The sequence below is a fragment of the Rhipicephalus microplus genome, chromosome 6, assembly GCF_043290135.1.
Source record: "Rhipicephalus microplus isolate Deutch F79 chromosome 6, USDA_Rmic, whole genome shotgun sequence".
Classification (NCBI taxonomy): Eukaryota; Metazoa; Arthropoda; class Arachnida; order Ixodida; family Ixodidae; genus Rhipicephalus; species Rhipicephalus microplus.
The window spans coordinates 146,786,733-146,858,821 of NC_134705.1; the positions used below are offsets into that span (position 1 = coordinate 146,786,733).

General features: G+C 46.5%; 1 protein-coding gene across 5 annotated transcripts; it reads left to right on the forward strand.

The window, feature by feature from the left end:
- Nucleotides 1-7,210: 7,210 nt before the first annotated feature.
- LOC119167261 (protein toll) lies at nucleotides 7,211-51,329 on the forward strand. Of its 5 annotated transcripts, none has more exons than XM_075866836.1 (8): nucleotides 30,996-32,238; nucleotides 33,855-34,722; nucleotides 38,755-39,323; nucleotides 40,251-40,389; nucleotides 41,926-42,250; nucleotides 45,414-45,666; nucleotides 49,271-49,352; nucleotides 50,868-51,329. In XM_075866836.1, the coding sequence occupies exons 1-8, from the start codon at nucleotides 31,951-31,953 to the stop codon at nucleotides 50,909-50,911; spliced, it is 2,568 nt and encodes an 855-aa protein (XP_075722951.1). In that variant the 5' UTR covers nucleotides 30,996-31,950; the 3' UTR covers nucleotides 50,912-51,329. The 5 variants fall into 5 exon arrangements, with proteins under 5 accessions (XP_075722952.1, XP_075722951.1, XP_075722950.1 ...); XM_075866835.1 differs by having other exon boundaries at nucleotides 31,000-32,664; XM_075866837.1 differs by lacking the exons at nucleotides 30,996-32,238; nucleotides 33,855-34,722 and adding an exon at nucleotides 7,211-7,640.
- Nucleotides 51,330-72,089: the final 20,760 nt, after the last annotated feature.

Below are 72,089 nucleotides of genomic sequence, written 5' to 3' on the forward strand. Positions count from 1 at the left end.
GGAATCGAACCTACGACCTTCGAATTACGCGTTCGATGCTCTAACCACTGAGCTATTACAGCGGCATATATATATATATATATATATATATATATATATTATTACGACGTGTATGTGCCGGATTGATAAGAGGGAATAGAAGTGTGGACTTGGGAAGAAGAAGATCTCTCGGCAGTTTTATCCGGTGCGGCCTCGCCATCCCAGCTTCCGTTCAATAAACCCCCGTACCCCTACTTCAGGCGTAACAGAGTGGTGGAAGGTGCTGGGTACAGTATACGTCGACGAACCACGGAGCCACAGCTGTTCGAACTTCGCCGGAGCCGTCGTATTGCCGGTCTGCCACCGACACCAACTGCCATGGCCGAGAGCGAAGGTCACGCCTTCTCAACCACACAAAGGTCAGTGCCAGCTGCACCTCGATATCACTATATGGAACCCCGCCCGTTCGCGGGAAGAGCAGGAGAAGATGTGGATGCGTGGCTGACACAGTACAAAAGGGTGAGCCGGTACAACTGCTGGGATGCCACCGACCAACTGGGAAATGTCGCGCTGTTTCTCACGGAAACAGCTCTGATGTGGTACGAAAACCACGAAGATTCCTTAACAACGTGGGATCGTTTCACTGAAGAGCTCAAGAAATGCTTCGGCGACTCTGATTCAAAAAAGAAGAGCGCGGAGCGCACGTTGGCTCAAAGAGCTCAGACTCCTGGAGAAACGTGTACCACCTACATAGAGGAGGTCCTGATGCTCTGCAAGATCATAGACCCGTACATGACTGAAGAGGACATGGTCGGCCACCTTCTGAAGGGTATAGCAGAGGACGTCTACAACTTTTTGATAGGCAGGGAAGACCTCACTTCCGTCTCCGCCGTCCAACGTCACTGCCGTACTTTTGAGAAGCTAAAGACCCGTCGTATTGCCCCGAAATTTGGTAGGCTGGCAAATGTAACAACGGTCGCCAGCGTCGACGTGAGCCCGCCCGCCGACCTTGCCGCTACTATCCGGACAATAGTGCGGGAAGAACTACAGCGACAAGACACACTGTTCCACGACACCATCCGCCATACGCCTACCTGTTCATCCTACTACCCGGCCCCGTTCGCTCCTCTGCCACCATCAGTATGTGTGACAGACGTTCGCGAAGCTAGGGCTTCGTGGCCACGCCGAGACTCATTCGCGTCTGACCAGCGGTATGACCAACGTCTTCGTCCCGGCCCCGCCCCACAGAGGCGCGCAGCTCCCGTTCAGCAATCTGCTCCACCCCGTTCGGTTAGGCGACCCTACACAGCCCAGCGCTCTCAGCAGTGGTTCGGCGAGCGACCCCTACCCATCTGCTACAACTGTGGCGTCGAAGGCCACATTGCCAGGTACTGTAACTACCGGCAGCCGCCGAGGTACGACTGGCCACCGAGATCCCACCTGTCCGACTTTGCACAAGCACCAACGTTCCCTGGAAGCGCATCTTACGAGACACCAAGGCCGCTGCGAAACCGTTCTCCAGCCTCTGACCGCAGTCTGACACCCCCGCCAGCCCCTCGCTCCAATCGGTCGCCGTCTCCTAGGCGCCGCTACCCTTCGCCGCCTCCGGAAAACTAGGCAGCGCGGCCGCTGGGGGTGAGGTCGCTGGTGATTCGCTGCAAGAAGAGATACCTCCACCGGTGCTTATGTTTAAAAACAAAGTGCAAGTTTTTGTTGATGGTGTACATACGATGGCTTTGGTGGACACTGGAGCCGCCGTGTCGATCATGAGTGCTGCGTTCAAAGCTCGTTTGGGACGAAAGGTGACCTTTTTGTTGGAGAAAGCGATAACGTTCTGTGGCGTGGGCGGCAACTCGTTGTGTCCGATTGGTGTTTGTACCGCGGCAGTGTTACTGAGTGATCAAGTGTTTGTGACAGAATTCACGGTTCTTCCGCGGAGCACTCATGACATCATTCTAGGCATAGATTTCTTGCGAATGTGCGGAGCCACTGTAGACTGTCGAAATGGCGAAGTTATCATAAGTGACGCTGTTCCTCATGGACTTATCGAGAATTCGGGTACGGAAAGCGGTGCGCTCCGAGTCTATGAAGATACCGTTATCCCGGCCTTCTGTGCTGTGCGCGTTCCAGTAGCTTCTTCGCATATTAACGACAATAAGACCAGTTTCGATGCGCTAGTGGAGCCTTTCCATCTAAGTTGTATAAAGAAGAACACGTTGGTACCCCACAGCATAGTTTCAGTGAGTGAAGGTCGTTCAGACCTTTGGACAACGAATTATTCAAACGAACCGGTGCTGCTACCAGGAGGACTTAAGCTAGCGTCGTTTAAAGAATACTCGCCAACAACAGTAGCTGTCCTCAGTGACGTTCGACGGGATGAACAAGTGACCGCCTGCTCAGACAGTTCGAAAGTTTTACCTATGGTTGATAAGGCGCTGACTGCCGACAAGCGCAGAATGCTTGTGGACGTTTTGTTAAAGTACTTGCAAGTTTTTGATTTCTCCCAGAGTGACCATACGCCTTCCATTCCTCCATTTCGTATACGCCATAGGATAAATACACAAACAGCACAGCCAATCCGACAAAAACCGTACCGAGTATCGCCGTCCGAGCGCAAGATAATAGACAATCAAGTGCGTGAAATGCTCCAAAAGGGCATCATTCAAGAATCATCGAGCCCTTGGGCAGCTCCTGTGATCCTTGTGAAAAAGAAAGACGGTACCTGGAGATTTTGTGTCGACTATCGCCGTTTGAACTCCATCACGAAGAAAGATGTTTATCCTCTTCCACGAATTGATGACGCCTTGGACTGTCTCCATTCGGCGTCATACTTCTCGTCTATCGATTTACGTTCAGGCTACTGGCAGATTCCCATGCATCCAGCGGACAAGGAAAAGACTGCTTTCATAACTCCAGACGGACTTTATGAATTTAACGTGATGCCGTTTGGATTATGTAATGCTCCTGCCACATTCGAAAGGTTCATGGATACCATTCTGCGTGGCCTAAAATGGAACGTCTGTATGTGCTACCTAGATGACATCGTGATCTTTGGGCGCACATTTCGTGAGCACAACGAACGCGTGGACATTGTTCTGGAATGCATTAGAAACGCTGGCCTTGTTCTTAATTCGAAGAAGTGTCATTTCGGCGAGCGACAAACCTTAGTACTTGGGCACCTTGTGAACAAAGATGGGATCAGGCCTGACCCGAGCAAGACAGCAGCTGTGAAAGCGTGCAAACCACCTCGCTCAACGAAAGAGCTTCGCAGCTTCCTAGGCCTGTGCTCGTACTTTCGCCGATTTATTCCCGCATTCGCCGACGTTGCCTTCCCCTTGACCAGTCTGCTACGTCAAGGTACTAGCTTTGAATGGACACATGACTGTGAGACGTCTTTCAACCAACTCAAGTTCTTACTCACATCGCAGCCCATTCTCCGACACTTCGACCCTTCGGCGCCGACCGAAGTTCATACTGACGCCAGTGGCATTGGCATAGGTGCAGTTCTAGTACAACGACACAGTGGAAAGGAACATGTCATTGCGTATGCCAGCAGAACTTTAAGTAAACCAGAACGGAATTACACAGTGACTGAGCAAGAATGTTTGGCACTCGTCTTCGCTGTACAGCGATTCCGTTCATACCTGTACGGTCGTCCCTTCCAAGTGGTCACAGACCATCATTCCTTGTGCTGGCTTGTAAGCCTCCGAGACCCATCTGGCCGCCTGGCACGCTGGGCCCTCCGCTTGCAAGAGTATGACTTCACGGTGTCATACAAGAGTGGCAGGAAGCACGCTGACGCTGACTGCCTTTCGCGGATGCCGCTTACTACAACACTTTGCGATGCCGACAATTTCGATCACCTAATTGCGTCAGTGACTCCAGTATTCCCGGACAAGACCACCTTTGAAAATGAACAGCGGAAGGATGTCAGCTTGGAGCCACTATTTGCTGAAGCACGAGCGTCCACTTTGGCCGGACGCTTTTGCGTTCGTGAAGGATTACTTTACAAGAGGACCTTCTCGGCCACGGGTTCCCGCTTCTTGCTGGTGGTGCCGCACACACTCCGTTCCTCCATTCTGCGCGCCATGCACGACGACGCAACTTCGGGTCACCTGGGAATGACGCGAACACTCCTTCGTACACAGGAGCGATTTTACTGGCCACGCATGCGCCAGTCAGTTGAGCAGTACGTGGCCAGTTGCACTCAATGCCAGACGCACAAATCAGTCACGACTGCTCCGGCTGGACTTCTACAGCCTGTGACGCCTCCCAGCACTCCCTTTGAGCAAGTTGGCATTGACCTCGTGGGCCCTTTTCCACGCTCGGCAAAAGGCAACCGTTGGATTGTAGTGTGCGCCGATTACCTGACCCGCTACTGCGAAACGGCCGCCCTGCCATCTGCGACTGCTGGCGAAGTATCCTCCTTTCTCCTGCACTCTATCATACTGCGCCACGGACCTCCTCGCGTCATAATAAGCGACCGCGGCCGTCAGTTTACGGCAGACGTTGTTGAGGAACTGCTCCGTATGTGTGGCTCGGAACTTCGTCATTCGACACCTTACCATCCACAGACGAATGGCCTTACTGAACGAACGAACCGGACACTGGTGAATATGCTTTCAATGTACGTGGCGTCCAATCACAAGAACTGGGACGACGTCTTACCGTTCATCACGTATGCCTTCAACACTGCCCAACACGAAACCACCGGCCACAGCCCTTTCTTCCTTCTTTACGTTCGACCCCCTCGTTATACCCTGGACACTATCTTTTCGTTTTATGACAATGACGATCCTTCATTAGCTGAAACACTATGCCTTGCAGAAGAAACTCGGCGTCTTGCCCGCCTGCGTACTATAGCATCGCAAGACCGCTCAAAGCTCCGCTACGACAGCAAGCACCGCCACGTCACATATGAACCGGGAGACCTTGTAATGGTGTGGAAGCCTATCCGCAAGCGTGGCTTGTCCACAAAACTTCTCGCCCACTACACTGGCCCATTCGTTGTCCTTGAGCGCCTCAGTGCAGTAGATTATAAAATAGCACGACTGACAGCTAGTGGGAGACGATCAACCAAGACCGAGGTTACCCATGTGGCTCGCCTCAAAGCTTTTAGACTGCGGGACGATGCATGAAACGCGCGGTGCGCTTCGTCTGCGAAGGGGGAAATATTACGACGTGTATGTGCCGGATTGATAAGAGGGAATAGAAGTGTGGACTTGGGAAGAAGAAGATCTCTCGGCAGTTTTATCCGGTGCGGCCTCGCCATCCCAGCTTCCGTTCAATAAACCCCCGTACCCCTACTTCAGGCGTAACAATATATATATATATATATATATATATATATATATATATATATATATATATATATATATATATTGCAGTTTTGTGATACTGCCCTTCGAGAGGACTGGATAAGCACCAAACGCGTTACGCAAAAGTAAGGCTATGAACTCGCACGAGTGAAGTTTGATTTGGTTTGGGAAAACTTCCGAAGGCGTGGTTCGCCCTAGCACACGGCGGGCTGCTCCCACGATGGGACAGTAAGACCGAGAACTAGCGCCGCATCGTGGGCTCTCTAAACAGCTCAAAGTTGCGATGTTACGTCCAGACTCCGGACAGCGGAGTCTCATTGATTTGTGGGGTTTAACGTCCCAAAACCACCATATGATTATGAGAGACGCCGTAGTGGAGGGCTCCGGAAATTTCGACCACCTGGGGTTCTTTAACGTGCGCCCAAATCTGAGCACACGGCAGCGGAGTCACACTTTCTGGACAATGCTGTATTGGTGCCACGTACTGAAGGGCACTTATAGAGCGTGTGGTGTGAGGTGGCTAAACCACTACACTTTGTACACGAGTCGGTTGAATAAACCTCAGGGTAAAGCTTGAGGAGAAAGGCAGGGTTAGGGTACGTTTCTGTTTGGAGCAACTGCCATGTAAGCGCCTGCACTCTGTTTAGCTTCCTATGTGGAGGTGGAAAAATTCTCCTATTCATAGCGAAATGTTGGGCAATCTTATTGTATATAGTTGGTGGGTCCCTGCTTACGAAATCTCCAGTTCGACCTAAAGGTCTTCCATGGCCGCGGACAGCCAACCCTCGCGCCCTGGAGTGGGCCAACTCATTGAGATTGAGAAACCCTCCGTCCATGTTTCCCATATGAGCCGAGAACTGTGTAAGGGTATGGTTAACTTGTAGCTTTTTACGAAAGCTTACGGTCGCGGTGCCTTTTGTACAAATTTTAGAGTTTTGTTTTGACGTTTATACGGCCCACTCCAATCCGAGAAGCCCCACCACGGTAGTCTAGTGACTAAGGTACTCGGCTGCTGCCCCGCAGGTCGCGGGTTTGAATCCCGGCTGTGGCGGCTGCATTTCCGATGGAGGCGGAAATGTTGTAGGCCCATTTGCGCAGATTTGGGTGCACGTTAAAGAACCCCAGGTGGTTGAAATTTTCGGAGCCCTCTACTACGGCGTCTCTAAGAATCATATGGTGGTCTTGGGACGTTAAACCCCACATATCAATTAATCATCCAATCCGAGAAGGCCCGCTAAGCTTCAGCTGAAGGGCGGATTTCGTTTTCCGTTCCGCAGCAAAACATTCACAGTTACGGCGCCCTCTGGCGAAGTTCATCCTCATTAAATAAAATGACAATGTTTACAAAGTTAAAAAGTATTCACAAATCAACTGTTTATAATTTATTTAGACTTGCTATTACAATGCGTTACCAGTCCATTTCATTGAAGAAAATTAAGGCGGCAACTTGAAGATAGCTACGCGATAGTCAGCCCGGTTGCATTCTAGAGCACGAGAGAGGACGCACGTTGCGTCCCGCTTCCGCTAGCGAAAACAGTAGCGGTGGTTCGCGCTCTGCCGCTTAGCAAGCCCGTAAGCAGAGATTTTTCTTAATTACCTGTGTACATACACCATTCACAAACAACTATGAATCAGACAAAGAACAAACAGAACAAAAGATAAGAGGTAAATACATAAAAGTTCACAGGCTTTTTAAAATTGCTTCATTTTTAGAAGGCTTTCCACTTGAGGAAGCCATTGGGGCACATCTTGTTGAACCTTTTGTGATTGTGGGCTGGCATCACTATCCCGCTTTCGACCGTAGCGGAAGGTGCATGCGCACTAGCGTTTCCGCTCCGCTTAGCTGCTGAACGGAGCGTAAAAACGCCGGACTAAAACTTCGCCACTTTCGATCTCCCGGTCTAACGTAGCACAGTTGTAGCACTTGGCGTGCACCGGGCAATGCCACCAAGAATTTAGGCCTCCTCACTACTCCAGCCATGATCTCTGACGTCACCCAGGTTTCACCCTCGTCTCCTGCCGAGTACGCATGTACGCATGTATGCTCCCGTGGTTAGAGATACAACGACTGCTCAGCCTGACGAAGCCTGTCGTGGGATGCTGATGTTTTCTTTTGGCGAGTGCATGAAGATGACCATGTTTTTTTACTCCTGTGAAGTGCTGCGTGGTGATATCATGTGCTTCGTTCACCGAATGTTCGCGCAGTGTACACCTGCAAGATGTCGCAATGGGGCAGCGCCAAAAAGGTCCGAGTGTTTCCACTCTCCAAGAACGATCAAAAAGCAAGATTGGAGCGCGCTCATCATCGGTGTGGCGTCGAATTGTTCTGGGCGTGGATCGCAGGTATGTTTTTGACCTACTTTAAAAGCAACAGCTCAAACACGTTTAGTTCTTTCTGTAAAATGATGTGTCGTGTGTGTTTCTGACCTGTTAGCGTAAGTCTGTACATTAGGAACTTTTAGGCAGGTGTGGCTTACGCTCACATCCCGCGATAACGTAGCGTAGCGAGACAGTGCTATTGGAACTGTATAGATTTCGCGTTCTTGACGAGCGCGCTTGCCGAGAAGTGGTCTGCTTGGCGGCAAAACGACGATGAAATGAAGAAGATGCATGTTCACGCTCCGCTGAACCAACTTTCTAAGTGAATCGAGATGCGAATTTTCACGTACCCTTGCTCACACGCCAAACGCATCAAAGTGATGCCATAAACGCGTATGAGAGAAGATTCTCAGAACGGGCGTTTTTTTCTTTTAGGTTCGGTCAACATTTTGCTATTTGCGCATAGCATCGAGGGCTTATTGTAACGCCTCCGATTCTTCGTTCAGATAAGGCGAGAGGGAGAGGGCCGGTGCGTGGCGTCGTGAATCTCTTACGTACTCCGCAGTATTTCTTACCACTGTTCCGAGAATTTTTTCTGGTATAATATATATTCACCTGTGTAGCCTGTACCTTTGGTTCATTACTTTCGAAATAGGTACTGCGACTTTCGAATCCCATTTGAATGCCTGTAGACACCACGAAAATCTCCCCTGTTTTGTAGATTAGTCAATAAGGGCCATCAGGAGTAAAAGTTTGAGATAAATCACTTTTTTGAAGTGATATTCAGGTGTCTGAGATCCATTCATTTCAAACTGAAAGAGTCAAGGACTACAACCAAGTACACCGATCCAAAAAACCATGCAGCACAACGGTTCAAAAGTGCGCAATTATCGGAAAAAACTGCAGACGTTCAGCAAAACAACGGGAACAGCTTCTGTGCATCTTTCGGAGAAGTGTGTGTGTGTGTGTGTGTGTGTGTGTGTGTGTGTGTGTATGTGTGTGTGTGTGTGTGTAAATGAAGAAAGAAGATGTAAATGAAGAAAGAAGAAAGAGACGGTGCTCTTATAAATCGCTCTCACTTTCGATAGTGTGATTTATTTCAGTTGATAGATATGTGGGGCCTAATGTCCCAAAACCACCATATTATTATGAGAGACGCCGTAGTGGAGGGCTCCGGAAATTTTGACCACCTGGGGTTTGTTACCGTGCACCCAAATCTGAGCACACGTGCGTACAGCCTTGCCGCCTCCATCGGAAATGCAGCCGGCGTAGCCGGGATTCGATCCCGTGACCTGTGGGTCAGCAGCCGAGTACTTTAGCCGTTAGGCCACCATGGTGAGGTCAATAATTTATTTTAAAGTGGAGTAATGTGCGGCTTGTATATGAGTCAGATACGCGAAAGAATGTCTGGTAACACATTTCATAAACCAGTGTTGATTTCGACGCAGAACTACCTCATCTATATTGGCTGAAGCTATTAAAAACACCAATGTATAGTTTTTAAACTTAGGTAATATTCCTTGAGGGGGTCTTTAAAATATAAAGTGAGGAACTGAAAGGGTGAACGCACGTAAGACTCGCAGCGAACATCGCACCTTTTCACGGGATATGTTGGTGCAAACGGCTTCATGGACTCCCGTGCGCGCTCGTTCGGTCAACGTGCATGACGTCACGGTGGCAGTGAGCAGACCTGAAATTATTTCTCTAGGCGAGACTGCCCGAGTGTGACCTGTTTCAATTTCACCCCTGAATTTCTATAACGAAGACCTCAAAGGACGTGAAACTTTCGTGAATTCCAGAAATAGCCATGCCACAAAATGGCACGCCCTACAAATACGTAATATAAGGAACTGCGCCCAAGTAAATAATGGAGCAAAAGTTTATTAACTAGTATTTCTTGATAACTTGCAACATTGTCATTTTAACCGCGATCAAGTGTTGCCGCCTCGAATCAGAGTTCATATCTGAAAACGACAGGAGCATTACTGTCCTGAATTTTTATTTAGAACGTGCATTACCTAAAAAAACCTATGCCAAAAAGCTTGAGCACAGTCCTGGTGTAATACGTATCGTTCCACATTTTTTTAGTTTCTTTTTTTTCTGATGGGCTTTCATTCTTCATTACAAGGGGGGTTGACGCAATTTCACGTAGATTACATTTAAAATAATAATTACGCACATTCAAACACAAATCAAAACACACGAAACCAAGCAACGAATATTTCAAAAGAGTATACCCCGCTGTGAGAAACGACGAACAGCTAAGCTGACGCCCGCTTCGCTAGAACCTTCGCAGTCACTCCTTTATCGCTACGTTTTGAGTAAGTCTCTTCAAGGCTGTTTCTTTTGCTTGTGCTAAGCAAAGTATGCTGTAAAGGGTGGACTTTTTTCCATGGAGTGGAAGTGGCAGTACCTGTTTGTGACTCCCCTAACGTAAATGAGATAATAGAGCAAGTAGTAAGTGGTTCTTGAAGAAAAGAAAAAAACGGTGTTCATTTCTATTTTTCTTAATTCGCGACACGGCTAAGCTTCTTGTAGGGTATGTGGTAATATGATGCAAAAGAATACTAAAAAGATAAAGAAAATGAAGGTGGAGCACTCGCCGCACAACACGAATGAGAAAAGGAAGAAATAGGAAAGATGTAGGACACGTTCGAAGGAGTCCGAGGACGGGGAACGGATCGGTGAGAGCTACAAGGCGTCAGGAGATCTCAGACGGTGGGCTGATCGGCGAGATCTACGCTGGCGTCGGAGATGGCGAATGACACGACCGTTTAGTACGGAATCCATCAAGCGATGTCAGATATTAGAGCAAGATTTCACACGAAGATTTCCCTTTACTGAATGGCATATATTTGGTCTTGCTGCACTTCTTGTTTGTGTTTTGGTGAAGCTTCGTTATACTACTGAACTTCTTGGCCTTCTTCGTCGTGGCGTTGTCCTTGCATTTCGCCCATCTGATTTCACACCTTAATGGTTCTTCCTTTTCTTTCTGGTGAGTCTCACTTTCTCCCCTGAGGTCTCATTATCTACGTCACGCCCCTGATGTCACCGTCACAGGGTCAACGCAGTTTTGCTGTAGGGGAGAACCGCGCTGTTTGAGGGTAACCTATAGACTCTTCCCCGTAAATTTGGAGCATTCACAAGAATGTTCTAGTATACAAAATTTGATGAGCTAAATGGCGACAAAATTTTTCAAATAAAGCATTGTCACCAATTTTTAAAACGTCAATGGGGCCTAATTGTGCCAACAAACTTTAAAAAAAATCACGGCATATCCACGACGTAGATGATGACAAGTGGGTCAAACAATGGGATCGTTTGGTGTTGCTCTGTGTTACCGTAAAACACCCGTGACATTGTCACGCGTGTTTTATTTTTTTTAGTGACAAAGCGGTGTAAAGTTACATACAATGTTTATTGGTGAAAAATGGTATATTGTATTCAATTGCGAATTTCGTTCCACCTTCCTTGTTACCGCTTTGTGGTATTAGAGGTAGCCTGAAGTTGACAGAGACGAGGTCTGTGCATTTTTAACTGGTAGCTGTGGGTTGTTTTCTGTCGTCATACGACGTGCACCGTAGAGCATATCGAGACGTCATATACTGCACAAGCCAGTCGTTGTCCTTGATCATAATTGTCATCATCATCATTGTCATCAGAGTCATCGTCATCATCTCAGCCACGGCGCACGCCAACGCCACCAACGCCACCAACGGGCAGGCCTAGGCCTTAAAGAGCTTCGCCCCTAAAAGTCAACAATAATTTTGTTCTAAGGCTTGCTTTTTGTGGCTTCAAAACACTGCGCTCGTGTGCCACGCAGAGTGAACCTGCTTGAGCTGGGGAGCATGCGTTACGAAGGATTGCAGCGCTCTGTGAGCGCCACCTAGAATCAAACATTGCACGTCTGTTTAGATGATACAGTTACCATTCATCGCGAACGCTCTTGTTCGGGCTGTGACGCACACGGCCAGCTTCCATGCGCACCGAGTGTCACGTTTCAGTCACGGGGCATTATACTCTCGTTTTGCCTAAGGGCTCCACTGCGTGATTGTTGTCCAACGGTTTAACGATTGGAGTGCTGGACTTCCACATGCACATTATGTTATTACCAACGCTTAATTTTGCCAGTGCATATCATTTTAAACAGCTATGTTTCTCTTAAGGCTGGGAAAGTGACAAGCCTTAGAACAGCAAGCTGCTATGGCGAGAAGAAAAAGTGGCGTTGTCAATAAAATTTTCAAATAATGAGCATCATCGCGTAGAAGAATGGTCGAAGTGCTTGTACACAGCAGGGCGGACAAGTTAAATCTAAGGTAACAGAATGATTGTTCGGCTTTGACGCTCCAAAACCACAATATTTTATGAAACACCCTGTACTAGAAGGCGCCGGAACTCTCGACCAATCGGGGTCATTTATTGTGCACCGAAGTGTAGACTCGTGGGCCTGGCATTTTGGCTTCATAGAAAGCGATGCAGCGGGGATTTCATGCTGCGAGCGCGTCTAAGCAGTCAAGCCGAAGCCGCGGTGCCACAGCAACGGGCAAGGTAAGCCTAAAATCGTGTATTCCACTGGGGTCCCTGTAAACTTGCTTTGCCTTGAACGAATATTGAAAACACGTAAGGGTATAAATATGTAAGCAAATCGAAACAAAGTCACTGGTGGTAAAATTAAACGGGGTGCAAAATATTTGGCAGAATTCAGGAAGTGGTAACACCAACCGCAGTGGTTTTTGAAGGATGCTGTAACAAAAAAAGATCTTCACTGTATTTCATGTATGCTCAATTTATCATACAGCTGCTCCATATTCTCAAAGTATAGTTAGTTGGGATGTAAGTTAAGTTCAACGGCATATAAAAATTTGGGGTCAAATGTAAAAAATCTGTGGACATATTGCGTGCACAAGTCACTCAGTATGTCACTCTCACGTTCGCTGCATCGCGTGGGCATCGAAGATATCGGAGCGCTTTCCGGGAAGCAGCCAGTCAGTCGGAAATTGTTGCGAGGAAAAGCGAGGCAGGCGTGGTTGGAGAAGCACTGATAAAAGCTTTAGTAAACAGAGAAGCCAAATTCGGAAAGTTTGTCACGCTTGTTGCATCGAGCAGGCAACAGCACCTTAAAAAAAACCGGCAGATCCGACGCATTCTACAAATCGATATAATGCGAATTAGCCAGCAAGAAATAAATTACGCTGTACACAGCGTGCATGTGATGATTTAAATGTTAAGACCTATCAGTTATGATTTCTTACAACCACGTCAAGCAATACCAATTTTTCTGCGTATCAAAATAGTGAAATGGCCATGAGCACACCGTGCGTTTGGCATGGAAATCCTGCCGCAAGTGGTATGGATGTGATAAGCTACATGTTAAGACGTCATTCACGTTGGTGATACAGACATACAAAACCGTTTGCCCTATATCACGCTATAGCAAACTAGCCACACACGCGCACCATTATCGTTTTATGCAAGTCATGCTGACATGGCATGCTAATAATATTTATCTTACCACTCGACATTTATGTTCTTCGTACAGTCACGTCACGCAATTCCTCATTTGGCTTATATGAATCTAGCGAAACAGCCGTGAGAGCACCGTGAGGCTAGCATGTAAATAACGTTGCACATGACATAGGAATCATCATTTTCATTTTATGATATGCCATTTATGCTCTTTATACAGACATTTCACGCAGTACCATATTTTGTGTGTACTATGCAAGCAAACTGGCAGCAAGCGCAATATTCGGATAGCATGTAAATCACTTTGTACATGACATGGACGTCACAATTTTCATTTTACCACATGCCATTTATGGTCGCCTTACACTCACGTCAGGCACTACAAAATCAGGTGCACATCACGCTAGCCAGGTGGCCGCAAGCGCACCATGGGCGTGGTATGCAAGTCGTGGTATGGAAGTATATAATGACATTTCAGGAGTTTCACATCACCACTTGTCATTTATTTTCGCCATACAGAACCATCACACAGTATTAAATTTAGTGCATACCGTTATGCCTGGGAGTCCATACCAAGCTTCATAGCATCTGCAGTAAAGAAATAAACCTGGGAAGGCGCAAAGCACCTGCAGCGTACCAAACGCTGCTAATGGGCAATGAGAGATAGAGCACTCCATTTGGGTACAGAGACCCACAGTCCGCTTTTAATTAACACGCACACGGCGAGTTTTTATTGTTCGACAACGCACAGGATAATTATCCCATCAGCACAACCTTGGAGGTCAAGATTCATTGCGGGGTGACCTGAGAATGGTTCTCCAGCGCGAACACTCGGTATTTTTCTTACGTGCGAAGCATTTCTTAGCGAAATTCGGCGAAATAGAGCGTATCTATCTATCTATCTATCTATCTATCTATCTATCTATCTATCTATCTATCTATCTATCTATCTATCTATCTATCTATCTATCTATCTATCTATCTATCTATCTATCTATCTATCTATCTATCTATCTATCTATCTATCTATCTATCTATCTATCTATCTATTTATCTATTTATCTATTTATCTATCTATCTATCTATCTATCTATTTATCTATTTATCTATTTATCTATCTATCTATCTATCTATCTATCTATCTATCTATCTATCTATCTATCTATCTATCTATCTATCTATCTATCTATCTATCTATCTATCTATCTATCTATCTATCTATATATCTATATCTATATCTATCTATCTATCTATCTATCTATCTATCTATCTATCTATCTATCTATCTATCTATCTATCTATCTATATATCTATATCCATCTATCTATCTATCTATCTATATATATATATATATATATATATATATATATATATATATCTATCTATCTATCTATCTATATATATATATATATATATATATATATATATATATATATATATATATATATATATATATATATTGTAACGACGAGAAATAAGACACAACGCCTTTGCTGCAGGCCGGCTGTTCTTATTCTGCTTCGTCTTCGTCCTCTTCCTCCTAGCATGCGAGTCTGTGCCAGAGAGAGTTCCAGTTTCGGTTTTCGTCATTACACTCGGCCATGACTGCTAGCGCGCAAAGGGCAATTTTCTCTGGAGGGCGGCACTGGGAGTGCCGTGGTAGTCTGTCATGTGCACGCCTCGAGCTGTCCTGTGGAACTGTCCTGTACTCTGGTGGACGACCCTGGCTGTGTCGAGGTGGTCGTTGCAGGTCGCGTCCGCGCGGCAAGTTAATGTAGTCACCTGGAGAATGTAAACCCAGCAGGTGATACTGGCTGGTGCGGAGTGATCGCATTGGTGGCGGACCATCGCGATGACTACCCCTTCGCTGCTTGGATGACATTGCAGGGACACCAGTATGCAGTACTGCGGCCCACACTGAGCGGGGACGCCTGCGTTGTTCAGAGCGAGGGAAGGTACGATGGGCTATATCGATAGATATCAGCGACATCGCTGTGTAGACTTTGCGCGTAGACTTGCGACGCAAGTCGTGCTCTAGCGTCTTCGCTGATGCACTGCTGGTCGAAGTGGAGGTTTTTGCCAATCCGTCACGTGCGTTCATGTCGACATGGCCAGTTGCCTCGCCATCCGGAGCAACCGTGAACTGCACCGGAATGACTTCGATGGCATCCTCCTCAGGTGGAGTAGGCACTTGTGGCTCGTTAGGGGAGACGGCATTTGGCAAGTTACGAGCGTCCACGCACTCGGCCAATGACGGCAAAGGTGGCAGGGGATGGTGCGGCTCCTTACTATGGGTCAAACTGGCCGTTGTGACGTGTGCTTGGTCTCCGGCTGGTTGTGAAAGAGCCGCCGTCGTCACGCAGCAGGTCAATGGATCCAGGCCATTTGGGGCTGACCAGCTTGGAGGCTGGCTCACTGGCTTCTGTGCTTTATAGGCGGTCCTAAGTTGGGTCAAGGGTAATTGTGTGTCAGGTGTCGACGCGGAGTCAGAGATCTGCCCGGAGGAGTACACCGTCCAGCTTGTCTCGATGATTGCCGCAGGGTACTCTGGGAAGCTGTCCGGGGAGGGGGCATGCGGCACAGCTGTAGGGGGGCGCGGCGCCTCGTGAGGTTGATCTCCGAGGTAGGGCAGGTTGGCAGAGGGTGCAGCTGCCTCGTCGTTGTGCTTCTCAATAGCCCCTTGCTCGGTAGTGGCGAGGGTAGAATGAGAGGTAGCAGTGAGGTCAGACTCAATTCTTCCAAACGCAGCAATGAGCTTGGCGCTCCAGTCCGCCCAGGACTGCTGCCGCACGCCTTCGTACCTGTGCCACGCAGCAGCAGGATTTTGAAGGCGGTCTAAGGCCACGCACCACTTCTGATTGTCGCTCCATCCCTTGCGAGCTCCGAGAGCATTGATGGTAGCCACCCAATCGACGGCATCGTCCTGGAAGCCGCGAAACTCGGGTAGCTCGGAGGCAGCCGGTGGTGGTGTCACGGCAGGCGAAGCTCCAGAAAATAGCGACGCCACACAGCCAAGTTGGTGTGAAAGAGCCGCGAGAGTATACTGGAGCTTGCTGCGGCTCTCGGGGGAAGTTGTTGAATGGTCTTGCGAGGCGGCCGCGGCCAACGCCTCATCGATAATGTGAAGTCCCGGCAAGGCAGCAGGGAATATCGCAGAACTCGACGCTGTCAGGGCGCCGACCTCGAGGCGGAGTCGCGCAATGGTGCGCGAAAGCTCGGTGGCACTCTCGGGCGGCCCACATGCGGAGCCAGTGGGGACGTGTTCCCCGATCAGCGTACTCACTGCTGTGGTACCCTCGGCCGAGGGAGCTTGAACAGCACCCCTGAGCGGCTGAGGTGCCGATGAAGCACTGAGCAGGACGTTGTCGCAGTGGGAAGCGTGAACGGCATTCCCGGTCAACGACAGGCCATGTACTGTCGTGGTGGGGCCGGGGCAAGCCTGCCCAGGAGCCATCGAGAAGGCCTGGACGCCGTCCCCGAATGGCGGCACAGGTGCTCCCGGCTGCAGGAGGGCTGTCGGCTCCATGATCGAGGAAGCGTGAACAGCGTTTTTACGATGAGAGAACCACGCTGCCGATGATCCACGAGGGTACGGACAGGTGGCTTGTGCCGCAGGGTTCACTTGTCGACCTGTGCTCACGGCACAATCCGTGGCGAAGGACGCGTAGACGGTGTCCCTTTTCATGAAGAAATACCGGTGATGGGTATACTAAAGCCGCCGAGGAGGCCTTGGCGCCATCCCCGAACGGTGGTGGCAGTGGCGGCAGGTGAACAGCTGCTGAGGAGGCCTTGACGCCGTCCCCAAGCGACGCTTACCGCATCTGCATGTCGGCGGGCGTCCTGGATGACGAAGCCGGGACGTATGACGTCTTCTTCGTCGACTGCGCCATTGTAACGACGAGAAATAAGACACAACGCCTTTGCTGCAGGCCGGCTGTTCTTATTCTGCTTCGTCTTCGTCCTCTTCCTCCTAGCATGCGAGTCTGTGCCAGAGAGAGTTCCAGTTTCGGTTTTCGTCATTACAATATATATATATATATATACATCTATCTATCTATCTATCTATCTATCTATCTATCTATGACTTTTAGCTCTCCGAGCCGTATCGATAATGGTATCGATACCAAACTTGGATGACATAGCATGACTGTATGAAGAACATATTTGAATAGTCATAACATGAAAATCATGACATGTATGTCATGAATGTCATGATTTACATTTCTTTGTTCTGCAGCTTTTGGAGTGGTCTCGTTCACATGGCATGTTGCAAAATTGATACGGTATGGCAGAATTGCATAGCGGACACAAGTGACAGACCCTAACATGAAAATCATGACATGCGTGTCATGTAATAACATGTCTACATGCCACACTGATGATGCTCTCGCGGCCGTTTAGCTTGCTTCGCATAGGCCAAATTTTGTATTACATGATGCCAATGGATGACGAAGGTACGTACGTGACTGGTGCAAACATAATAATCATGAGATTCGTGTTATGTGAGAACATGACTACATGCCACAGTCACGGCGCCAATACATTTCGAAGTGACGCGGTGCGCATGCTCGCCGGCGTTCCTTTCTTCGCGTCCAAGCGCCGTTTCCACGCCAGGTGCCGGTACTGCCATATACTCGCAAGTGCACGCAGCGCTGCGTTGCTTTGACGCATGCGCGTTTCAGCACGTTCAGCGTCCCTCCGTGACGAAAGGAGGGAGACGCGGTGTTGTCTGGGTAACGCGTCGGCGCGTAAAGCAGCATGTCGCATTTCGCACCAGTTGCCATCGGGCCGTGCCGATGGACGCTAGTCACGCCTGGCGTCATACTATAGAGGGCTAGCATATCGCTAACATTGCGTCAACGTACCCAGCGTGCACGTGCGTCAATGGTACGTTGGAGTATATTTGGCCCTTCCTGATGCACTCGTGGCAGTTTTGCTTGCTCCACATTTTCCAAATTTGGTGTTACGTGACGTCAATGGATGACGAAATATATGACTGGCGCATGCATGATAATTTTGACACGCGTATAATGTAGAAACATGACAAGATACCACGCTCATAGCGTGCTCGTGGCTGTTTCGCTATCACCACATATGGTATATTTTCTATCGCGTGACGTGAATAGATTACGAAGGTAAACGACACATCCAAACATGTTAATTATGACACGGAAGTCATGTACGGTATCATTTACCTACATCCCGTAACGTTGCGCTGATTTTAATGTGAAATATAAACATTTCTCATTCCTGCTTCGCATATCATTGATTCCCACTGTACTTGGGATCTGCCAAATTTTTTCATTATGCATCTTATTTTGTGTATTTTTGGTGTTACTTCTTGCTATTGCATCAAAGTAGGTATTGTTTAATTTTCTTCATTTTCATTTTGTAATAGCTGACTCTCTAAGATGCCTTGTGTAGTTGTTTGCTTTTACTCTACTTATTTTGTTCAGACGTGGGACACCGCACGTCATTGTACCCTGTCACCATAAATGTGCGTTGATGTGGCGACGTTCGTCAAAAGTTACTTCATGGGAAATATATAGGTTCAATACAGTTCTAATCAATTTTGATTCAACACCCGTCAGATGTTTGGTGTATAAAAAAGCTCCGTATCTCCCCCCCCCCTCACAAACTTCCTACCCACATTACTGTGGCGAAGCTAACCGAGACCTGGACCACCCATTCATGCTCAGGGAGCTGGAAGCTGCCTTAGCCACTCAATCTTCCTGCTCGGCTCCCGGCGAGGATGAGATTACGTAGTGTAGTATACGTTATCTCCCCTACAACGCGAAGGAATTTCTATGACATAGATTGAACGAAGCAAACAACAGTGGCTGTCTTCCAAGCTCTTAGACATCCTCTCTAATTTGCAAGATTCCGAAGCCGGGCATGCCTCCATCTCTCTCTAACTTTCGCCCTATCTCTTTGACGGCATGCGTTGGCAAGACTCTTGAGCGAATGGCCTTGACTCGACTGTGATTTTATTGACGCGAAAGAGTTTTTCCCTCTTTCTCTTATTGGCTTCCGACGCCACGTATGTGCGCAGGACATGTTCCTTGTTCTTCAGCATACTTTTCTTTCACCTTCTCGTAGTCAGATCCATACGCTTGTAACCGTCGATGTACGGAAGGCATTTGATGGCATGATCGCTCAGCTCTCCTCCCTGTCATGTGGCTCCCGCATGTATTCTTACATCCGATCATTTTTTTCTAATCGAGTTGCTCGCTTTAGAGTCGATACTCATCTTTCTAACCCACACTACCTCACCCGCGGCACTCTTCGTGGTGCCGCACTATCTGCTACTCTATTAAGTATGACTATGGCACCCCTTGCCTCACAATTGTCCCAAATACCTGACCTCTACCATATTTTTTATGCAGACGACATCACTCTCTGGTGTACGTCTGGATGTCCCGGCCACGTGCAGGATACTTTGCAACGTGGCCTGGACCTTATCACTTTCTTTGTCGCTACTGCTTGCCTGTCTCCTGCACCGGAGAAATGTGAACTATTTTTGCTAATCCGGTCTGCGTACCAGGGCTCTCACAACACCCTCATCTCCCTACATCTTTCTAGCTCTCTCATCCCCACTGTTCAGCAATGCAAAGTTCTTGGCTTCCTTTCGCACGCGACAAAGAACGCGCAGGCCCTACATCATGCTGTGAGGACTTGCCACTCGGTGGATCACCTTCTGCGACGGGTTGTGACTCGGCAGTCGAGACTCCATGAGGCTCATGCGTGTCGGGTTGCACATCGCTCGCCCTTAACAAGTTCTTGTACTTTGTACCCTACGTTCAATTCACCCAAACGCAACTCAACACACTCTAAAGAGCTCTATTAGGCCTCTACAAGGCATCTGCAAACCTCCCTGTTCCTACATCTACACCTAAGGTCTTTGCCACAGGCCTCTTTCATCCATTACGTTGTCTTCGCATATCACGACTCTCACATTGCCCGTCTTTCTCTCACCCGTGAAGGCCAATAGCTATTGGCTCAAGCCGGTATCCCTCACATTTCGGTTTCCGTTCCCACCTTGCCTTCTGCCGCTAGCACCGCTCCTTCTAACCTTCGCATTCTTCCCTTCCCATTCAATATGTATCCCGTTCCTCAAGCCGGCCAGTGCCATGTGGCAGCACAACATCATTCTCCTCCTCTCTCGACACAGGGAGTTGCCTACACGGATGCCTCATACATGGCTCTTCGGGGCTCGTGTGGCTACGTTATCTACCATCCACAACTTTCGGCACCTGATACGCACACCAGCGGACCATACTTGAACCGGCCAAATCTACTTTCGCTCGAGGTCCTTTCCATGGTCCACGCCATGCAGTAATTTTCCTCACTCCCTTCTCTCCCAGTACACGATTTACTCCGACTCTCATGCCACAATCCGTCACATACAGAACTACACGTTGCCTCCTGCTTTTCAACAGGAGGTTGAGCGAGCGGCCTCTGTTCTTTAACCCTCCACTGTCTTCCTCCGTTGGGTTCCTGGGCATTCAGGTATTAACGGCAATGAGCTAGCTCATCAGCTTGCCCGCAATATATTGCACCGGGCGCCATTCATTCCCTGGCGCACACCTTCAAAAGACAGTGGGAGCTTCGTGAATAACCACGGGCAGATCTCCTTTCGTCACACTATCAAGGAGGCATATCTCCAGCTTCGAATTATCAATGCTGCGTCAGTTAGAGACTCTACTCCCTCAAGAGCCGAACAGTTGGCTGTAGCCCTTGCCCTTTTGGATGGCAGTAGATCCCAAATCTTTACTGACTCAAGGTCAGTGGTCAAGGCTTTCGCCTCTGGTTCAATTTGTACTGAAGTATTTAAACTACTTGAAAATAAGACACTTTCTCCACATACCATTACCTGGTTTCCTGCACATCTCGAACCACTACTGGACTCTCAAGTAAACCTGAATGACCCTGCTCACTCCCGGGCGCGCGCGCTAGCCCTTCGCGCTGGGGAGGACGTAGGTCCGCAGGTAGGCAGTGAGATGGTCAGGGACGCTTTAGTTACATTCAGTGAAGTGGCTAAACAGTACCAGTTGAGTAGGCGGTCATTTGCTCCACCACACAAGTTGTCTAGACCTCAAGCCAGCACGTTTAGAATGCTCCAGACCAGGCCCTATCCAAGCCTATTTTTCCTCAGCATAGTCTCCTCAGAGGCTTTAGACTCTACCTGTCCTGATTGAGGTGAGGTTAGTGGCTTAGCACATATGCTCTGGCAGTGCCTCTCGTTACGGGGCCCAAGGCGGCTCACAGAAGAAGATTGGGACTCTGCCTTACGAAGTTCAAGGTTGCTACCACAACTACTGGCAGTCCAGAGAGCCCACGACGCGGCGTTGAGGCTAGGCCTCCCCGTTCCTACGTGGGAGCGGCCCACGACGTTGCTCTAAAGGAGCAGCGTTTTTCAGGACCCAATAAAGTTCTTTGTCTGTCTGTCCGGCTCGACAAGCGTCTTTACCCTTCCCCTCATCCAACACTCACTGCGCCCGAGGCTCGAACTCTACGGCACATCCAAATGAATTGCCTGATAACCCCGTTTCGCCTTTTCCTTTATAAATTTAGTTCTAATCCCTGCTGTCCCAATTGCCCCTCCCCATATGCGGACCTGTCACTCTGCCTGTTTCACTGCCCAACTGCTCAGCAATACAGCTATTACCCACCCCCATCCCTTTCCATCACCTCCTGGCTCGACTGGATTGGCGCCGAAGGGGAAGAAGAACAGCGTCGATTGGTGGCCCAGGCGGTCGAAATGCCCGGCCTGTAAATTGTGGCTGAATAAAAGTCTTTTACTACTACTACTATCTCGTAGCTAATTCAAAGCCATGAATCCACACCATATCTGGAAAGTTAAGGTAGGTTAATGTGTATCCGACAATTTGCTTTCTATACGCCACGTGGAATTTTCCACCTTACCATATCAGGGGATGGCGTGCGGTGTGCCGGGATATCTTCAGTAAACTTATCTAATGTCTTTAGAAGGCAATTGTTCCTTCCTGTTTCCAACTTATGTTGAAGTAATCAGAAGTAGTACACATTTGGTATGTTTACTGTTCAGACCTTTTCGAACACGCTATCTTTGTGACTTAGGTAAGGAGCTTCGAAAACTACGCATGTTGTACGCTTTTGAAAAGTTTTTTTTACAGCGAAAATTGTTAGAGATCAAAACAAGGGCCGATTCAGGCGCCGTAGGTGTCCACCACCACCGCATTCAGTGACAAAATCCACGAGAAAGGAAAATAAACTAAATAAATATAAAACGACCAAAGACAAAAAGCGAACCGAACCCGCACCCTCTGCCACTTCATGAGCCACTGAGCCAGTGCTGGAAACGTCGCTGTGAAGTGACCTTGCACAGGCTTCATTTCACCTAAAAAATCGCTCTAACATTTGCAACGAAGTGCTTGGTTTAGAACAAAGTAACAACCAGACGTCGCACAATGAAAATAGCGTAAAGAGTGCTCCAAGTTACGGTACCAGACACTTAGAGGAGTAATTAGCACCAACACCGCGTTCAAGCTACGGAAAACAAATGCTCCACAACACAATACCTACACTACTAAACAGCTATAAATCGATGCAGTTTGATTTTCTTACAGCCTCTTTCAAAGATCTTAAAAGGATGCATGTGGTTTCTGCATTGATTCCTGTGCAATACACACATGTTTTTGATTTTGTTGCTTTTTAAGAGGAAAGTGTGTGCTGAAATATGTTAAAGCACTAGCATGCCCCTGTATGTATATATGCGTGTGTCTGTGGCTTTGTGTTTGTATACACATGTAAAAGTGCAGGAGTCTATGTGTATTTATATTAATGTGTAATATGTTTGTATGTATTATTGCCGCACTGCTAAATACATAGGGTTGTAGGCTAGTCAAGCTGTCCGGAGACGGCTTTTTTCTACAATCCCCCCACTCATCTGTATCTCACAAAAATGGCAAAGAAATTATTATTATTATTATTACTATTATTATTATTATTATTTTTGAAAGAGAGCTAATACAATCATATACAGCTTTATTCAACTCGTAATAGAGCTTTGCAATTCTCTGCCTGGTGACCTTTTCTCCTTGCCACTAAAGAGTCCCATAGTCGCTATTCAAGAACATATTCCTGACATTTTATGTACTTCATTCTTATTAGTGCACTCTTATTCGTGTGATTTGTTTTAGCATTTTTCGTTCTCAGATTTCTCTGTTAGCATAGCGCTATAGAGCCTTTGCATCACTGCAAGAGCCTTAAATAGGGCAGTGATATATGTAAAACAATAAATAAATTTAAATAATGTTCTTGTGACGAAGTGGAAAGATTTTTTTGTTTTTTTTTGCGTTGAAGATAGCTAAAGCTAATTAAAGTAGGGCGAGCACTTTCTTTGACATTTTCGTAGACATTTGTTGAGTAGAGCCCGCCAACAACGATGGGTTACCAAAGCGAAATAACTAGGGCTGTGCGAATATCCGAGTTTCAAAGTCGAATTGAACAATACCTTAATTATTAATGCGATGCGACTTTTTAATAGCGAGTATTACAAGTTCAGAAAAATTCAACAGGATGAATATCTGAATCGTGACAATGGCCAATGGTGCATATTGAATAGGGTATGACGGCTGATATTAAAGCTACCGTTGTTACAATGGGTTTTCCGCTGAAAATTTCACCTGCATTCTATTTCAAAAGTGGCCACATTTTTAGTTTTAAAGAGCTTATGTCATTTCGACACGTAACAAAGGACAAGAGAAAACAATTAAGTCATTCACAGCTTCGCTTCCGAAAGAAAGTCAGGGACTTCTTGCCCTGTGCGGTGGCAAGTGGGTGAAGCCCGAAATCTGTCCAGTCGGTCTTCCCAGAAACCCTGCACGAGTGGCTTCAGATGCGAAATTTCGTTGACTCCGTGCAGTCCCCACTGGCCCACCGCACCACTCGTTCAGCAATTTTCACTGTTCTACGCGACCGCCTACAAGCGTGCAATGGACAAGGTCACATCTACACACACGTTGCCCTTCACTTCTCTCTCTCTCTTCTCCTTTAATCCCCTCAACCCTTCCCCCAGTGCAGGGTAGCAAACCGGACGTGCGTCTGGTTTACCTCCCTGCCTTTCATTTATTCCCTTCCTCCTCCTCCTTCACTGTTCTGGCGCTGCTATTCAGGTAGCCAACTGCGAACAGCCTAAATAATGGCCAGTTTTCAGTGATTCAAAGGCAGAACTGCAAGGTTTCCAATCAGTCCTGCTGCATGGACCATACGAATAGCTCGTCTGAGATACGGTATCTCCTCCATACTGCGTTTCATGTCACATTTAAGTGGCTTCCAAGCCACTGCGGCGTGACAGACAATGGAAATGCTGGCAATGCTGCTCGATTGGCGCTTCAAGGCAACAAGCTTGAGACAGTACCGCTATCGAGGGCTGACGCTGCTAGCTAGCTTCTAGTGGCCTCAAGGGAAACTCTCTCCACATAGAATACAATAAGTAATCGGCGAAATGAATACTACATCCCGAACACTTTACGTCTACAGACGCCTACTGAAATAAGTGGAAATGATGCCACTCTACCATTTCTGGCTAAGAGAAATGTTCATTTCGTATCGAAATGGATGACGACTCCTTATGTGACAACTACGGTAGCGAGGAGACGCTACAGCACATTCTCTACAACTGTCCTCGGTACAATGCGTTGAGAAAATCGCTTGCGGTTGCTCTAGCTCACATAGACACACCGATGATGGCAGAAACCATTCTAGAATGTCGTCCTGAGAGCTCATCATGGGTGAAGGCGACAATAGCAGTACTCACTTCTTTTCTATGCAGTTTCCTATGGGTGTGGGGTATAAGCACATTTTGTTTGAACTACGAGATTCACCACTTTCTGTAATCATATTTTCATCCGTACCCCCAAGGCTGTTGGGAAACTTCATAGCGGTCAGGTTCTTTACGCTAGGTATATAAATTTCTCACACCTTCAACATCTACTTTGCACATTGTCTAATCATTTATGTGTGATGAGCAACTTCATTAGAACTTTTTTCGCAGATTTCCAGAAGAAGAGTTTGGGCAAAGCATGGATCGGTTTACTGAGAAATAGGAATATATAATGAAGCGACAGATAAATTTGTAGAAAACATACCCTGCTGTAGCTTCCGCAGTTCATCCATAAATAATCATTGTAGGTGTGTACGAACCGTATAAAAAATGGGCTTGTATAGGCAACTTGAGGCAATCAAAGAAGTTTTCAAGCTTCTGCTTGTAAAAAAATATTTGTTTTTATTTTTGCTCAGCAGATAAAACCAGCTGAATTGCGACGTATACAGATTAGTTAACATCCAAAGAATTACATCACATTTATCGCTACTGCTCAGTTTCGCGCCGTTTATTTTCTCGGTCACCATATACAAAGCTGCAAAACAGCGAAATCCTGAACACAACTTAAGACGGAAAGCTCCACAATGCCACGTGTCCCAAAGGCATTCATCGCATCGCAGTGACCTTGAGCCGCCGGAGCCAAGTGTGGCAGGCATGACCTCGCGCCGCGTAACCCACTATGAAAAAGCGTCGCCGATTTGTTCACTGGGCAACTTGACATGGTGGCGCCACATGAATAGGTGAATGTAAATGAGCAGAAACCTCTGGCCCGCTGCTGTGCACGCGTGCTGCTGTTCGCACTTTTCCGCTATTCTTAGTGTACACCTACAGCACCTTTCCACAGTACAGAGTGTTCGGCGCATTCGAGGGAGAGTCCACGTGGCGTTTTAGCCAGCTGGTACCCAGACATGGTGGCCACGGTGACATCATTGCACACTTTGTATAATGGCAGGCCTTGGTATATATACTCAAACAGTTTCCGGGGTACAGATATTGAACTACATGGGTTGTAAGCCTGAAATACAGATACTGAGCTATACATTTGCCATTGACGTAACGAGAAATTTCTGAGATATTTTTGCGAAAAGACGAAAAAAAAAGTATTCCAAAATACAGATACAGAAATACGAGTACTGCAGGAGTTCTTTACATTTCAGTTATGATGATCCTTCCAAAGACATATATTAGCCACAGCATAATGTCGCTAACAAGGTTCCCGCGTTTTCAAACTTGCAGTTCATTAACTTCTTTATTAGAGCACCTTGAGCGTCATGATGATATTACAGGGGCAGGGTGTTTATAAAGTTCATAATTGATAACAATGAAAAAATCAGAACTATGAACTGAAGAATGCACCATTTCCCAGCATGAAGATGAAGCATTCACCAACAAAATCGGCATAATTGTTTATAATTATTTGAGCTAAGCTACATATAGTATAGTTAATAAAAACACACTAATCGCTAACGAAAACTAATGAATTGAGAAAAATACAAATGCATTCTAGAAAACGTTTTCCTGCGCGAGTTGGTGCGTAAGTTTAGTAATCATGTTAACTGTGGCACAAAGCTTGGAATATGAACATGACGTGCTCATTTGCCTTCCTTTCTCGTTTTCATGTTCCCAGCTTTGCGCCACAATTAGCAGCTTCTGATAAAAAATGTACACATTTATTGTGCTTATAAGTTCTCTTTTGCTGAGAAGGCCACTGCGTTAGTTGTGCTTCAGTGGCAGAGGCTTCTCAAAGAGGCTGTATTTTAGACAGCACTGGTTCTGCCTCAACAAGGTTTGCGAAAGAAAGGTTTTCGCTTCTGCTGCAAACGAACACAAATTCACGCTATCGTAAATAAATCCCACCCAAAGTACAGCGAACGCTCTGTTGGCATGATGATATCTCTTTGCTGCACATCGTATTGCCAAAGCACTTCCGCCTTTGAATGGGGTTGTTCTGACAATAGGGAAGCCGAAGTAAGTCAACATCTTGGGAATGCTTAGCTGTCTAGCCCGGTTAACATGACTTTGGCAATTATGCATTCAGCAGCACCGCATGCTTTACCAAATGGGTCATTCTATGCTTGAGGGCAAACATTGGCCGCTCTTGCTGTGTCGCCGAGCAGTGGTGCGCCTTTGCTAGTCTACACACACACACACAAAAAAAAAACAGATTTCCGATATGAAAAATGCAATGCGATACGCTTAGTATCGGCATACAGCCGATTTATTGTAAGAGTGCTTCGTTACCGAGATGCAAATACATTTTTCAAATGTATCTCGGCACAGAAATACAGATACTATAAAGTATCTCTGAAACACTATCGCGATGCTTTTGTATCGGGATGAGGCTCAGCCTTGTACAATAGGAGAGACCCGCGCCGAAGAGGGGCGCTGCGGTGCAGGGCGCTGGCGATGAATGTGGAGAGGAATAACACGACTCGTCACCTCTCTGCTCTCCTCTTCACGCCACTTCGAGTTTGCGCTGCTTGGATGGATGGGTGGATGGATTGATATGGCTGTACCCTTTAGATCGGGTGGTGGTTAGCGCCAACAAGCCGTAGCACACGATGCACGCCCTCTACGCGTGTTTTCGCGGGTTTTGCGTCTAGTGAGGAGTTCAATGGACATCCGCACTACTGAGGACTTTTTTCGCAACTGCAGTGTGGTGGAATGTCTGCCTACTAAGCTTTGTATACGAGTTGTCCAGCCGGCGATGGCAGATGACATCGTCCCGGCCATCGCCTGTATGAACGAAGGGCTATTTGCGTAACGAACTATTTGGGGCGCTAGTGATATAGAGGAAGAAAACGCGACAGTGCAGGATATGGGGCCGGATTTGCCTTAAGATACGGGAATGTACTGTTGCCCACAAGATGTGTTGTGTAGTGAACATTTGAAGCGTTAGATATTGTTTCTACAGCAGACGATGGAAAAGAGTGGCATGTCCGGTGTACGTGCTGTAGTCCATGCTGTTCTCCATTTTTATCGATGCTATGCACATCAGTGTAAATAAACATATAAACGCTCACGTATCTTATTTTACGCGACGTAAGTTTACGGTGGAGGTGGTGGTGGTGGGTATCGATCCCGGTACCACTGGTCTCGCGTTATTTTACGTAACAATACCTGCTAAAAGTTTTGCTACTCCGCATTTTCATAGACTCTGTGCAGAGAAAACATACCACCGAACAACACAAATATGACATATGTGTGCACGCGTGGCCTGGCCCGTGGGCCGGTTCCTGTCTCATCATCTGGCGCACGGGCCTGGGCCGGCGTCTTCTCATGTCCTGCCCGGAGATGGCCCAGGCTGTTTTTTTCCACGGGGTGGGCCAGGCCAGGTGAAAAGCTCGAACTGAGCACGCCTTAGAACACTGATCGCCCAAGAACGTGAAGAGACGCACGCGTGAATAAGACAGCTTAAATCTTCGATATAAATATATTGCGCTAACCTATGAAGAGCAGCCTGCCACGAAAAAAAGCGATGCTGATCATTTAGTGAGTGAACCGACAGTGACTGGAAGGAAGGAAGGAAGAAAGGAAGGAAGGAAGGAAGGAAGAAAAGGGAGAAGGCAGGGAGGCTAACCATAAAAACATCTGGTTGGCTGCCATACAATAGGGGATAAGGGAAGGGGAAAAGTAAGATGAAAAAAAAAAGAAAAAGAAAAAAAAAGCCCCGCCGCGGTGGTCTAGTGGCTAAGGCACTCGGCTGCTGACCCGCAGGTCGCGGGTTCGCATCCCGGCTGCGGCGGCTGCATTTCTGATGGAGGCGGAATTGTTGTAGGCCCGTGTGCTCAGATTTGGGTGCACGTTAAAGAACCCCAGGTGGTCGAAATTTCCGGAGCCCTCCACTACGGCGTCTCTCATAATCATATGGTGGTTTTGGGACGTTAAACCTCACAAATGAATCAATCAATCAATCAAAAGAAAAAAAAGAGAGACTGACAGCAATTTCATCGCATAGTGTAGAACTTCACCGCATGTCAGAGGCGTTCACACAAACCCGTCTTTCTCAAGAAACACAGAAGGGCTTTCACTGTCTTGTGGGCTGTCGAGGGATGTGGATGTTGCTGTATTAGCACCTCCACAGAAAGAGGCCGATCATCCAGTCACTGCATTGCGTTGGCAAGTACTTGTGTGTCTGAGGCAAATCGAGGACAGTGGCACAGCAGGTGCTAGATATTTTCATCGGTGCCACAAACATCGCATGCCGCACTGTCAGTCATTCCGATTAACGTAGTATGAGCTTTCACAAAAGCAACTCCCAGCCAAAGGCGACAGTGACAGGAACTTACCAATTATACAAGGCGAGTTTTGCGGCTCTCTATTCATGTAATGATGCTCCTGTCATGCATCGGATGTACTATACTTCTGGAATAACTAGCAATCTGAATTTCCGAAGCTTATTATGCTTCCATTCTGGCAACTTCGGCTTCCAGCGCAAGGAGCCAATGGAACTTCGCCTCGTCGAGCTTTCGGAAGCAGGAGCCCTTTACTGAAGCTCCACTCAATCGAGAGAGTTTTAGTTATTACAGAACTTATAATCGGTGTAGGTAGTAACTGTCATGCGTCCTTTGCTTCTGTTGCACATAGGTATGTTCGCTAAATGTTGCGTTATCGGAAAACAATAAACTCTCAGCTCAGTAAGCTTGTACATTGTCAGAACCGGGCCGGGCATTTGTTTTCGTACGTCGGGTTGGGTCGGGTGTGATTGCAACCTTTTAGCGTCGGGCTCAGGTACGCCTGCGACGCAGTTGGAGTGCTCGGGCCTGGATCTGGCTTGAAATGGCGACCCGTGAGTAGCTCCCATTGGCACCGGCCTCCATAAGAACTAATACAAGAATGGCAATTCTAAATATACTGATGTTGGACGGTTATGTTTGAAGTGTGGCAGTTTGGGCTAGTTGGTATGACATGACGATAGTTATAGCACGAGAACAGAACGACGACCTTCTTGTCTCTTCGTCATCGATCTGTTCTCGTGCTATAACTATAGTTATGTTTGAAGTCATAGAGACCACATCGGGTGGCTTGCGAAGAAATCGCTGCGGACCAGTGCAGTGTCTGTATAGCTTATTCGTACAAGACTATAATAATCGAAACGAGGGAGACATATGCGACTAATAATTAGCAAAGTGACAAAACTTTGTTACTTGTGAATCTATGCGTCGCTAAAGAGAAGTGTTCGAGAAATTCTGCGACAAAGTCACGCATCTGCCCGACGAAAATGATGACGAGTGGTCGAAACAAGGTTCGAAAGCCCATATTGCTCAGGTTGAAGTCATCCACTGTTATAAAGGAAAGATAGGTAGAACGACCGACGGAGCCAAGCACGGACGCATGGACAGACGGAGGGATGGACGTATGCATGTGCGGATGGACAGCAGATGGCGCAACTGATCATATATTGTGCTGTCACATATTTGACTGATGTACACATGAATTTGTTTTAAATGCAGAGCATTTTATAGGCGCACCTACTCGTAAATCCGGCATCGGCGCTGTTGTCGCGACGCCCCCACAGCGCATGCTCACGTCTCATGCTGTCATCCCCCCCTCTCTCTCTCTTGCCTCGCAAAGCTGACGCAGGCAGCGTCTGCTAGTAAACAACGCCTGCTCGCGCTGCACAACCGTTCACTGGCCACCCCGTATATGTAGGAACTGGATCGCGAGTTCGGATTTCAGCTAAGGGCGTATTCACTTGGCTTTCGCTTGGCTTGACGCTTTTCTTGACTCGAGTAGATGCGACGGAAGCAACAGTACCTTCAACCAATATTGGGGCGGGACTCAACATCAGCGTCCCAGCACTCGTTGAAGAAAACGCTTCCCCTTCACTCAATAAATAAGAATAATAAAGAGAAAACAACGAATAAGCATTCCCAAACTAAATCCAATCACGCGGAATTCACGCAATACCCTCACCACTTTGCGACGCATTTACTCGAGTTCCCCCCGTGGGAACATCAGGGTGAGTTTTTTTAATATTTTTACTGTTCCGTTTCGCTTTTGGTTTCGGGGAGCGTGATTAACAGCAACAAGGTGGCGGTCCTGAAGAGTTTCACCTTTAAAAGGCAAGACTGGTGTTTTAGACCTCGACTTTAAAAAGCCATGCTATCCTGTGCTAGCGTGCCTCGATATCGATTGCTAAGACACTAACCTGCGAATCGTGGCTTTCCGGGGTCGAAATTCCGCCTCGTTAAAACATTTTTTACACCGCGAGTCTCTCTATTTTTTTTTTCGTGTTCCTTTCTTTCTGTCTTTCTCCCTGTACCCATTCTCTCACTATCAGATTGACTGCATCCCAACACCACACAAATCGACACACGTGGTCTGCGAGTGCAGCAGAGGAAGGAGGAGAGTACGACGATCAATAAGAGGACGCACAAAGCTCTTGCTGGTTCATGATTATAACTTCCTATCCAAGACGCGTGCCAGTCCTCGTGCACAACAACTATGTTGCAAGAAATTTGGCCATGTCTGCTTCTTCCCGGATGTCTTGCTATCATATCTTTAACACACCAGGAAGTCGCATATTGGGTGGACTGAGCGCTGTCTCGAAGACGTAGTTTCTCCTTGCTGCATGCTTGGCATTCGCGCAAGTAGTTACATTGTGTCGTGGTGTGGAAATTGGCACCAGTGTGGTGAATTAAAAAAAAAGAAACTCATGAGCTATGAATGCCTTTGAATCAGTGCCGATCCCCGAAATAATGTGAACGTAAAAAGGTTGCTTTTATAGGCCAGCAAAATATCCCTGCTTCAGTTCGTCATCACGATCGACAACTCAATCGAGTGAAGGGTGCGGACAAGGAGATACGGTCGTTAAACATCACCAGGCACAACGTGCCTTTGCGCCTTTGGCTGCGTCTGTACTGCGTCCCTCAGATGTTGAAATTCCTTCGAGATCTCTCGCTTATTTTTCCTACATCAACTCGGGGAAATATGCTCCCTTCTTGGAGAACCCAAGTGACAATGGCTTCAGCATAAATCAAGGAAATTGGATCATCTGCGATGCGGGCCAGCCTCCTTCGGCATACGACTGCCGTTTTTTCCTTGATGGTTACGGCAACCTTCTCTGAAGCGTGGTGGTGGGAGAAAATCAACGCCACGTGCCCTAAATTGGATCACTGTGTCTGTGAAAACGGAACGTATGCTATCTTCATTCAGTGCCGGCACATCGCTGATGCCCATCAACTAGATGGGGACATGGCAAAACTGTTGAGGATACCACACAAGAAGCTTACCTTCGAAAGTGTTAATATCACTGATCTGCCACTTGAATGGTTCTTGAACAAAAAGGTGAATATCCTGTACATCTTTCAATGTCCTCTACGTACCATGTCTGCTTTGGTGATAGAAAATATACAAGGCTTGAGGAAACTACGCATAAAGAAAGGAAAGTTGGAGAGTGTTCCACCAGGCCTTGCAGCGGCTAGACACTTGAGCATCTTGAGAGTGTCCGAGAACCCGATCAAGGTGCTGCGGGGAGCCCTCAGCATGCCCAATTTAATAGAGCTGGACCTCAGCCACAATGAAATCGAGATTGTGGACGAGGAGTACCTGTCGGCTTTTCCCAACCTGATACGTTTGAATTTGTCCCGCAACAACATCAGCCACCTGGCGCCAAATATTCTTGACAAAATTAAGAAGGTGAAGTACATCCAGCTTCGTAACAACAGCCTCGATACGGTAGAAGACCAATTTCACGAACTTCTCTCTTTAGAGGTGAGAAATATTTTCATGAATTGATTGATGAATTATTATGTGAGGTTTAGCGTCCCAAAACCACCATATGACTATGAGAGACACCATAGTGGAGGGCTCCGGAAATTTTGACCAACTTGAGTTGTTTAACGTGCGCCCAAATATGAGCACACGGGCCTACAGCGTATCCGCCTCCATCGGAAATGCAGTCGCCGAAGCCGGGATTCGATCCCATGACCTGCGGGTCAGCAGCCGAATACCTTAGCCCCTAGACCACCGCAGTGGGGCAATATTTTTATGAAGCATGGGATAATTATCAGCTTCATTATTTGGTGATGGCATGTTGCTATTTCAATTGTTTGGTCCTAGAGGCACTAACAGCAAGCGAACCCTCAATGGCGCGTGCAGAAATATTTTTTTTCGATATTCACATTGAATGAATCTTCTAAGGAACCTTATACTCATTTGGTTACGGAGCCGCGAGTGCACGCATACTTTGAAGCCCCGTTCATGGAAACAAACGAATGCTTAGTTGCTTATTTGCACTTCCTATTTTACTTCATAATTATGTCTACCTGCATTTATGTTCTTTACATCCTTGTTACGATTGTTCATTGCAGAGCATTGTCATGGAGTGAATTTACGGTATCCGCCATGAAAGTTTTGTAAGATTTGAATTTGGCACGGGAGCTAGTTGTTTCCTTATGAAAGATTAGCCCTTGGGCGAGGTGGAACCCAATGCCAACCGACTACAAGAACACTTGTAAAGCAACGTTGAATTCAAGAGTGCAACATGTACTTCGTGTACTTCAAGAGTGCAACATGATTTCGGGGATAAATTTACGTTTCCTTCGCCTGCGAATGTACACATCACCAAATGTAAAATTTGTTGATATTTTTTTCTTTACGTAATGAATAGGTTAAGCACAGTATGCGTTTTAGAAGAATATTGAATAGTAGCAGAGGCAAAAAAAGTATCATGCTGTCCTTCGACATTACACGGGGAGACCTCTTTTCCTGTTATGACGTGGATGTATTTGTATATCATGTAGTGCCTGTGTAAACACTCTAGTTTAAAAAAAACGCTATTTCATGTTGGATTTCACATATTAGCTTATATAGGCGTGGCGCACACTATGAAAAAAAAAACCCATGCTCATGTTAGGAATAACGACATAGATCACTAATCGCAGTCCTTATTGTTCTTTCAGCACCTCGACCTAAGTGCGAACCATATTACCAGCGTCAACACTCTGCTGAAGTCCAAGATGACGTCTTTAGAAAAACTTTGGCTCGAAGACAACAAAATAAGAACCATAAACAGATTTTCCCATTATAATGCTAAAATTAAAGAACTCCGCCTAAAGAACAACGTTATTACTGAGGTAGAGCTCGAAGCTTTCGTGTCGTTGAAAAACTTGTTACGCCTAGACCTGAGACAGAACAAAATTTCAGCTTTAAATGAGGCAGTTTTCGGAGTGGACTCTAAACTCGATAATCTGGACATATCAAATAACGCATTGATTTCTATATCAGGGACATTCAACAGGACACGTCGAATTACTCATTTGAAGCTATCCTTTAACCTTATCAGAAATATCACAGGTGCATTTACCGGTCTCAGGGACCTCAAAATTCTCTCACTGACTGGGAACTTTCTCAAATACATCGAGGATAGCGCTTTTAGCGACAACCTCGGCCTCGCGCACATCAGTGTGACGGAAAACAAAATTCAATGGATTGGCAGAAACGCCTTCAAGGGCTTAGTAAGCCTGAGAAGCTTGCGTCTCGAACGTAACCAGCTCCATTCACTTAACGGCTCCATCAAAAATCTGCCTAAGTTAAGATATGTGGAAGCATCCGGCAATTCCATACGGTTCTTGCAAATCGACGAATTCGAGAATGATTCCGGTCTAAAGTCTGTCTATTTGTCGCGAAACAACATCAGCGAAACTAAGGGGGCGTTCACAGCTGTGGCGGCGTTGATGACACTGGACGTCGGACATAATCGGCTGGAGACCATGCGCCGAAGTGACTTCCCTCGCCGGATGAAACAGAAGCTCATCCTAATTATCCGCGGTACGTCTTTCTGTGAGACGACTGACTTTGTTGTTCGTTGTATTCATCGAGCTCATAAACACTTGGCATTCCTGTCAAACACATCTTTCCTGGGTGTAACGTCAAAAAGTTCATGAAGTTTTATTTATTAAAATAAATGTTACAAGTGTTTAAAAATATTCAACAGCCTCCTTTGTTCCGCCAGTCAACTCGGTCCTGTGCTTGCTGCTGCCTCTTTAGAGCCGCAAACTTTCTAATCTCTTCTGTCCACCCAACTTTCTGTCTCTTCCTCACCCACTTACCTTCTCTGGGAATCCAGCCAGTTACACTTGATCACCAGCGGTTATCCTGCCTACGTGCTACATGCCTGGCCCATGTTTATTCCTTCTTGGTTTTAACTGTGATTATCCTGAACCTCGGTGTGATCCACTCAAGGGAGAGCCCGTTGTCCTGCAGTGGACGTTGTCAGACTGATGACGAAATATCTCCTTTATCCCCGATAAATGGTCTCCAGTGAAACTTCAAGCTCTTGAATGCCTTTTGCGGTGGTCCAATAGAATGGCCTTTAATGTAGCGGTGCAAGCTGCTTTCATCCCGTCCACTGTCCCAAAAGGCTTACTTTTCAAGGGTTTTTCGAGGCGTGGAAATAAAAAAAAAAAGTTGGGTGGAGCCAAGTCCGGGCTTTATGAGGCCTCGGGTATCGTCGGCACTCTGATCAGATAAACGGTGACTGTTCCGTCTTCAACCAGGCAATCGATGACAATGAACACACTGCGGGATGGTACATTATCATTGTACAAAATCCAGTTGTCTGCGATGCCTAGTTCGATGCGTTGAACCCACAATTTAGGTTGAGGACGTCCATAGAATGTTTTTGTAAAGTTTAACACGTAGGCAAATAAACGAGCACTCTCAGCTTCAATTCTACAGTACCCTCACTCGCGTCACTTTGTCAGCCAAGATGGTCGTGGATGGATGTCCGGTGCGGTCCTCGTCTTCAACGTCTTCCCGGCTTCCCGAAAATATCTTAGCAGAACAAAACACTTGCCGATCTGACAGGACTTGCTCTTTGTTTGCAGTCTTGATCATAATAACAGTTTCTGCAGTGGTCCTGTCAAGTTTCACGAAAGACTTGATCTCAAATCCCTGGTCTGACAAGCGCTACATGTTCGCTTGCAGAAGAATGAAAAAATAAACACTCATCATGGACAGACAGGATCATGTTGCACTCTTCGATTGCTCACAACACAGTGATCCACGGAGCACTGCTAAACAAGGCCCTTCCCCGTCCCCCCTATTTTTTCTGACTGGTTAGAGCGCGTTACTGCCTACAGATGCGGAAAACGAATTTCGCTCACGCCCCCCCCCCCCGCCTACCTTTTTTAACCGGTCAGAGAGCGTTCTTGCATACAGTTGCGGGAATCTAAATTCACTGACGCCCCCCCCCCCCCTACCATTTTAATCGGTTAGAGCGCGTTCCTGCGTACAGTTGCGCGGGAAACAAAATTCACTGATGCCTCCCCCCCCCCCCCCCCCCTTAACATTTTTAATCGGCTAGAGCGTGTTCCTGCATGTATACAGTTGCGGGAAACTAAATTCACTGACGTCCCCCCCTACCATTTTTAATCAGTTAGAGCGCATACCTGGATACAGTTGCGGGAAACGAAATTTACTAATGTTCCCCCCTACCATTTTTAATCGGTTATAGAGCGCGTTCGTGCATACAGTTGCGGGAAACGAAATTCACTGTGTCCCCCCCCCCCACCCCTACCATTTTTAACCGGTTAGAGCGCGTTCCTGCGTACAGTTGCGGGAAACGAAATTTACTGACGTCCTCCCCATACCATTTTAACCGGTTAGAGCACGTTCCTGCGTACCGTTGCGAGAAACAAATTTCACTGATGCCCCTCCTCCTACCATTTTTAATCGGTTAGAGCACGTTCCTGCGTACAGTTGCGGGAAACGAAATTCACTGACGTGCCCCCCCTCTACCATTGTAACCGGTTACAGCGCGTTCATGCGTACAGTTGCGAGAAACGAAATTAACTGATGTCCGTCCTTCTACCACTTTTAATCGGTTAGAGCACGTTCCCGTGTACAGTTGCGGGAAACGAAATTCACTCACGTTACTTTCAGGAAGGATCCTGTAGGTTTAGCAATACGGTGGGAAGCTGATACCACTACACTTGCGCTCCAGTGCATCATTGTCACAGGCCTAGACAACCTGGGGTAGGGTTTTACACGCGTCTGTCCACCTCCTCTGTCGGCGCTTGTGGTATTGATGCGTGAGAGAACGTGTCTAGCGACACTTTATTTGTACGAAATTTCTACGCGCACAATATACGGGGCCATAGGTGTACACACTGTCAATTGCCTGCACTTTGGATGTACGTAAATGCAAACAACAAACCTACACACGAACACGCACACATCAGTTTCAGTTTCAGTTATTTTGGAACGCGATTACCTACCACTCAGTAAACGTTGTTGTTGTTGTTCACCTATTGATAGTGGCGCATACCCACTATAGGGAATCGGCTAAGAATTGTGTAATTTTAAAAATTACTGTTCAGATTTGGAATAATGGAGGTTTAACAGAAAGATTACCGATAGCCTAGGAAAGTGTGGTGCTTAATGTAATGCATACAAATATTTACATAAACGAATTTACTCTTAGAACAGAGCAATATTCTGATTTTATACGTATATAATTATGTGGACATGTTAGGATAACGGAGCTGGTTAATTAGTCAGCCTATTAGTTTCATCAATATAGTCCCGGATGGCCACACATACTGTCGAATTAGAGAAACCAGAAATGGAAGCTCCAAAAGACAAAATGAGAGGCACAGATAAGTCCATACCACGTAAAGGTATTTCTAAACGGGATTCTCGTAATGTGTCAAACCGCCTGCAGCTCAAAAAGAAATGATATATTGTTTCCAGTTCATCACAGAACGCGCACAGTGGCGAAGGTGCCTGAGCAGACCTGTGTTTATAGAAATTTAGATTTGGTACCCGACAACGGAGCCTTGTGATAGCTACTTCTTGTTTACGAGTGCGGCAATAGTCTCTTCGCCAGGGATATAATAAATGGCGATATTCTGTAGAGTTTAAACGTTTGCCCACGGATTGTTAATTTCTTTTCTATCAAACAAAGCTATAGGTATGAAAAAAAAGATGCAGTTTGTAAAACTTTCTTCTCGTGGTTCCACGAGTGAAATAAATAATGTTGTGACTAAAATTTCACTTTCAATGCTAGCAAACGCTGTCCATAAAAGGGAGAACTAGAAGCAAGTACAAAAAAAAAAAAACGATATCATCAATAAATGCGAATTCCTCAGTTCAGCCACTCAGACGTCTCTCGGGCCCTTCCCGAAGACTGATAGGAAAACTTTTGTTTACCGTACTTTCTGTCCAAGAGAATAAGAATAGAAGCAGTTCTGCCTGAGAAGCCAGGTGCACGATATACCGAACAGTGTTTTGTTACCGTTGCACCTCAACCCTTTCATACGTACGTTTGCGGCTCACTTTGAAGTATGGGTAAATGACACTCCGGGATGACAACGGCTCAAGTGTTGATTGTCTCTGAGCATTTTGCTGTCGGTTGTTTTGCTTAAGAAGACGTGCCCCCGAACGTGGAGGCAGGTAGCGAATATACTAATTAAAAATTTTGTTCACCGCACAGAAGGCGATGCCCTTGTGCCGGTATGCAAAGAAAAATGTACTTCAGTTCTCAATAAATGTAGATCCCTCCCATTAGGCACCTGATGATTAAAAAAAAAAGATGTGCCATACTAAAGTGTATTAAAGAAAATACAATACCAAGTTTCTGTTTCAAGGCCGTTACGAAAGTGCTGGCTTTCTAGACATGATTAATGAAGGTTTCTCTGAAGACAGTTTATATGTGTGCTATCAGAAATTATAATAGGCACTTGGACTACCACTTGTTAGGTCCAGCGTCCTACGATTGAGGAATGAGATAAATGCAGCATAGGCGAAATGTGCAACGGAGAAATTATTTTTATTCTGAATATATCATTTCTCTTCTAGATAATCCTCTGGTGTGTGACTGCAGGCTCTCCTGGCTTATGCAGCGCGAAAGTGCTGTCCATATGCTAGGAAACGCTGTGTGTTCCCGCCCATCTTGGCACAAAGGGAAGGAACTTTTCACGATAGCAGAGCATGATTTCGCACGGTGGGACGATGACTGCTCCACGGGCTGTCATTGCGAGTGCCACGAAGGACCTTTGGGATCCCGTGATATACATGTGAACTGCGCTTCGAGAAGGCTGACGTCCGTTCCCTCTGTGCTTCCTCAAGGTACCGTGCTTCTGGATTTGCGAGACAACGAAATCAGTACGCTGGACGACACTCTAAAGGCTGCCGCACCTGAGCTTCAATTCCTTTCTCTGAAAGACAATGTGCTGCAGAACTTGAACGACACATCTATACCCGTGAAGGTACAAAATATTGATTTGAGGGGCAATAATTTTAAGCACCTGCCTTATTCACTGCTGACAGAGCGCAACTTGACAGCCATATGGCTCTCCGGCAATCCTTTTGTCTGCGACTGTGCCGACTACCCGCTGATGCGATGGATTCAAGTCCACGTTGACGTGGTAAGCCTCCATATTATACGTAAGAAAAATGGTTGTAGGGCATCATTTGTGCTGTACTCTGAAGTAAGGGTAATGGGCTGAGTTCACTTCTTGATGGATCATTTGTTTACAAAACATGTTGCGGCTTCTTTGCTGCAGCCGCTGATGTGAATGGAGGTGTGTACTCGCAGAAGTGAGTGCTATTAGGAGTTGAGCTTTGTTTGAAGTAGAGGTTGTAGATCATGGCAGAGCGATCTTTTATTGATATGATTTGAAGATGTTGCTGTACAGTTAAGGCTAGGATACTTTATAGCTCCCGTTTGAACTGAGCACACTACAAACGCACACAGTAGGACACAAAAAAGAAGGACGAAACGCACATATGTCAAACAGCATCATCATAACGTAAAAGAAAATGTCGGAAGTGTATGGAGTCCTTGTGTATATGAATCCACGAAGTGGGCAACAATACATTAAACACATAATAATTAACACTAAGTAATACGTATACTGCGTTGAGCATACATGTGATAAGGATCCTTCAAGGAGTGCTAACATAATACCTTAATAATTCCAAGTAATACCAGTCTCTTCAGGAAGGATTTTAGGCACCTTTAAAGTTTACATCTTTAAGGCTCTTGTTTACCATCATGGGCTAAGAAATGTGGTTACGCAAATTCCCTGTAGTTCTATGGCGCTAGTTGTAATTCTCTTGTAGAATGTTGGAAAATTGTATTGGAGAATGTTTTGTTTGAGAATTGAGGGCTGGAAACATAACCACTCTTAGTATATCAGATTGGTTTCCAACGAAGTTCTCTTGATGAGTGATTTTCTATGCACTGCCTTGCAATAATCCGCAAATATATGCTAGTTACATACCATGAGTGTCGTATATGATGGGATGCAATCATCTCTCCTTCTTATTTGGTTTTTACGTCTCTGGACTAGATCAAAGACATCCATGACGTAGTTTGTGCTGACGGCAGCAATCCATTGATTGCGCGAAAATTATTTAGGTCTTTGGGGGAAAAAGACCTTTGCCCAGAAACGGTATCAAGAACAACCACGTATCTACTTACGGTCTTAGGTACGTAAAATGCATGTCTCTTCACCTTGTTGTAAAAAAGGAAAGGAGATAGCCTAACGATGTTATCGACGGTGCGCCGATGTGGTCGTATTCTTGTGTGTTCATATCAGGTGCCAAAGAAAACATTTGTCGAAATGTTTAGGAACTAGCGATAGGCTCACGTGAAGTCTGCTCTCAGAGTTGCCTGCTGTGATGCGGAGGCGGTTGCTATATACTGAACACCAGCTGTTTCGACATCGAATGTTGTGTTAAGACGACTAGCAGTGGGCTCCTTACTTTTTAACGTATCCGCGATCATGCTCCCTAATTACACGCTCGTTTGGAGCCGACGGCTTCCTTGGGACATCCTTAAGGGGCTCCATTGGCACACCGTTTTTCCTATACTTTCTTGTCTTCATGAGGATGTTGCCGCTGTTCTGTTGGTGAACCACAACCACATGGCTCAGACGCATTCACGTTCTGCAAGGCATGGAGGCTTGGCGAACTGAACACCAATACGTAATGCCAAACGAGACGTGTTGTATCATTCGCTGGGCTCCCAGGGACCACACGCAGATATTTGCTGTGCAGGTTGCGGTGACATCAGCAGAGTGAGCAGAGATGCGCTCATTTGTGTTAATACAAATGCTCCAATGTTGTTCAGGCAACGACTTCGCATTGCCTAAGCTTGCAAAGGGTGTTGCATATTTTGCTTTATCCCTGTTTAGTACTTAAGTAGAAACGTGTAGGTAAATAAAAAAAGAAAAAAAAAGTTAACGCAGTGACTTAGACACCCGGTCAGTCAGTGTGGGACAGTACATTCGAAACATACGATCTCCAATGTATGTCCGAACACCGCCAATACATTGATGTGTGTTGTTGGTCTGAGCTTCAAGCGTTTCTCTCATGAAGCTGATGTTTGCACTTTCAAATGGGGAGTTGCCTTCATGAAGTAATCTGAGTGCTTATTTCTTTCAAATGCTGACTTCCCTTTGAAATCTCTTGTTTTGAAATGAATGTTTCCACTCTTGTATATTTTTGCTGGAAAGGTGTTCACTGCATCTGCATGACGCTGGGCTGTAACAGGCTGGGAAGCTCAGCCAAGATCTCCTGATGCTTTTCTGTACATGCTCTCTGCTCTGTAAATGAATGAAATTCAATGCGTGTCATCTTCGATTGATTGCGTTTTGTAACTGACTTCTGTTCAGTGATTATTCCGACATACTGACTTCAGTTCAGTGATTATTCTGACATACTGACTTCAGTGATTCGTGGGTCATTTATATTTTAGGTGGCGTGCTCAGGCTTCCGCAATTGATAACCACGCATTTGCGTTACAGTCATTGCCTTCTAAAATACAAAACGCGCCTTGCTTTCTCAAAAAAAAAAAAGGAGATATCAATGTATTTTCTGAACGCATGCAGTTTCTCCATTTCCAACGGCTCAACGTATCAAGCCGACGTGTGAATTCGTGTAATACTGTAAACGGTGTTTGACAATTAAGCTATGCCAACACATTTGAAATTTATATTTCTCCCTACTGTTGCCTCTTTTTAGGATTGGTAGCTGTAACATTAACACTGCTGTCGATCTACCTGCGCTGGAAGCACAACATCAGGACGTGGCTGGACGCGCGAGGCTGGGGCTGCTTGACGCGCAGCCCATCAGATGACGAGCTCGATGACGATAAGCTGTTCGACGTGTTCATCTCATTCAGCAGCAAGGATCAAGACTTTGTTCACGGCAACATTCTTCCCATTATGGACACTTGCGGATTTGCATACTGCACGTACGAGCGCAACTTCAAGGGAGGCTTCCTCCTGCAAGACATAATTCAAGACGCCGTCGCGTGCTCCAGGAGAACGCTGCTCGTACTTACACAGTGAGTAGTTACTTAATAATCTGCCGTGATGAGTGGATTAAGAATAAGAAAAACTGAGACGCTAAAGTAATGGGTTTCCTTCAGCGATAGTTAATCTGCTTCGATTCGCTAAGAGTTAGAAAAAAAAAGAGAGCCTTCGCTACTAGTAAGTGATACGCAGAGGAGGAAATTTACGCGGCAACAGTAACTCATGTTTTGCAATAGGGAGGTATACAAGAATATTGGGCTTGAACAAAAGATTACAGGTGAAATTATAGGTTTCAGAAATGATAAATCTAACGTGACCATACCTTTAAAAATTATTTCATATCAAGCGAAGGATTATTCCAAACACGGAAGGTAAACTTTGTGTCAACAAATAACAGCGCAATTAGAATTTGTTGGGTAACTGTGAGCGAACGTTCTATCATGCACTGCATGAGTGAAGCCAGTTTATCAAAAACAAACACCATGATCTTTTTCGGTCAGTGACAGAAAAAGTACATGGTGTTGTGTGAACTGGCTTCTGGCGACTTGGTGACCATTCCTGCTTCGACTAAGTTCAGTGGGGCGCAAGCACATATGAACGCACACAATTATAAAAAACTACGCCCTCTTGGTAGCAAGGCTGCACACAGTATCTAGTACATTCGTGCGTGCGTTCAAGCCTATTAGAATACGCCATAATTGCGTTATCCATGTGAGCATCTTAGTAGTCGTCGAAAAAGAATCAACACTGCGATTTTGGTTCAGTTGCAGCTTCAATGCATTCTTACCCTGCTGTTTTATATACAAATACTGGATTGATTGATTGATTGATTGATATGTGGGGTTCGATGTCCCAAAATCACCATATTATTATGATAGGCGCCGTAGTGGAGGGCTCTGGAAATTTCGACCACCTTGGTTTCTTTAACGTGCACCCAAATCTGAGCACATGTGGCATATGCAAATCGTAAGTATACGGGTTTCTAATCAGGAGATGTGACATATAATGTGTGTGTGCCACATCCAGGCGTCACATGAGTGGCTGGCCTAAAATAAAATTAGCTTCATGACACTCACTTGGCTATTTTTAGAGTGTTAAATATCGTTTAACTGATTCCTTCTAGTGTTTCTGTGCGAACTTATTATACAATTGAGAGCTCGTGCTGCAATTACACTTGCCAGATTTCGTTTACCATGCTGTGTGAATAAAATATTTTCAGTTCATCGCAATGTTTTTAGGTGATGCATGAAGAGGAATTATGTCGGGGCTACGAGAAACGTAACATGAAACGGCCCACACTAGTTTGCGGATCCGAAGGGAAGTTTGTAGCATATCCAGCAAAAAAATTACGCTGCTAATTTGGAGGACAGTCCCTCATTTCTTTCAATGACAGTCCAAGAGCACCAAATGAAAGATAAATAATGACCTTGAAGGCTTGCTGTCGTACATATGAGATCGGCTCAGTGAAGACTTTTTATGGCGTGTTTGGTCTGGACATTACAAGAGAAATTCGTAACATGAAGCCATTTTTTTACCTCACATTCGTGTTTGGTTTTGGGGCCTTTCCTCCTCAGGAATCATGGTTGAGAACTTCTTCGGAATTTCAACATGCTGTGTTTCGGCCACAGCAAGAACATTTGCTAATGCTTTGGTATGAAACTGTGTAAATGATTTCATTTATTTATTTGTTTATTTACCTATTCATTACAGTTGTGCAGGTCACCAGCAATTTGCCTTTTTTTTTTGGTAAAAAGGCATCCACTGTTACCGAATTTGAATCACTGTGCACTAACCGCAGGCCATTTTGGAGTGTTATATGAGTGTTTCTACGCACTGTTGTCGTGTACTACACGTACGTCAGGTGCTGCTGTTATTATTGCATGTTTCGGCAGTCTGTGTTTCATTTAATGCTCTTGATTCCAGTCTGAAATATGTACAGTCAAGAAAAACTGACCAAGTCAGCCAGAAGCGCTAACAGAGTACGCGCTTAAGACAAATGCTACAGATCTCCTCATGAATATTATCTTGTTCGTGTTTTCGTCATGCAACCACAATAACGGAGGTCAAATTATGGCCGGAATTCTTATGAAAGAATATTGGCTTCTCCGAGTCTGTTGGAAAAAAGCGCAAGAACGTTTTGTCGAGCATTCTCTTTTTTTTTTATTGGGCTTGTCTATACAAAAGCTGTCAACCGATGCCCATTCAGATGTGCGACGATCTACTATCGATATGAAATATGTTACTTTTTTTCACGTAATAAACATTCGCATCTTGCACCATGTATTTCAGGTAAGAAAACGAACATGCACAAATCATCTTTCTTAGTTGTCATCTGCTGTTCAGTGCAGACATTCGTAATCGAGAATTTGATAATTAGTAGCTCATCACAGTGGGTCTCCAAGCTGCGTTTGGTAGGCTGCTGTTGCGTTCGAAGGAGCAGCAGTTTCAGAAATGGGTCAAACGCAGACGGCGTCGGAAGAATTAAGGTCCCTAGATAAAACAAGGTTTAGGGACTTTAGGAAGAAATGCAGTGGAGCACCAGAAGTGGCGAAATTCACATTATGCGACTCGCGGGCTATACTGAATCTGCATCATTTCGCTGGCGACCCAAGACGTCTTGGAGGCCTACGCTAGTTTTCAATTTTTGAGTCTCGACACAACGCAAGCACAAGAGTCCATGAGCGTCTTGGGTTTCGCGCATGCGCCCTGGCCACTTGCAAATTTATTGGGGTCCGAAGCTCTTTGAGGCCCCAATTCCAAAACTCTCTACTAATTAATGCTTCGACATTGGTTTCACGAAAGTACGCTAGCTTGCTTATGGAAGAGAATGAAGGGAATACATGCACACAAGTGTGTCTCACTTATTTGGCTCAATAAGGGCACTGGGCGTAGTTGTTCAAATATGCTTCCAGCCCCGCCGCGGTGGTCTAGTGGCTAAGGTACTCGGCTGCTGACCCGCAGGTCACGGGTTCGGGTCCCGGCTGCGGCAGCTGCATTTCCGATGGAGGCGGAAATGTTGTAGGCCCGTGTGCTAAGATTTGGGTGCACGTTGAAGAACCCCAGGTGGTCAAAATTTCCGGAGCCCTCCACTATGGCGTCTTTCGTAATTATATGGTGGTTTTGGGAAGTTAAACCCCACATTTCAATCATCAATAATCGAACATGCTTCCACTCCTCCATGCCAATCTGCCGCAGGAACTTCGTGGAGAGCGAGTGGTGCCGATGGGAGTTCCGAGTGGCTCATCGACGTGCACTGCAAGACAAGGTTAACCGGCTGATCGTCGTCTTGGTGGACGAGTGTGCATCTGGTTCGCTCGATGAGGATCTGAGGGCGTACGTTCGCGATACAAACTACCTGCGCTGGACTGAAAAAAATTTCCGGGAGAGACTGCTTGCATCGATGCCCAGAAAGGACACCACGAGGAAGACCATTGCCGAAGGGAGGCACGTAAGGTCCATAGCAGGAGACAACGAAGGCGCACAGTCCTTGTAAACTACTTTTGAAGAGACCGCTTTGGTTGTAGTCTACGATGCCAGCATACGATATCAGTGCATGGTGTAGTTCACACAAAAATATAATAAATATTTTTGTGTGAACGTTGGTATGCGCATGTGCGAGGCATTGGTAAGCGTATACTTGCCTTCCGCCCAGCGTAGATGGATGTACAGCGAATGTGTGAAAATGCATATACATGCTCTCACTGCACCAAAAGACGCCGAGAAGGGATTCGAAAGCGGACATTCTTCGCGCGTCATGATGGTGCGATTCATGGTACTGGAGATGCATGCCGCCCAGCTACTTGGGGTAAAGTCCCCGAGTCGTGCTTTCTGAAGGCAGTCTCTGAGCGAAGGGTGATTCCGCTTTGCGTGTAAAGGGCTGCCAATGGCAGAAACGAGATGTTTTTGGGTGATTTAATCATGCACCAGTGTGGGCGACTACCTCACTACATCTGGATGGAGAAAATAAATGTACAACACACCTAGCATCACACTGCTTCCCTGCAAACAAACATGTTTGTAAGCAGTTTATAACTAGCATTGACAGCCCAGAAGCCATCAAAATAATTTATGAACTGGTGCATAAAGTTTACTAGTTCGGTGAGTGGTGCGGCATATTAGAGGTGAACACTGCCGTTATAACCAGACAAAAACATTTTCAGCGCAATGACGGGTTATTGGGCTAGTTGGGATCTTATGTTGTCTTGTTATCTAGTCTTATCTACATTATTCAGTCTCAAAATTATCAGCGACTCTATCTTAACGACGTAAAAGCCAAGGTACAGCGAGCCTGAGTGGAGGCCTGAGCGATGGAGTGCGGGCTGACGCAGAGCAGATAATTGTAATTATCATTTAGCATGCTTTAAAGAAGATAAGCATTTCCATTCACCCTCTCACATTTTACCGAGAAATGCTGACGTAATCGCAACGTCACACCTTCGTTGTTCGACGCGGCTAGACATTAGCTCTCTTTGGTCCAGCTTCGCCCTACCACAGACAGATCCACTCCTCTTCGCCGTTCGCCCCCGTCCTCTTCTTCACTAGATCCCCTGCTCTTCCCACTCCTCGCCTACGTCTCTCTCTCTCTCTCATCTCTTGCCTGAACATCTGAAGGCTTAGCTGTGATTGAACCTCTCCCATCTGCTCTTCATCAGTTCGAGTTCACCTGCTTTAGGCTTCACTCGCACTTATCAATCAATCAATCAATCAATCGATCGATCGATCGATCGATTTTTATTTCCAACAAACCTTTTTTTGAACAAGTTAGGGATGCGTCAGGTGAAAAGTGCTTCTATGACTTACCTACATCAATGTTGGAAACTGCAGTGAAAAAATAATTTATGCTGCCGTAAACACGAACAGAAGGTCGTGCCGACATACATAATATTTCGTGACAGAAATGTAGCACCGCACCATGCAAAATGCTTAATGATCTTGAGTGGTCGGAAGCTCCCGGATCTTGACAACAGACTCAGCTATTGTTAATCATCATCATCATTATCATAGTCATCATGATCTTCACAACTATATCGGCATTAGACGGCCGAGTATAATTTATGAGAACCAAACACCCATCGTGTTGTTAGAAAAACAGGACAGAAGTGCTGCCCCACATAGGTCTTATAATTGGGCCTTTTTGGGGCTTCATTATGCTCTCTTACGTTCCTTAAGGTACGCTTTTGTTATCAATAATAAACACAAATATTGATCATAACAATTATGTTCTTGAGCATGTGTAGAACGCGCACTTTTCTACTCTCTAAGTATTCCGATAATAGTATACTTAAAGTGAATAGTGCTCAGAACACTAAAAACGACTATGTGACGCCAGTGGCATTTTTTTTCTTCGTGCAGTCAACTGACACATCATGTAACAAATTCGAAAGATTATCTTAAGCGCGAGAGTCGCTAAAATCCACGTCCCGTGAGAAATATCTGGAGAAACATTCACTTGAATCGGAATTTCTGGAGCCCTTCCCAATGGTGTCTCTCTTGTCCTGTCTTGTCGCCTAGGAGATCTTGGCTCATACCCACAAGGGGAATTGGCCACACTGTGCCTTATAATGGATATTTTTTGTACAAGGCTTGCTAAAAAAGAGAGAAATTAGATAAGAACAATAATAATGTTCCTTTATAAAAACGTGAAAAAGTGCGAAAGAATTCGATCAACCAGAATATATAAAACAAATTAGCAAGAATGAAAAAAAGAGACAAAGAATTGGATTTATCTGGCAGTACCACTAGCAGCGTATCCTTCCGGTTGTCTGAATGAATTTATGTAGCGCTGACAGAATAGCACTGCCGCCCGCACCCAGCTCACTGGCTGCAAACGATAATAGGGTGGCTGTACTAACTGGCAATCCGAGCATACCAATCGGTCTCTCAAGAATTATTTGGCGCAGTGAGGCGAAGCGGCGGCAAGTTAGAAGAAAGTGATCTATTGTTTCCGGTCCATTGCAAACTGCACATAGGTTAGTTAATGAAAATCCTGATTTGTGCAGATAAAAATTTAACCGAAGAACTCTGCAGCGAAAGCTTGTGAGGGTCACCTCAGATTCACGGGAAAGACATTTTGCGGTGTTCCATGTGAATTGCAAGTGCCGAAATTCTTCAGATTGTAGAAGTGATGTTTCGTCGATATTTAAGATTAACAGGCGTTTGAATCGTTCGGCAGTAATATAACGAAACTGTAGAGCTATTAGCACCACCGGGAAAGTTAAAGATGCCGAATTGAGCGAATCAGCAATTTCATTTAGTACAATTCCAGCATGCCCGGGGACCAAAATAAACCGAACTTCTGAGAGGCTATGTGGTACGAGAGACCGAAATTTCCTGAGAAGATGAGACTGCTTTGCGGACGTTAGAATTGTACATACAGAAAGCATCCGAAATATTAATAGCTTTTGATTGCTGAGAAATTAGTTTTCGAAGAGCCAGTCTAATAGCTAGGAATTCTGCGAGATAATTTGGTGTGAAGTCCGGAAATCGAAGCGCAGAAGACCAATTAATCTGATGAGAAAAAATACCTACTCCAGCCTTCTGAAGATTTTGGATTGCATCCGTCGAAATTACTATGTAATTGGGAAAATGACTCAGATGGTCTTAAAGGAGGCCCTCCAGAACATGCTTTGGAAGTATACATTATAACTTGGGATTTTTAGGGAAAATCTCATCGAAAATTAAGTCAAGTGGCTCCGAATATAGGGCTTAGGGAGATAAATGCTGGAGGGAAACATAAGATTTGATAACAGAGACTAGACGAAAATGACTTAGGGTCTTTGATAACGACACCACGGGCACTTAAACAAAGAAACTGGATATTTGATTAAAACTGTCTGTGAAAAGAAGAGGTGTCTCTCACAATCATGTGGTGATTTTGGGACATATCATATCATTCAGTTAAATTAGTAATACGCGTGCATCGTTAAAACTTGATGGTCGCTATTAACAAAAAAAAAAAAGCTGAAGTTTATTTTCATGCTTAAAAATAGACCCTTCGTGTAACATTGTTATGTTTAAATTTTCATGCATTCTATAATTTTTGTTGATTCAAGAACGCTTTGAGGAAGATGATGAAGACGAAGAACCACTACGAAAAGGGACGCAAGCTCTATGGATCCCGCCTGGGAAGTAGCGGTAAGGTTTTCTGGTAGCTGAGAGTTCAATGAGTATTCTTGCACCGCTTCGTTGTGGAGGAAAGGCGTACATACTTTGGTTTAGAACCCATGTTGTTGCTGGTAACTCGGTATACAGGGAAAACTGAATGATGTTGCATGATGAGCCGCTCATTAAAAGCAAAAAAAAATCAACTGAAGAATAACTCTTGTTTAGCTCAGTCTGTAGAAAAGGCCAGACGCGAGACACAATGCACCAGTCTCGGTTGTGAGGGAATGCATAAAATACGCTACTTGATAAAGCCTAACCTCGCAAATGCTCTCAAAATACTCGTGTGCGTACTAGAAATATTTGTCAATACTTTCGAGACATTCAACGACTTTCGTGTGTCTGACATTTGCAAGAACGCAAATCGCGGCCTGTGGTGTTACGTTTCACATATCATGCGAGTTGGTTGAATTTTGTGTATTATTTGTTTTCCAGCGCGAAGGTGTACAGAGTCGTATGTTTCACTATTAGTTACATTTAAAAAGACCGTTTTGTGTGACGATTCCACCTTTACCATACTCTGCTTTACGGTCATTTCAAACGTTTTCTTGATACATATACAGAACATCAACTATAGGCGAAGACGGAACGGCAAAAATGCGTCTGCAGTGACCAATTTGCTATCGCAATAAAGCTAAATGGTTTCACAGCTCGAATAGCTAGCGTTTTGGCTCACGATGTCATAATCAAATATATACGACTATGATAAAGACAATGACGTCGTCTCGTTGCCGGGTGGGGGCTCCAGCTGCGCTTTTCCGCAGAACCGCTGGTGCAACGAGGAGCCACCCATGTTATGCACTTCTTCATGTCTTTACTGGGAATAGGAGATTCCTCACCACTTGGCTGAAAATTTCGAAATTTCGAAGGGCTCCATGTAAATCGTCTAATGTTAATTTAGTTGAGGCGCCATATTGCACTTCCCGGTGGTTACCAGGAACCCCATTGAACGGCCTTCCTCATAAAAAAGAGTGTCGTGGAAAGGTTTGGTGTCTGCAGCACACGAAAGGGTCGTAGCTGTGTTAGGTCACAATGCAAAGTATATGTGTTCTGGCGTTCACGGTGGGTATTTGTACTCCGTGCGTTTGCTTTTGTACGGTGAAAGATGTATATCTCTGTCTTCATGGTATTAATGCCAAGAAGAGACCACTGTTTTTCTTGATAAATTTCTTTTGCATTGTTTGCTTTTCTTATTTTATTCTTTCTTCCCCCTTTCCTACCATCAAAATTACTTACGGCTTCTGCCCTATTCAATAATTTTTTTAGTGGTGTAAGGCCGTTATTTTGCTAGTACGGGCCAGGAAACTTTCATTTACATTTTGTTTCTCACTCCAAAATAAAATGACCTTAATGTTTTTTTTATTTTTTATTCAAGTGAAAAAAAGTTGCACTTTGTAAAGAGAGTACCAAGGGCATTCACGCCTGACGAGGTCCTCCCCCAGAAAACAACAGTAATTTGCAGATTAGCAATGACAACAAAACCCGCAGGCATTCCGGCGACAAAAGAGAGTGGCCAAAGAGGTTCGCCGTAAGGCCGCAGCGAGTGGGGAACCACCGGACACGTCGCGATGGTGGACTCAAGAGCTGCCCTGGATGGTGGTGGTTCTTGGCACAGTGATCTCGCTGCTCGCACTCGCCGTGTACAGCATGATACCGACTCGATCCGCACGATATGTCGTCTTGACGGGAGACGACTGGCGTTCCAAACCCATCGCCCGTGTTGGCCAGGCCACACAATGAACACGCTGCCACCAACGTCCGTCTTCCGTTACGTGCAGCGTCGCTTTGGTTTGTTGGAAACTACAAACTTACCGTGTGGCAAGAATTTGGAGGTGCCTTTCACTTCCCGCAACACTTCTATTTGTTTCTTCAATAAACTTCAGCGTGGGAGAAAAATGCAGGGCCACCGATTGTTAATAAATGCCAATACGTGATTTATTATATTCGTAATCCACGAAAAACCTTGTCTAATGATGTGTTTGGCCGAGCAACATTTTTTTTATCATTGTGTGGGGTTTCATGGTCCCAAAACCACGCGGTATGATTTTGAGGGACGCGGTAGTGGAGGACTCCGAAAGTTTTGACCATGGCGTTCTTTGACGTGCATTGAATTCGCCTACTGCACGGGTCTCTACGATTACGCATCTACCGAGAAGCTTATGTTGTGGCGGGGATCGAGCCCGCAAGCTTGGTGTCAGCAGCCGAGAACAATAGCCACTGATCTACTGAGGCGGACGGCCGTGCAGTAGCTGCTGCAAAAATATTGTTACCCGGAAGCAGTAAAAAGAGACTCATAGCGTTTATTATCGCCGTAGCGTTAAAGAGCTAAAGTTTCATGAAAATTTGGCCGTTGGCGTTGGCGTCATTGTTTGTGGGAGAAAAATCATCTTGACTGTGGCCGAAAAATTGACAAAGATGCAAATAACATAAGTGTTAAAAATTTCCGGGTCCGAGTGAAGAGTGAACCGCGGCCGTTTCCATGGCAAGCTGGTGTTCTTTCACACAACCACACGTCTACTTAAAAATACCGTGAAAATAACTTCCACTTCTTGGAAATACAATGAAAATAACACTCATGCTTTACAAGCACACGCGTCTTGTCTACAGGCTTCACAACACAATATGTAACATCTCAGTATATATTGCGGGATACAAGCGTACATTGCAATCGGGCGTCAGAACTTGTGATTATTATTACGACTTCGTGGTTTGAAGCCAGTAATCCAATACAAGGGGGTAAGACCACACATTGGGGGCAGAACAAGTTTGAAAATACTTGACGCACGTAATTGCTCGTAGTACGAAACATGGTACCATTTACACCGAATGCAGCCACACGCGAAAACTTCACTGACGCAATCCCCTTCTATCTTTATTGATTAGCTTGTGGTAATCCACAATTTAAAGTTTTTTTGTAACATTATACAATAAAACCATGAACTAAGTAATCGAAGTACACTCCGTAGAGAGAGAATATCGCTATCATGTTTAACTCTCAAAGGCAAAGCTTAGGCGTCCTCAAACTTTTTTAAAACGACGCTAACCAGAAACGAGGACTTAGCTTGATCAAATGCACTCTAAAATCTCTAATGAGATTATTTTTTACTGTCCTACAGTCATTACTAACAGAGAAATTCAAGGCTGAAAATTCATTTTAGAATTTCACGCCAAAATTATTATTAGCGGCGAAAAGAGCGTCTGTCATCGATCAATTGACAAGTGGCGGAACGCGTCGGCATTTATACGAGTGCCACCGAATATTCCAGCGTAATCGCTGGAGGCCACGTAAGTTGCAGAACAATCGTTAATATTCGAGTTGCACGCGTGATTTTAGCAAAATGATATATATAGTCCTGAAGCTTCTTGAACACTTCAGGCGTAGCTTAAGCTAAACAATACCTAGAGTAAAATGGGGGGATAACAAAACTTGAAGAAATGTGGCACTATTACGTGAAACAAGCGCTGAAGTATACAAAGAGTGTCACATCATCATGTGAATTGTGCAACGAGTGGGCAGTTTAAAGCTCTCTGATCAACAAGCAGTTTTCTTAGGTAAAAATAGATGTTATCATTCATGTTTTAACCGCCATGAAACGTCATGAAATGAAATTCATGTATATCGTGTGTAGGCCGAAATGAATTGTAAACATGATGTGCAAGCGTGGTAATTTACCTAATCAATAAATAAGGTAAACTAATTTTTAGCTAGCTCAGTTACTGCTGGATATCGATTGCTCATGTTGGGTGAGATTCGCTGATTTTATAGTAATGTGCTACTTAGTGGTTACAAGTGATGTTTACGTTTGCGAAAAGTTCGTTTTGGTATGCTCAAGGTCACTATAGTTGCAAAGGCAATGTGCTCACCACGTTTTTCTGCGCATGTATTCATTGTCTGAAGCTGTAGTCCACGCAATCGCATGAGTTTTCGTTTCCAGCCAGATGAACGTAAGTTTCAGCTGCGTGACCAGTAAGAACGGGAACCGCTTCAACTTGTTGCCACGCAAATTCAATAATCGCGGCGTGTGCGGTATACAAGTTACAGTAATGCTCAACAGGGCGTTGTCTTTGAACGAGAGCATTTGAGAATGTGGCGCTGCTTTTTTTTATAGCATCATCCAGGCAACGCAGTTGATTACCGCCAAGATCCAGCCCCGTCGTACTTTTCGGCAATACACTGGGAATTCTTCCGAAGATCGCTGATGTACAGTTCATGCCGATTTCACGCCTTCGAGCGATCCTTCGTGGCATTTACACTGGCACTCATCTTTCCACTTGAAAAAAAAAATCTTTGTGTGCCAATACGCTGAAATATTTTCCTCGAAGCCACAGGGGTTTTGCGCACATCGTGATTTTCATTGGTTGAATTGCACTATCCTGTTCTTGAAGCCATGCCAGTCTGCAATCGCAGATGAAAAGATTGTGTGAAAGAAAACACCCAAGGAGCGAATAAGAAGTGAGGCATTTAATACTAAGCCGTTTCTATATAACGGCGTTGCTCCTAAACAAAGGCCACATGCTTTTGAACTTATGAGCTAAAACTTGTAAAGACTTCTAAAGGTAAAGGAAAAGATGGTGGCAAAAAGGCAGCATGTTTCAAGTTCGCGGGGCAGAACATTTTATTCTTGAGTCCTGGTTTATTTGCACATAGTTCTACAACCTTTTACCTTATAATTATCAGACCATTGCACTGCGGTAGTATGCTTTCACCAGGACAGCGTTCGTTGTTGACATGTGCAGTTTCTAATCTTTTGCTAAGCGGGTCCATTTTCATGGACACTTCCGCTTTCGTGCCTTCGCTTTCATCCATTCCTCCGTTGTGTGTTCATTATTATAGCACAAATTAGAAATGAGAATAAAATTTCCCACTAACGAAAAGTTATATCAGCCTTTTCAGGCACCATAAATATTGACCAAGTTCACCGTGAGACCGTCGCCAATTTTAAGGCACTTCTGTGTGGTTTTATTCGGGACAAAATTATTTAAAGTTAATTGCCCATGCAACGACTTTCGTAAGGAAAATTATGGCAGCAAAAAGGCAGGCAGGCGTGTGACAAGTAACGGTAGCCAGACAAAAAAAGTTCACAGCCATAAGCTCTAACCTGAAGCTGCCGAGCAGAGGAGACCAATGTGCTGACAACTGCGCTTTGCTCTCCCGTTCAGGAACAAGTGTGACGCTGATTGTTGCGATTTGAGTCAACAAAGACGCCACGTGCTTTGCATTTTATGTGGCTCTCCTTCCTTGCTCCCCTAAAATGGCTTGAACCTAGGGAGCTATTCTCGCGGTGTCCAACCCTAGGGCATGTCCGATTCGCCAAAGCGCTTTTAGTTACGCAAAAAATAATAATAACCGTGATTCGTGACGTGATGGCGTGCTTGACCACGTCGGCGCACGGAACCTGCCAGCACATTCCCCATGTAAAAGAAAACTGATTGTATAAAATGTAGAGTAAGAGTACTCCACACACTTGACAAGTCTGACCATGCGTATGAATGTGTTTAATGAATAGTGTGCAGGGAATCCTTACAGACCTATCAGGGGCGTCAGGCGGGTGGCCGCGTTAAACCTATCAAGTGCTAACGTGATAAGAGTCTATGCACGGCCTCTGAGATGTGCATCCAGATGCGAATCTCTGGGGGCAGCATTCGTTGGGGTCAAACGCATTCAGTCATATTAATTTGTGTCGAGAGCTGTGAAAGCAGGGTGGCGTCAAAATGACGCGATGGAAGAAAAAAATTGCCCGCAGCTTCCCTCGGGGGAACACGGAGGAGGATGCGGAGCATATAATTGGTTAACGGGGTGTTAAAGTGCAACTTACTTGGGTCGATGGCTAAATTGGTTAACGTGGTTGTGAAATGGGGTGTTAAATTGCGACTTACTTGGTTCGATGGCTAAATTGGTTAACGTGGTTGTAGGAGGGCGTGTTAAATGAGTAAACACGTACACACGTATGCGAAAGGGCGGCGCTGGTCGAAGGGACATCGATCATTGTGTTTGTGGATTCGTTGGAATTCATTTCACCGCGACCTTGGACGTCGACGCGCCGTACAAACCAACCGACGAGCGGCAACTGAGCGAGCGAGCGCCGACCTTGAGTATATATACAGCGCGACGGCGCATGCACTGTCAGCTGTCGAATGTTCGAGAAGGGGGAGAAGCGCAATGGCGCATGCGCGCGCGTCAGCTGCCGATGTTCTCGAAGCGTGACGGCGCATGCGCGCTACATTATACAGCTAGCGAATGTTCGTGAAGAGGAGAAGCGCACGCGGTGTGTAGAGGAGGAAGGTTGCACAGATGGTGGAGGAGTGAAGCGCGCGCGGTGTGTAGAGGAGGAAGGGATGCACAGGTGGTGGAAGAAGGAGAAGGAAGCTTGCGGACGGCGCCGCACTACAAGCCTCGAGTATTAGATGCTCCGCATCTAAAACCGGAAACAGGCGGCGCGCCTCAGCCAACCAGGGGAGGCTGAATTGGACATCTCTAAGGATCGGACACCACGCGAAGCGGGGCTTTTAGCTTGTACGTACACTTTTTTACGTTGCCGTGTGTGATTACTGAGCGAAAACGATGACGCCGATGAAGGTGCGGTTACGGACGCGTGTGATTTCGAGCCAACTCTGCGCGTGAGGTCAGCTAATCAGTTGATGACCTGTGGTGGCCCAGAGAGGTGGCGAGCCAAAATTGGGTCACGTGTGACCATTACATGGCGGTAAGCTCCGTGGCTGGGGACGAGCCGAAGCAGCAGGAAATGGAATACAGCGAGCCAAAGCGTCGGACGCAAATGATCCAGGAGGAGGAAGGGAGAAACTTTATTCAGAGAGAAAAAAAAATTGAAATGCAGGAAGTTTGGTCGGGCCCTCAGTCCAGGGCTCCGCTGGCACGAGCGGCTCGCTGGACCTGGTCAAGCAAAGCTATTTGGCTCTGCTTGTACTCGTCCGCAAGCCATGCCTCCCACTGCCTGTGAAACATGTGTGGTTGCTTCGTGATGTGTGGGCTGTCGATGTGTGTGGGCCTCTGGGTGCACTCCCATGTTATGTGGCTGAGTGTTGGTACTTGTGAACAGCATGGACAGGTGTCTTTATATCTTGCGGGATATATTCTACTTAGATGGTACAAATTGGGAAAGCTATTGGTTTGTATGCGTCTACAATCCCTGCTTTGCTGGCTATCCAAGTCCTTATGTGGAAGCCCATATTCCTTTCGTTGCTTCCTTTGTTGGAGGAGGATGTCACGCGAATTGGAAAGAGGTTCAATGTCGTGGCCTGCCGTCGCTTGGTTGGTGATGCCTCACTATACGGTCTGCCACGACGTTCCCCTCCAAACCTTCGTGAGCAGGACACCATATAATGTAATGGTCTCCTGTTATGGGTTTATTTGAAAATTTATACGCTATTTTAGGTAGCGTTCCTCGGAGAAACATTCGGCATGCCGCCTCTGAATCGGAGAGCACAACCACTGATTCTCCCCTGATTTCTGCGTTGGATATGGCTATGGCTATTGCTGCCGCCTCTGCCACTCGTGTGAAACAAGTTTTAACCGACGCCATTTTGGTGTGATTTTGTGCTACAATTGCCACTACATGTGACCCTCTGCTCGCTTTACTTACGTCTGTAAAGACGGCTTCTCAGCTATTCTGAAATGCTGCGTAAGGAGTCTGCTCTCGCTTTCCTCCTTCCTGCGTGATACGTCGGATGCATATTTCTGGGAATAGGCGCTACAGTTAAATGTGTGCGTTTTTCCGCATCTATTAGCACCGTTTCCTCGTCACAATATAACGGTCGCAATGTATATCCCATCTTTTCCAGAATTCTTCTCCCATGATAGCTTGAATTGAGCCTTTCCTTTTGAGATAAAAGCACCGCATTCGCATACTCCTCAAAGGTATTGTATATGCCCAATTTCTCTACCCTCTCGGTTTTGGCATTTTCCGGAATCCCCAATGCTGCTTTGAATGCTTTCCTTATTATTGTGTTTATTTGCTTTGTCTCCTGGTTTGTCTTTGTCTGGTACGGTAGCGCGTACGTAACTCGGCTGATCACAAATGCATGAACTAGTGCAATGGTTTCTTTCTCCTCTAGTCCCATTTCGCTATTTGCTATCCGCCTGATCATCCGGGCCACATTCGCCGTGGTTCCCCGTAGCCTTTGTAGTGTGTGTGACGTTCCCGAATTTCCTTGTATCCACATGCCAAGCACGCGTGTTACATCTGCCTCCCTGATTTGTCTCCCATCCAGCAGTACTGCTACCGGTATTAAGTCCTTTTTCTTTGCGTATCTTGCCCTAATTCTAACCATTTCAGTTTTTTCCGGCGAGCATTGCATTCCTGCAGCTGTCACGAAAGCTTGTATTTTATCTACTGCCTCCTGGAGGGCGTTTTCTTTGTCCGCATAAGAGCCACCCTTTGTCCATAAGGTGACATCGTCTGCGTAAAGAGCTGCTCCTAGACCTTTTATATTTTCCAGCTCACATGCGAGCTTTCTCAGGCCGATATTAAATAGTATCGGGGATAGCATGGCTCCCTGGGGGGTGCCTCTATTTGGGTAATCGAAGGTTTCAGATGTAACCGAGCCTAAAGAAATGGTAGCTTTCCTGCTTGTCAGAAATGACCGGACATACTCATATATTCGTTGGCCGCAGTTAATCGATTCGAGGCCTTCCATTATCACCTTGTGTGACATTGTATCGAATGCTTTCTTGATATCTAGTGCTAGTACGAATTCGTCGCTTGAACCTCTGTTTGGGTTCATGACGTCATTTTGCAACAGCAGGAAAACATCCTGGGCCGATACATGTGGTCGGAAACCGAACATATTCACCGGTAGCAGACCCTCTCTCTCTACATAGTCTGTCAATCTAGTCAATATTGTTTTTTCAAAAAGCTTACCCAAGCATGAGGTAAGGGAGATTGGTCGGAGGTTCTTAATATCTCTTGGTTTCCCTGGTTTTGGTATTAACATGATGTTTGAGTCCTTCCATTCTACTGGAAGGTTTCCTCCATCTACCCATACCTTTTCATTGAAGAAATCCGTGATTCGTCGAAGGGCCGCATCACTCAAATTTCTAAGCATAGAGTTTGTTATTTTGTCTCGTCCTGGGGCGGTATTCTTTTTGAAAGACTGGGCCGCCGCATAAACCTCTTCAAATGTTATGGGAGCGTCTAACTCTGGTTGTTCTTTTCCTGCATATTTGCCATGTACCACTTCACATGCGTCTTGTCCGACATATAATTTCTTGACTTCGTAGATAAGTGCGTCATCGTTACCTTTAAATTCATTCTCCAGAATTCTTAAAGCCCTGTTCGTCATTGTTTTTGTTGCCCCTGGATCGATCATACTCCTCAGGATGTGCCAGGTCTTTTTGGTTCCTAACGTCCCTCTAAGTGAGTTACTAAATTGCCTCAAGTTATTGTTATTTAGTTGACGTGCGTAGTCATTGGCTTCCTCTGACAACTGAGCTATCCTTATCTTCAATTTGCAATTAAGCGTTTGCTTCCGCCATCGCTTTGTGAGGCTTCTCCGCGCGTCCCACAAATGTAGCAGGTGCTTGTCGACTGCTGGGATTTCCACGCTTGTTTCTATTTCCTTTGTCACTTTCCTGTGTGCCTCCTTTATCTGTGTCACCCAGTTACCTAGATCTATTATTTCCCTTTGGTCTCCTACGTTCTCCCTAAATTTGTTCCAATCAGATATTGTCGCTTTCCCCATTCTTCTTGTCGTGGCGGCATTAATAGTTATTCCGAGAATGTAGTGGTCGCTTCCCAAGTTTTCTCCGAGGTGCGCCGATGAGACGTTTCCTTCAGAATTTGTAAACGTTAAGTCCGGTGACGTGTCTTTTGTTAAGCTATTCCCGACCCGTGTCGGTAGGTCTGGTTGTGTAAGTTGGCAGAGATCATACCGTTCAACAAGGTCTACAAGGAGTTTGCCCTTAGGGCTGTCCTGCTTATATCCCCAATTTCTGTGTGGCGCATTAAAATCCCCCATGATAACTAACCTGTCTTTCTCTTTCAATAAACCCATCGCATGTGCTATAATGTTCTCAAAGTCGGCTCGTCTCTCCTTAGGTGGGCTATATATATTAACCCCCACTGTTTTTGGTCCTCCACGTTTTTTGGGCCACACTGTTATTATCTGGTGTTGCACTGCCTCATTGCTCACGTAGCTGACACTCAATGCGATATCTTCTTTGGTAAATGTCGCCACTTGTGGGTACTTTGGGTTAACATGTCTTATGTACCCTCTCAGATTTATCTGAAATTTGCCTACTTCCTGAAAGCAGATTATATCAGGAGGGATTGGAGATGCTCCAATAAATTGTTTGAAATTTTCAAGTTTTGTTCTCAATGAGCAGCAGTTCCACTGCCATATTTCCGTTTGCTCGGTCTTTTTATTGTTACGGTGTCTAGCCATGATTGGTATTCTCGGAATCTGTTATTCCACTTTCTTTAGGTTGTCTGGTGGGGGCACCCGGGCTCTGACAAGATCTCTTGCGAGGATTCTGCGCCTGACTCAAGTCGCTTATGGTGCGTTCCATCTTGCCTAGTTTGGCAAAAACAAGTTGCATTTGTTGAACTAGGAACGCTATCGGCGGTGTTTGTGGTGGTTGCGTTTCCACGGGCTGCGCAACGGGCTGCGAGACAACAGGTGTGCTCGCCGGGCTTTGTGTGTTGCTCGACTGGTTTAGTAGTGACTCCAGGCGCGCCATTCGAGACTTGACCTCCTGTAGTTCTGTTCTAAGTTGTCTGTTTTCAGCTACTACCCACTTGTATTCTGGGTGTTCTGTGATCGTTGGTGTAACGGGTTTATGTTTGGTAGTGGGAGATACGGCTTGCGCATAGCTTACCGCGTCCGCCTGTGGGTTGCTATGTGCAGAACACGCCCCCGGTGGCTTGCTTCTCGGAAGGGCTTGCGCGTTCGGATTGTCCTGGGAGATTGCTCTCGGCGTCGAAGTCGACTTTGGATGCCGCTGTCCTGGTTGTCCTGTCTCCACGGCGCGGTTTTTCGACGGCGTGCGGGTTCTGGAACGGCTCTTTCGGGTCCCGCCTCGTCCGCACTCCCATTCTGATTCCTCTTCCTCCGACTGAAACCAGCGAGGGGCTGGCTTGTGTGGTTTTTTGGGTGGTTTCGCTGCTTGCTTGCGAATAGGCTTGAGGCGTTTCAGACCACTGCGGTCTCCAGTGATATGGTTTCCCGTGCAAATTGCGCATGTCGGAGTGCAATTGTGGTTTACTTCGGGGTTGCGCATTCCACAGTTATGGCACACGGGTGAGTCTGGCTGCGGACACACGTCGGTGCGGTGGCCAACCGCCCCACACGCTCGGCAGAATTGGACGGTGTTACGAAAAGGAATACACTCCTTCTCACCTCCTCTGTAGTAAACATATCTTGGTAGAATGTCCCCGAAGAAAGTCAAGACGGCACTCTGAGAGTCTCCCAACATCCGAGCGTCGACCAGCGTCACGCTATGGGTGCGAAAACGGATGCTCGCTTTGATGGTCTCAGACGGGGTGTGCGGCTCTATACCGTGAATAACACCTTTTTTGGTTCCTTCACCTGCCGTAACGTAGACGTTGACCGGGTGTGGTCTTCCGTTGATATTCAAAGACGTGACGCCTCTCATCGCCATCGCGACGGTCGTGTCTGGAGTCGACGCTAGCGCAATGTTGGACCCCGGTCGGATGCGGAGAATAAACTGATCCCACCTGACTTTTCCTTGGCAAGCCTCCACTATAGCGTCGGAGATCGCTTGGGTGGTCACATTCTTCAGAGGCAGTCCCTGATGAGGTCGGAAGACTACTTTCAGATCGTCCTTGGGTAGTGCTGGGGGCCTCCGTCTTGTAGGTCGACCCCGGCGCTTTGGCTGGTTGTCCGTCGTAGGTCTGCTGCCTGCGGAGAAGTCCCCTCCTTGTTGAAATTTCCGCTCCTTCGCCTGTTTCTTCTTCACTCTGAGCGATTGGGATATTTGCCATCCCTCCTCTGTGCGGTCTGTCTTCGTTGGGGCGGAAAAATCTGCGGCGGCGTGCGTGGACGCCGCGTTGCAGTTCCCAGGCAGTGCTGCTTCATCCCGGTTTTGCGCGGCAAAGTCCATGACTTCTTCACCCAAACCTGGTTCGGATTGTCGTACGGACGCTGTTTGCGACTCCCCAGTCGAGTTCATAGCCGTCAGCAACCGCGGCAACGCCGTGGTTGTCGTCTTCAGGCGAGCGTCTCCCGGCGTCGTCGCCGCCGCTCCTCTCTGATCCAGGTTCCAGTCAGGGAACGCGGCCATCCACGCTGCTGCCGTCCAGCCATCAGCTGGGATGGCGTTGCCGGCACGAGTACTGCATCTCGGGGAGCGGAACGGCCTGCTGTTCAGTTCCTTGCCCACGGCATCGTGGATCTCGGCGAGGCGTCTCCACGGTTAGCCGTTCGGCACAGCGATGGTCGTGGCCTGGGTAATCATGGTTGCGCCGAGCATCCTGTCTAGACGCAAGCTGTTTGCTGGATGGGCTGGCCATTTCCCCGCATGAAGCATCGCGTCTCGGATGCGGGTTGACTGCTCCATAGGCGCACCCACGCCGTCTAGCGCCGTCGTCACGAGAGCGCATTCCACAGCGCCTTTCCACCTCGTCCTGCCCTGCACCACGTCAGCGTCTATCGTACCACCCATCTTGTCCCCAGGTTTTTCAACGTTCTTCCTCGAACTTTTATTGGTCATTTTTAAAATCAAGCTTAGTTTCTCTCCGTTGCATTGTTCGTAGCTTGTGTACTTCAGTGTTTCCAATGTTTATTTGCCGTGTTCTGTCATAAACTGCGTGTGTATTTTACCATGCTGTCCCTTTGTCAATTTCTCCTCGCAAGGCACGCAAAGCAAACGTGACGAACCTAGTCCCTGTTTAATTTACATTACACCGTGTTATTAGATATGGGATAGATTTTGCGCATGCGCGGGTCTTTACGGATTGTATACCTTTACGTATCCCGCCGGATGGGCTTTAAACCATTACGTTTCCTGCAATATAGGTTTTACGTTTTTCGCCCAACCCCGCCGATCCACCCTCGTTCGTAAAAACTCGTGGTATCCGCATAGCGGGAACTCGAGCTGTCGAGTTGAAGTAAGCCAAATGTGAGCGCCAATAGCCATTACATTGTTTCAGCCGGATTATCAAAGCTAGAATGGCCTAAGAGACGGTAAACGTGCAAGCTCCCGGCATGCTGGATAGGTGGCGCCGTCTAGCCGGGCAATAGTGAATAAGGTCATTACAAAAATTGTTATTGGAGAAACGCTGTGCATTGTATGTATTATTACAAATGAATGACCTGTTTATTCATTTTCACCTCAAAAACATTACGGGTGAGCCAATGTGTTCATGACTGTGGTTGCATGAAGTGTCACAAGATGTCGAAACCATTGTTGCAGTAGCCTTGTATTTTTCACCTTTTTGCGCATACGAGAAAGTGATAAAAGAACGTCTCAGCAGAGTGACTTGTTGGGTGAGTTGGTTCATTCTTAACGTAGCTTACGGTGCGAAAAAAAACAAAAAAAAAACGAGAGACGCACAAGCGTGAACTATCAATTAAGTTTATTCGGAAAAGCGCATATACAGGTCAGCAAAGTCACAAGTCATGTTAAAGAAATCCTTTTTGTGGCAAGCACTCAAGTAATCTAACTTGGTGGCATGTAGCATGATTGAGGGCTTCGCCATGCATGTGTCACCTCATCTATTAACAAAACAAGCTTCCACTATCTCTCGTGCCATTTTTCTTTTCATTCTTGCGAGCACCCTAGTGTCCGATAGCAAAGGTGCACAGCCGCACTCCCTGCGGTGTGACGAAAGATTTGAACCAGGTGTCCTCTTCAAAGACACCTTATGGTCTAACAATATATTGTTTACACACCGTCCCGTCACCCCGACATAGCATTTTTCACATGATTGTGGCGTGGTTTTCAAATAAATTTAGTTGATAGTTCACAGTTGTCCTTCTCGCGTGTTTTTTTCGCGCCATAAGCTACGTTATAAAAGAACGTCCCCAACGGTCATTCAATTTTACCCCAACGGTCATTCAATTCTATCAATGTTCAATGCAGTTTATATGCAGTTAGCATCACCATTTATGGTTTGTGAAAACGTAAAGGTATACGCGTTCACGTACGTACGTAAACGTTTAAGTATGAAGAGTTAAAGCGTTGAAAGGTATGCGTACGGGTAACACGGTAAACGCAAACCGGTATCCAGTAACGCGTTAACGTGAACAAGTAAATGTACAAGCTAAAGCTCTCTAATAACTCTCCACGGTCTCTCACCCGTTCAGATGCTGTCATTTTACTCCTCCGCACGTTAAAGTCACTCGGTTAGTACCCAACTAATTAGTCACCTAAATACTACCCTACTGAACTGAGGACTGCCTCATTTTTTTTTCGCCTTATGCTATCTTGCATTCCAAGCCTGCTGTTTATTTACTTTTTGAGGATATTAGCTACAGGCCTACCGCTAGACTTTCCTTTGCCTCGCCTTGCTTGCGCTGCGGCATGCCTCCATGAGCGGTCAGATAATTGGTGTCACTATTGGCGGCGTATTGCGCCTCGGCTATGCTTCTGTCACCATGACTAGTTTTTCTTCTCGTATACTTTTATAGGCAAACCTACCTCTTCAGAAGCTCCCCATTTGCCATCATTGTTTGTAACAACTTAACTACAGTCACGAGCTTCGAACCGAGCTATACGAATTCTTTCTGTGTAGCGTAATTTGCCTTGCGTTTCACAAGTCCAACTATCACAAAACTTCGTACGTCCATACAAATTGCAAACGACTAAGTAGTCGCATAACAAGCAGAAAAAAAAATAAGAGCCCCACCACGGTGGTCTAGTGGCTAAGGTGTTCAGTTGCTGACCCGCATGTTACGGGATCAAATCTCGGCTATGGCGGCTGCATTTCCGATGGAGGCGGAACTGTTGTAGGCCAGTGTACTCAGATTTGCGTGCAGGTTACAGAACCCCCGGGAGGTCAAAATTTCCGGAGCCCTTCACTATGGCGTCTCTCATAAACATGTGGTGGTCTTGTGACGTTAAACCCCACATATCAATCAAGGTTGAACCACCACATGGATTGTAACTGTACTATTGGAATTCAATACTTCAACTGGGCAGTGAAATTAACTGAGTAAGATCAATATAAAAACAAGTATTTGATAACACAAACTTTGCATATAATAAAAAGAGAACGAAGTAGAAACGTAACTGTTAATTTTTACAGTGGCTTTGTTAATGATTTACACAACGAAATCACTTCTTAGAAGCACTCCCACTTGATTTCCAGCATGGTTTAAGGACTTAAGGGTGGTGGCATCGGTGAAAGCACGTCGGTGATGTTCTCTTCCAGGCAGATGTCCTCTTCCAGGCTGCCAGTGCTGGATTACTTGCGAACTTTCCTGCCTCTAATTTCAATATCCTATTATACGACGCATCATAATATTGCACCGTAGGCAGAGTGCTGACAGAACATTCAGAGAAATTATGTGGTTCCCATGAAGACGCAAACTCTGTCATGTCAAAAGGCCTCGAAAAGCGTTCTTTTCTAGCCAGCCGATGCGGTTTAAAGTCAAGTCAATACTTAGTCGAATATTGTCTTCAAAAGACTCAGCTGGAAGACAATAAATGTTATTGTTCTTCAAGTAGAGGTGGTGGAGCTCACGCAGGCCTCTAAAAGCAACACTGATATTCACGATGTGGTTAAAAGACAAGTTTATTACCTGGATCCATCACGTTCTGTTGAATAACCTTGAAACCGCAGTTAACTTATTTATCGACAGGTTTATGGACTCCAGAACAGAGCTTTGTGCGAAAGTAGAGTCACCTAAGTCGGCAATGCTGTTATTTCTTAGATCAAGTGTGGTCAACTCCACAAGGTAATGGAAAGCTCAAGGCATCACGTTTCTCAGGATGTTATCTCTGACGACCAGCCCTCGAATACGGCTATGCCTGGATATAAACTTGTTAATCACAAAAGTGCAGTTCTGCTCTAGTATTAGTTTCTTCAAGTATTTTAAATATTTTAGCCTGAATCTTGCTGTGCTCTCCACATCGCAAATGTAGTTCTTTCCGAGATGAAGCACCTGAAATAAATGGAAAAAACTGTTTTGTTAGAGAGAAAATTTTGTTGTTTTTAACTCTTGAAAACCTCACATTAACATGACCGAAGGGTATATTTCGTTTAGTTTTTCAGAGATTATACACAGAGGCGGCAGCTGCTGACACGTGGTAAGGTTCTCCACAACGTGCCAAGCTGGTCTCCCTTGCTCTAGTGTTTCAGTAGCCATTTTTTTTCAATTTTGCTAGCCTCCTTTTACGCTATTATAAAACAACATGATTAGATGGAGCCTCTAGTTTCATCTGAAGCGGGCGTAAAAACGGTCAATTCAGCGATATAGGTGGCCACACTGAACGACCAAGCACCAGCCGAGCTGCTTCGCCTTGTCACGTGGTACCACTCCTGGCGACGGCAGTGGCGACAGCCCGCCGCAGCAGATTATCAGGTGGGATAGTGACGTAAGGCTCAGCTTCGGCTCTATTGGCCGATAAAAAACAGCGTTTTGCAATTTTCGCAGGATCACGTTGCCAAGGCATGGCCGCAGGCGCATTGCGTTGGGCTCGCACTTCAGCCACTCAAGGTCATTTCGGCGCGATGAATGGCAGAGCCATCAGGGCGCAATCACGCTAGGCCCCCAAGAGAGCGAAATCTCTCCGGAAACTGGCTCGTTTCGCCCCCAAGCGGCCGGAAAGCCACGCCGCGCGGCTGGCGCGCAAAAATCTGTCCGAAACCAATTTTCCTACCTCGCGAAAGCAGATCTGATTTCCGCTTCACGGCTCTGGCTGCGCTCATGAATGCGCTAGATCAAACAACGTGATTTATAGTCTAGTAACATTGATCTAACCAGCCGTCGGCAGATTCATCATGACGGCAAAGGCGTCGGTGGTGGCTCGCATCGGCTAAAATCGCAAACTACCCCTGCAGCACAACGAAGCTTGACGGCCTCAACGAGGACGAGTTCAACGAGAATCTGTTTTAGAATACAATCGCCGAGAACTCTGGAATAAGACGATGCAGCAGAAACGAGTTGGCATGCCCCAACATGTATCGCTTTTCTGTACAGCCGGTTGAATCCGCCACCACCGCTGCCGGCGTGTTTCCGAGCGTTGTGTTATTGCAATAGATGCTTCGCATGTCCGGTGAAAGTAGAGATCGTTTTTTTTAATTGCAGACCCCTATTGTCATTTCAAGACTGCAGCTGTCACCGACAGCACCTTCAATCAACCTTCACGCACATTGCCTTCACTAGGTCTCTTTGATTTGACTTGCACTGCCTTCACTACTTCTTAAAAGTGTCAAAGCGGTGCCAGCGGCACTGTGGGCGCGCAGCACCGGTTCAGCAAATGCAGATGCAGACTCGACCCTACAGCGTGGCGGCTACTGCCAGAACGAAGATGTAAGTGCAGGTATAGAGTTCGTCGAATAACCAACACGGCGCGTATAGATGGTGTTGCTTACCAAAACACTACCGCGATGGCTGTCTTCATTACGTATAAAAAAATGATTGGCAGCGTCCATGATTCCGATAACGAAGATCTCTGCAGTAACATAGAAAGTATTGACGGGGTTTGTGTTTGTCCTTTACTCGTTGTACGTGAAATGTCAGCCATGTTCTCAGGTATATAGAACGTTGTCAGACGGTTTGAGTAGTGTAGTTTCAGGAAACTGTTCATACTGTCTAGAACGACGATTTAGTGGTTTAGTATCCAATCCCGTACTTTCGGCCTTCAATTCAAGTGCGGGCGAAGCCATAGAGCAAAGAAAAGCGAAAATTCCCGGGGGTGCTTTGTCCAACAGAGCCACTTTTCTTCCCAGTGTATCAATTTAAGAGACGTGAGCAATCTCCATTGAATACATATCTTAAAACAGTCTTTTTGAAGGCTTCCTACCACATAGGCTTCATGCTTTTGATTGATTGATTGATTGATTGATATGTGGGGTTTAACGTCCCGAAACCACCATATGATTATGACACACGCCGTAGTGGAGGGCTCCGGAAATTTCGACCACCTGGGATTCTTTAACCTGCCCCCAATTATGAACACACGGGCCTACAACATGTCTGCCTCCATCGGAAATGCAGCTGCCGCAGCCGGGATTCGATCCCACGCCCTGTGGGTCATCAGCCGAATACCATAGCCACTAGACCAACACGGCGGGGCTTCACGCTTTTGTACGAAGCGAGCACGCAGCCTGGGTCTCGAGCTGCATTTTTATTACATTAACCTTTTTTTCCCTATGATTCTTATTGCAGTCAACCATGGTGGAATTTTCTGCTCGTGAGACACACATGTAAAAAAAATCTGTCTTAAAAGCTGCCGCGAATATACGGCTAAGATTACCCATCGGTGGCACGAGCTTGACTCAACTGTTTGCACGCACGCTCTGAACAACACGCTGCATCGTCTATTCCAAGCTTGGGAGGAGGAAGGGGCGCATGCCATGCTGCACCTCCTTTTAAGCAAGTGCAGGATGGCAGAGAACTCGTGCAGCACTACGCTTCTACCGCGACAAAACGAGGAAGCCTGTGCCGAGAGCGTGCGCGGCAACAGTAATTTGAGAATAAGGGTGCTTCACCCGTTGAACTGCTTGGTGTCGCTGGTGCAGCCAAATCGAAGAGACCTACTGATTCCGCGGTCAATGCTCTAACACTGAGCTACGGCGGCGGTCATCTATTAGTCCACTTTACGAGGCATATATGTGCATATAAACGTGAGAGTGTTTAATGCGTTATTCGAAGGTAGCAGGTTCAGATCATGTCGGGGGGGTATTATCTTTTCTTCCTGTTTTCTTTATTTCTTGGCATTTGCCCTACAATTGCGTCTAATAACATCCACTATACTTATCTTGGCAGCAAAGCCTGCTAGTTTTCATTATTGTCGCGTCTAATGAAGAAAATGAGCATTTAAGAGTTCCACCGTCTTTTATTCCTGTATACTCAACGTAGCACTACATAAGCATGGTTGCCTCTGATGTAACTTTTGGGCGTGGGTAACTTGTAAAATAAGCTATAGAAGATGTGAGTGAAACAACATTATTCGGTCAACAATAGACGCGAGTAAACTCAGGGTCACCTGGCTAGGCCCACTCGGGGACCATCAGGTTAAACCTGACGGCCCTCGCGCGGGCCCTCTGGACGGCCAGGATTTGAGAGGTCTGGTCCTGGGCCTTAAGGAGTCGCTTCATTTCCTCTTGGGTGAAAGGGGGACCGGCAGAGGCGCAGCCCCACAGTACATGCTCGAAGTCCGCATAACCACCACACAGGGGGCAATCCGGGCTTGGAAACCGTTCAGGATACATTGTGTGCAGTGCCGCAGGGCTCGGGTAAGTGTTTGTTTGTAGCAGTCGGAGAGTAACAGCTTGGGCCCTGCATAGCGAGGAGTGTGGTAGAGGCAGTAGTCTTCTTGACAGATAGTGGTGCTTGCATATCTCGTTGTACGAGCAGAGAGGCTCAGGTCGCCCAGGAGATGACGCGTTACCCGGCACACGGTCAGTCAAACCTCGTGCAGCCGAGTGCGCCTCCTCGTTGGGATTGAGCGAGGCACCCTCAATGGTTCCAAGGTGCGCAGGAAACCAGACCAATGAGTGATCTTTGAGGTCTTTGACTTTTTGAATAATCTGTAGGAGCTGGGGAGCCACCATGCCCATCTGGAAGGCCTTGATAGCGGCCTTGGAGTCTGAATAAATTGTGTCATGTACACCGTTCGTCAATGCAAGAGCAATGGCAACCTGCTCTGCAACGCTGGAACTAGAAGTGCGGATGGTAGCGCAGCTGATGACTCTGCAATCACAGTCAACGACCACTGAGGAGAAGGCTTCTTCATGAATGTACGAAGCAGCATCGAAGAAGCAGGCTCGATCCTTGTCCAAGCGGGCACTGGCGAGCAGAGATTTACCCCTGGCTCGTCTTCGTGCTTCGTTGTAGGTTGGATGCATATTGCGCGGCATCCGCGCAATCTGGATCTTGGATCTTACGTCGTTGGGCAGCTTCACAGCGTCAGGACCGACAACCGTGGGGTTTCGTCCCAGCATGCCGAGTATGGCTCTACCCGCTGGGGTGCCAGACAGTCTGACAAACTGTGCAAACTCTTGGGCTTCGACAATTTCTTCGAACGTGTTGTGGATTCCCAACTTCAGGAGGTCTTCCGTGTGCGTTTGAACGGGAATGCCAAGGGCCAGCTTGAAGACTCTTCTGATTAGGGCATTGATTTTGTTGCGCTCCGACACGAGCCAGTTGTGCATAGCCGCCGAATAAGCGAGGTGGCATAGCACGAATGCGTGGATAATCCGGATCAGATTGTCCTCCCTGATTCCGCGGTGCCTGTTAGCGATTCTTCGAATCAGTCCGAGGGCGCTTTCGGTCTTGGAACAAATGCGTTTGACGGCGGCTCCATTGGCTCCGTTAGACTCGATAAACATTTCAAGGACCCTGATAGTGTCCACCCGTGGAACTGGGGAGCCGTTACCGGTGAATAACGTAATGTGGCTTTCCATTGCTGGCTTCCAGGACCGGTGAGAACCGCCTCTGGGCCTCTTCTTATACAGTAAGAGCTCGGACTTAGCGGGCGAGCACCTTAGCCCGGTGGGGATGAGATAGCGCTCCGTCACATCGATGGCCTCTTGCAAAGCACTCTCGACCTGACCCTCACATCCGCTGAGGCACCAGATGGTGATGTCGTCTGCGTAGATCGTGTGGTTAATGTCCGGGATTTTGTTCAAGGCCCTCGACAGGATGATCATGCAGATATTGAACAGCGTCGGGGAGATCACCGCCCCATGAGGTGTCCCTTTTGGCCCAAGGGTAATTTCGTGGGTCAAAAAATCGTCAATCTTCAGTCTTGTGGACCGCGACGAAAGGAAGGAGCGCACAAAATTGTACGCCCGCTTGCCGACGTGAAACTCAGACAAGCTCTTGAGAATAAAGGCGTGTGATATGTTGTCAAAAGCCTTTTCCAAATCCAATCCAAGAATCGCCTTGGTGTCGGTGGAGCCGGAGTCAATGACCTGGTGCTTGATCAGCTTCATGGCGTCCTGAGTTGAGAGCCCCGACCGAAAGCCAATCATGTTGTGGGTATAGCATTCGTTAGACTCGAGGTGGTCAGTGAGGCGGTTGAGCATGGCGTGCTCGGCCACCTTCCCGACGCACGACGTCAACGAGATTGGCCTAAGATTCTCGATGCTCGGTGCCTTACCCGGCTTGGGTATCAGTACTGTGCAGGCCGCTTTCCAGCTCTTGGGAATGCGGCCGCTGCGCCAGATTTCGTTGATCTTGTCTGTAAGAAACTCGATCGAGTCGTCGTCGAGGTGCTTGAGCATTTTGTTGGTTACCCCATCTGGCCCAGGGGCGGATCTGCTATTGAAGGATGCGAGAACCCGCTTGACCTCAGCCACGGTGAAGTCCTCGTCCATCGATGGCGCGTCGCGCCCCTCATAGTCGGGAAACTGGGGAGGTACCAGATCGTCCGTGGCCGCCAGGTACTTGTCTATGAGCTTCTCCATGATCGCCTCATCTGGAGTTGAGTCGGTGGCCAAATGGACAGCTTTCGCCAAAGCTCTCTTCTCATTGGACTTGGTGTTGCCGTCGTGCAGTAGATGTTTGAGGAGTCTCCAGCTTTTACCGGTCTTGAGTTGGCCCTCCATAGAATCACGGAGCTCATCCCATTGCTGCTTGCATAAGACCTTGCAATAATCTCCTACCGTTTTGTTGATTTCGGACATTTTCTTGCGCAGTCTTCTGTTATGGCGCTGAGTCTTCCATCTCGCGAGCAGTGCCTGCTTGGCTTCAAACAGATGCGCGAGCCTACTGTCCATCCTGTCCACCTCCAGATCGGTTGTCACCTCTTTGGTGGCGCTGGCCACATCTTCTTTTAACCCGTCGCACCAAGAGTCTAGGTCCGCATCCTGCGAAAGGGCGCGCTCGGAGCGGTTGGCTCGGAACAAGTCCCAGTCGATGAACTTAAAGGTCCTCGTCTTGTTGCGGGCAACCTCTATGAGCACTTTGATGATGCAATGATCGCTACCGAGGTCGATAGCTGTGTTGGTCCATTTGACGTTTTCCAGACTCTTGACAAAGGTGAGATCCGGGGTTGTATCTCGGCACACCGAGTTCCCTCTCCTGGTTGGGAAGTCCTTATTGGTTACCACCGTCAGATCTTCCTCCGTTGCCGTGAGCCATATATCTCTACCCTTCTTCGTATTGGTGAGGTAACCCCACGCCTGATGCTGGGCATTGAAGTCCCCCATGACGACAAGAGGTTGACAGCCGGCAAAATGCACGGCCTTCTTCAGAAGACCACCAGCCCTGGCTCTGTGTACGCTGGGCCTGCAGTAGACATTGAATATGAAAATACTGTTCCTTCGTAAGCACCGCTTAGGGGGGTCGACGAGGAGTTCCGTTATGACGTACTCGACCCCATTGTCTGCTGAACCGAGGTCTCGCTGAATGCACGTGAACCTTTTACTGACCAGAGTGGCCACCCCCCTTCCCCCTTCAGTGGAAGCCACAGTGACGAAATCAGGGAGCCTGATGTGTGATGATGTGATCGTTTCTTGCAAGGTGATAACTTGGGGTTTATCCTTTATGCCTTTTAGGTATTGTCGCAGGGTCGCCCGTTTGCTGACGAACCCTGCGCAATTCCACTGCCACATTGTT

Bases quoted from the DNA above. Each gene is read 5' to 3' on its own strand.
- LOC119167261 (XM_075866835.1), top strand. From the start codon at position 31,951: ATGCGGGCCAGCCTCCTTCGGCATACGACTGCCGTTTTTTCCTTGATG. The intron at 40,390-41,925 runs GTACGTAAAATG...GCCTCTTTTTAG, and splicing joins GTATCTACTTACGGTCTTAG to GATTGGTAGCTGTAACATTA. The intron at 49,353-50,867 runs GTAAGGTTTTCT...CAAAACCCGCAG, and splicing joins ATCCCGCCTGGGAAGTAGCG to GCATTCCGGCGACAAAAGAG.